Below are 60,948 nucleotides of genomic sequence, written 5' to 3' on the forward strand. Positions count from 1 at the left end.
AGGAAACATGTGAAGAAGTAAATAGGATCTAATATTTGTACACATTTACATACAAGTTCCAGATTCTAATTTGTGAAAACACTGGAAAAATCATAACACGTTTTGATTTCATTTCATTTTACATAAAATCCCAAAGAAGCATTTTAAGATTTAATTTCGTCATAAGACAGAATATATTTTGTTGCATAAAGAGCTGTAATAGTGTCTTTGCTGTCAGTTCCTCACTCCTCTGTATTTCAATAGGTTGTCATGTGCTGCTCTCACTCCCGCCTTGTGATCGGCTCATGATCGCGCTTAAATTATGCTCCTGCAAATATAGCCCCTCTCCCTGCGGTGTTGCCCTGTGACAGCTCATCCACACATTATAAATGTGTTTGACCCTCAGCGGAGCCTGAAACAACACCCTCCAAGCAGTGGCTGAGAAATTATTTGCAACAACAACGTCTTAGTTTGGCTTCCCTCCTAGTGAGGCCCCCTTCTAGGCGAAGAGCCTGGTTATGGTTTTGAGTTTTGATCGATCGAAGTCAAAATGTTGTACGCCACGTCAGGACTTTACTTATCTGTGTGTTGATTTCGTCTGAATACGGTTCTTAGAAATGAAATGTGGAAAATGCCAAGAGAACGTAACAAGTACAAAGAGACACTTGACAGCTAATCTCACTTTGTAGTGCCACACTGGGGTAAAGATGCTTGTAATTAACAGCCTACGACTAAAAATAAATCTGGGGCACGAAAGGAGGCGCAATCGCCTTGTTCTATGACTCTTGTGAAAGGAGCCTGTTTGTCACAATTACCTCTAACACTTTCTCCTTCGTCAAAATGATCCCAGGCATTTTGAATTCAATGAAACAGCAAAGGTTGATTGTCCCTCCCTGCTGCAAACTCAGCTGACCTGACCTGTCTAATGCACTCAAACCACCACAGACACGTCACAGCAACGTGAATGCGTCCACTCCAGCATGCTTTTCTTGTTCCGTTTCAGTGTCACTCACGTTCCAACCGAGCACTTCCCTTTCTCTTCCCCGTATCTGTAAGGAAAGCATTTCCGCAGCAAGATGCTGCCTCAGCCATGTTTCACTGTACTAGTGTTGAGTTTAGGCTATTATGAAGAGGTAGTTTCCACTTTGTATAAGATAGATCGCTATAAAAATGACATTTTCATTATTTCTGCATGCTCTGATACACTTTAAATGTAACTGTTACCTTTCAATAAACAGTCTTACTGCGCTCTGTGAGATGTTACAAGCTTAGTATATGCTATTATATACTATTTGCACATATCCACAATCAAAAAAGAATAGGAAAGGCATCTTGTGGTAGTGCAATAAACGTATTTTGTTTCATAGCACAGCAGCCGACTACTCTGGCTGTTCATTGCGTTCAGCAGAGGTGCAGCCTGGGGAGAAGAAGCTCTCTGCCGTGGCTGGTTTTTGCAAGCAGCACTCTGCAGTGCTGCTTGTTTGGACGGTATTTATGATTGGCTTCAGTTGAATACAAATGCATGCCAAGCTTTTCACCCCACATTTCTATTAATAAAATATTAAATAATCCATGTGTCCTTTTCCCTCTACATACGTCAGAATTATGAATCGCTACATGTTGGTCTTTCACTCAAAATCCCAACAAAATGCAGTGAGTTTGATGGTTGTGGGATAACAATATACTGAAATTTGGGGATTATGGACAAAAAAAACAAAAAAAAAACATGAGAGGAATTGCTTCATCTCCAGATCCCTTCAGCTTAAAAGGTATTAGATATGAGGTAATGGCACCTACAATCATTTACTAACAAAAGAACAAAGACAAGGCCCTTCTACATTGTTTTCAATCCAAATCAGGAATTAAGTGATGCTATTTAGATTCAGCATGAACTCCACAGCAGTCCATCCAATGGTTGCTAAAATAAAAATGTCAGCAGGGACAGCTTACTCCCTATTTGTTTAGCTGCCAAAGCAATGCTATAAATATCTGCTCACTTCAAATACTTGCTACAGTTTTAATATTACATGCCTGCTGCAGTGTTTATAAAACTTAATTACTACCTGCAGTTCTTAATCAGATCTGTAAGCATAATTATAGAAGGAGACACTACTAAACTTTAGGAACACAATAACACCGCTCGGAGGCTAGATTTTGTTTGTTTTTGAGTTCATGTTTGTTGTTTGGGTATGTTTCAGACTGAATTTGCACAAGATGCAAAATATTTCCAACGTATGCTCCTCAACACATAAAATTCTATTGTTAAACTAAAGTTTGTAGAACTTCACAAAGGATTGGAGGATCTCATTGTAGAAAGGTATCAGTCAGGAGACTGAACATTTTTCCAAAACTGACAAAAATATGAACTGTTCTTCCTTTCGTTGATGATCTTGCATTTCTGTCTCCTAAAAACTAAGAATTATACTGTCTAAAAAAAGGAGAAGAAGAACGATTAATGTCCACCTTACTGCCCTGTTTATTCTTGCCCTGCAGCAGGAAGAAAAACGATAGCTGTAACAGGCACTGCACATTTCTGGACATATGAGTGTTCCAGAAAGCAGAAACATTGCAATTTGCATACACTGCATGAATCTCAGAGCAAGGATTTAAATAAGTCGCTTTTACATCATTCTTATGGCGCCAGCGTGATCTAAATCCCCTGTCAGTAAAGAAGTGATTTTCCTTATTCTCACATCTCTGTTTTTGCAGTGGAAGGCAGATGAAAGGATGCTTGAAGGACGATGTTTCAAGTGATACTGTCAGGCCCGCTGATTGGTTTGACACATGGCTCATCTGGGTCCACATCCACCTGCATAAGCTAAGTGCTTCCCATGAAAAAAAAGGATTTAGAAGATATTTCATCTGTCAGCCCATGAAGAAGACGACACTTTTAAAGATGCATTTTTTTTTTTAGGTCACTTAGCTTTAAATGGTGATTATTTTTAGAGGTAAATATGTGGATTTGTTTAGCTCCATTTTTAGTGGGGGCGGTTCATTCAGTGGTCATTGATCACGGCCTTGTCAAAGAAAAAGTTTAAGAAACACTCGGATGTAAACTCTTTTAGAAATAAATGCACTTGCACCTCTCGAGCCTTTTTCCCATTTATTTGTATAGCACATTTCAGCAGCAAGGCATTTCAAGGTGCTTTACATAATTAAAAACAAAATAAAAACAGCATGTGACATTGAATGAACAGTAAGAAAGAGAAAGATATTTTGGAAAAATTACTTTTGTTACGGAATTTAAGCGCCTGTCGTCGCTGGACTCCGCCGTCCGTTTAACACAGGTATTATCCAGGCCCCGTCGCCTAACAGGACAAGGTCTCCAACCTTGCAGCACCAGGCTCCGTCCACCTATCACACGGATTTTTGCGCTAGGACTTCGCCGTCCTACACGGATTGTTGTGCACGTCTTACAAAAAAAAAAAAATCATAATTTACATCATTAAAACGTAGACAGTGAGAAAGAGAACTTAATAAATAGATAAAAAAAGATAAAAACATTAAAAACATCAAAGACATCAAAACCCACACTCTAACCCTAATTTAGCCATAAGAAACTCTATGTGGGTTTTAAGTTGAGATTTAAAGGCACACAGTGTTTCAGCTGTTTTACAGTTTTATGGAAGTTTGTTCCAAATTTGTGGTGCATAGAAACTGAATGCTGCTTCTCCTCGTTTGGTTCTGGTTCTGGGGATGCAGAGCAGACTAGAACCAGAAGATCTGAGGGGTCTAGACGGTTGGTACAGCAATAACAGATCTTTAAGGTATTGTGGTGCTAAACCGTTCAGTGATTTATAAACTAACAACAGTATTTTAAAGTCTATTCTCTGAGCTACAGGGAGCCAGTGTAGGGACTTTAGAACTGGTGTTATGTGCTCCATCTTCCTGGTTTTAGTGAGAACGCGAGCAGCAGCGTTCTGCAGCTGATCCAGAACGCAAGTATAGCTACTCTTTAAAGGTTCTCCAGTTTATATTTTGAAGGTTTTACAAATAATTTATCCATGCAACTGAATAGGAAGAGGATAGTTAATGTCTGCGTGTTTCTGCTCAGAAAAGACAACCCTCATCCGTCCTCCTCTGGGTTTCATTGCGGACGTAATCTAAAAATCAGTTTTGTCTCCAACACAATGAATGGTGGAAGATACAGCATTCATTGAATGGTCTGTGTGAATAAAATGGAAACTCTGAGACTTAAAAGATTTTTTTTATAAAAACAAACCTGATTCAAACTTATGAGATACCCAGAATTTTGAAAAAAAAAAAAAAAAAAAAAAAAGGAGAAAAAACAATTTAACAAGAACACTACACAGGAGAATTACAACTCTCATAATAGAGAAAGATGCACAGCACATTTTTAGGTCGTTACCTTACTTCAGTTTCTTACCTAAAGGAATGACCTCGACTCGACCTCAATTACAAACCTTAACTCAGCTATTATGACAACAAGCTCCATACATCTGCTAAATGCAGCAGAAGAAAAATCAAACTGTGACACCAATTATGTCCTCGTTTATACATCACGTCCCCCGACCAAGTGTAGAAATTACCCCTCCGACCACACAACGTTCAGCTATTGAGTTTGTGTGAAATGAAATCCTCGCCTGAGCAGAGTTCAGTTTGACTTTAATTTTCCAGCTGTTGCATAGACCCACTTTTTGTTCATGATGTTGCAGGGCATGGGAGATGGGGGAGAGATGTAGAGCGTGAAGACATTTAACAGGGAAGTCAAACATGCAATACACAAACCTCACTCGACATTCATTTCTTCTCTTCACAACCGCACATTACGTGCCGATTGCAAAAAGAAATAAATAACAGGCTTTGAATGTGTTGAAAACATCTTTTGACAAAGTAATGATGTCATTACCTTGTAGATTACTTTGAACTCAGGAAATTACTTCTGTGTTTTTATTGTCTTCTTTTATATTTAACGATTTGTCATTTGTATCAACCACCTGATGAGCATCGTTGGTGACGCAGCTAAAGTAATGATCTGCGAGACTCTTAGGTCGTTCCAAGAAGTCATAAATCGTAAAATGTAAAATCGAATTTGCTTAAAAAGATAACATACTGAGATTTACGGTAATATATCAACACAAAATAGTGCATAACTATTGAAATTTCAATTGAATATTTCAACCAGTAATTGTATTCAAGTTGGTATTTGCAGCCTCCATTTGCAAGAACCCAATTCAATATGACCACAACTGAAGTCATGTTTTAATAACATCGAAACGTAAATTGAGTAGACGCTGCATGACTCGTAGATCTTACTTAACATTTAGTGCACATAACTTGACAGTTTTCATTATTCAGTAATTGTTTTTTTAATTATAGTTTACAGCAAAGTGTCCATCTTGTAATAGAGCTTTGTACTCTGCAGCATTCACTCTGAAAGTTTTGACAAAGAAATACCAAAAGTTCAACAAGACGAGCATGTAGGAAATCTCAAAGAAGAAAAAAAGAACAGGAAAAAAAATAAAAAATACAGAGATGCCTAATGTGATTCTAGGGAATTTAAGAGCATTAAACACTGTGGCGCAATTACTTCCATGCTGTGAGTGTTTGTCACAGATGAATAAATGAGGGTTAATTTGAATGCAGCGAGGGGAATCTACATCAGCAATGAAATCAGCATGAATAATGGAGTAAACAAACATGAACGGTTGGACTCGATGTATATTTAATGCATCCACTTGTTAGGTAGCAGGGACATGGCTAGAGTTTTTTATTTTCTTATTGGGGGGGTTCCAGGGGGCAGGGAGGGGCACAAACTGTAGAAGGGTGGCACACTACATTTGCAATTTCATCTGTAAATCCCCCTAAACTTGATCGTCCATCTAGTCTGAATGATCCAAAAGTCTTGGTCATGCAGGGAGGACAGGAACCATGGACAGGAACCATGCTTTTTAGGCTTACATATTTGGAGGAATATTAACACTGCATGTCACCATGAACATCCCACTGGAGCGCAGTCAAGAGCTAGTATATACCATGAACACCCACATATCGAAGTTACTTTTGAATACATAATTAATCTAATATGCATAGAAGGCTAATTATAATACAATTCATTCAAAGCTTTTATGCATTTTTTTTACCTTCATTCTGTTGATGTCCCCTTGTTTTTTATTTCACTTTTCAGCTTAGCTAACTTGACATCTCAGCCCACTTCCACTGCTACTCCACTTCTACTTGTCTTTTCCTCCTTTCTTCCCCACTCTCGCTCTTTTAGTCCCCTCTCCTCCTTCTCGTCTCTCCTGCTTTTGTCTTTGTCTTGAGTGGAACAAGAGTGAGCTCTCTAACCGAGCCCCGATGGGTCGGATTGACTTCACATCCTCTGGGCCTTGTGACTCAGCAGCAGCGAGCAGAAAAATGCAACGTTCTTTCCACTGGAAACTAAATGGGCCCAGATGTACTGGAGGAGAGGCAACCGAACGGGTAAGTGGTGGCGAAGATGGGGAGACGGGGACATGAAAAGGACATGAAAGGACAGCGTGTCTTGCATTAGTTGGCTATAAAAAGAAAGATTATAGTGCAACCAGTAGAAGCAAAGACAGAATTACCCCAATGAGTCACAGGTAACTAAAGTTCATTTCAGCATTGTTAAATTTGTTGGCATTTATTTTTATTTTTTTTTAAAGCAACATTTAAAAAAAATAAATCACTGTGGGGATTTTTGTAGTGTTTCTGTAGTAAATGGGACTACACTTGGAACAGTCTCAGACTTACAGAGAAAATGTTTTTTTTTTCACAAAGTTTGCTTTTTTCCATTATTTTCCGCTTTTGTGTAAATGTTTCTGCTTTTTGCATTAATTTTCATTTACTTTGCAATTAGCTACCTTTTGCTACATCCCTTTTCACAGCACCCTTGCCTCAATGCAAGACGCCAAAACCTAAAGCAATAAAGTTCTCAAGAAACCTTTGGCAATATAAGGATTCCAACTTCAGCTGGATCAGCCAGGTTCCTGCAGCTTTTCACAGTCAAAAGTTTATCATGCATCTCCGGCAAATTAATTATATCCGACATCTCAAAATATGGATGTGGATGATGGGTGGTACCTCAGAACTGTGACTACCTCCTGGTATAGAAATGTTGTTGTTGTTGTTGTTTAGAAACTACAATGACTACAAATTAACTTATTTTGTGATGACATGTGTTCAAGGCACTGCTTTCAAGATTCCTCTGTACAGAAAATACATTTTCGAGGATGCTTAAACCACACAGGTTTAAATCTATAATTGTTCTTTGACTAACTTTGAAAGTTATCGTGAAAAAAAGAAAGAATAATTTGTTTCACGATAAATATTAGTATCGCTAGATTCGTACTCCCAAAAAGTTTTTCCTCAGACCTTAAAGAATGACGTGTTGACCTTTGAGCTGCAGACACTTCAAGAGCTGGTGGCTGCCCCTGAGACGATAACTGCCGGTGTGTTGGTGTCTCACTGTAAACTGAGTTGACAGAAGCTGCGGCGTCTGCTGGGAATCCAACTTTCATGACCACCTTTTTCTGGAGGCTTTCAACCCATTCAGGCGTGCCGCCACTGCCTCCTTACCTGAATCGCTCTCGTCGTGTGCAGCAAGCTGTCAAACACACACACAAAAAAAAACAAGTATGATGTTTTGACCATTAATGTCTCGCAGTCAGGCGTCGCGCGAGTCAATTTCGTTAAAAGAAGTCACCCGTGTCTGTTGGCATTCCAGCACGTTTCCATCTCCAAAAAGTCTCCCTATTGTTTGTTTTCTACTGTTAAGCATTCCAAGTTTCTGCCATAGGGTATTTGGGCAGATAATAACACTAGAGATTGATAATGTTCGCAGGTGTTTATGTTTCAGCGTTCCACCTGTACTTTTAGGTACTTTGCAGTGTTGCAAATTTTGTGAAACGTCGTCTGTGACTTTAGTTTTTGTGATTAAAAAGCTAAGTTTTGGTAATACCATAGAATCGGACGTGGATGCATTTCTTACAAAAGTTCATTGAATTGAGAGGTTTACCAACCTAACCCCATCCAGATCATCTAAATGTCAATGATTATTCCTTACAGCTAACGAAAACACTACACTTCTGTTTCTCAGCTAATTAAAATATCACAGCGGACAGATAAAAAAAGATCTCGAATCAGAATTGTTATGTTGCGAAGGATATTGACTCAACAGTTCTCCAGCACACAGTCAGTAACATCCTCCTCTGGGAAGATAAGTCACAAAATGCCATTACCAAAAAAAACAAAAAAAAGCTGGCTGTTCACAGAGTGCTGTATCCAAGCCTATTGATGGAAAGTTAAGTGGAAGGTGTGTAAGCAGGGATAAGTGCAGGCTTCAGGGGATTGTGAAAACAAAGGAAGAGGTTTACAAGATGTGTTGGCATGTGAACAACTGTCACACTCTCCAGTCTGAATTGTTGATGCAGGGCAAGGTAGATCCCTGCTTTTATGTTGTTTATACCAAATTATGACCGTGTCATATGGATGTTAAATTCAGATTTATGAGATCAGAAAATCTCTTTTCGACCTATTATTGTTTGATTTTGGTGAGCCTTTGTGTATTGCTCACCTATTCTCCCCTGACATAAAACAATGTATATTTTTAACGTATTGTCCACACAGCTTCTCTATAAACCTGAGATATAGTTTAGCATGAAAATCACAGCAGATCAACATATTTTTAAAAAAAATACCTAAACCAGCTTTTCTGGCACCAAAATCCCCCTTTTTTCTCATTCTGTCGACAGGTTCAAGCTTCAACAAGTCTTCCTCAGCACATCTGCATCCCTAGTTGAGTTGCTGCCATTGGATTATCTTTATTAAACCATATTATTTGAGATTGTTTATTTAATATTAGAATACTACGTAAGACCAATAAAACCTATTTTTAATATAGAAATGTGGTACTAAGTAAAAGTGTTCAAGACCTGCTTATGAAATTTAATGAAATGACATCAGACTTGTGTTAAAGGTTATTTTCAAAAGGTACTTTTAATGTGACAAACAAGCTTAATAGGAAACACATATTTAATTTGTTGAATATAGCAGCTTTTTATAGATAAACATGTGGAAAAATGTCCATATCTGTAATTAAGGTGCACAGACCTATAAGTGTAGGGACAGAAAAACCCTGTGGTATTTTCAGAAGCGTTTTTTTTCGCTGCCTCGGATAAGGTGAACTCGTCTTATCACCTTCTTTATCCTTATGTAACCTGTTCAACTGTGATATCATTCACACACACGCACGCACACACACATTTTTCTGTAAGATTTGATCTTCTACAAGCCTTTATCACTTCTGAAAGCACAGCGTAACACTGCCAGGTGACGAAGGTGGCTTCACAAATGTAGAATAGAATAGAATAGAATAGAAACAGGCTTTATTGTCCTGTGAAGGGACAATAAAGAGAAAACAGAGAAAAAAATGTAAAAATCAGATATTACTTGTAAAAAAAAAAAATATCCATTTTACTTTATTATTCTTGCAGAGTACATGAGGTTCAGTGACAATCACTTTTGAGCCGATCTTCTGAGTAAAGAAGAATGTGCAAGTATTTCAATCTGTAGATGTGTAAAGGGAATTACAGACAATTCCCCACCCCCAAAAAATCACTGTTAGCTGTACTTGGAGCGACATGCGTCTCACCAATGTATAAACTCATGGGAGGTGAATAAAAATGCACGCCACCCTTTTCAGATTTTCATTTATTTTTATTTTATTTATTTGTTTTTATTGAAAAGTGGGGACCATGTACTTTCCCCAGCAATAAAAAGGAACATGTTTTGTTGGTCTATCACATAAAATTCACTAAAAACACCTTGATTATAATCTCTAATAAGTTTGATGGAGACACAGTCAGACAAACAAAAAAAATGGGGGGGAGAGGGGGCAGACTGTATGAACTATGTAGAATGGAGTGAACTCCATTCAGACAGTTCATTCATACAGATGATACAGAAAGGAAACTTAGGTTAAAATATCCTTGTTTTTGTTTTTTTAATGTTTGTTCACTTTCCATTGCCCTTCACAGTTATGCTCAAAAATTCAAGGAGTACCAATATAAAAGAATTAGCCGTGGATGCCTTTTTTTTTTTTTTTTTTTTTTGCCTTTTCTCTCATTCAGTGCGCCTCCTAGAGCAGAACGTAGTGCTGAGTTTCTTAGTGCTCAGAGAAGGGAAAAGATGCGCCTGAGAATCAGATCGCTCCTGGCTGAGCGTTCAACAGGGTGGGACTGGTTAATTACGGGGCCATGGTTTTGGCTTCCCCCGCCTGCAGTACATTATGAATGAGAGCTGGAGGTATCACAAACCTTGAGATGTGTGTATTTGGTTCCTTGGTTGTGCTGTTGGGGGCTCATCGTGGTGCTTTGTTAATTTGTGGAGGCAAGCATTGCCAAAATAACCCCAGCTCCATTTCAAAAGAACAAGAGAAGAGTTTGTGGTTTGTTCTGATTTTCCCAGGATGTCAGCTTTGTGAAACCTGCTAATCACAACCTCTACTTTCTTACTTTGCCTTTGAATCACCTTCTTCATGTTCCACGATCTGATTTGTTTTTCAGACGATGAGAAGCTAAGCACTTCCTGCCGCTCTGCTTTCCTTGTTGAGGTCATCCTTGATGATAGATGGGATGTGTACGCATTAACTAGACCGGGATGTACCACACAGAAATTGCTATCCCCCCCCAAAAAAATCTCATTGAGTAACCAGGTGTGCATCGGGACTGGAGCCGGTGGTCTAAACAGAGATTGATGACAGTTTGGAGGGCAGGAGAAAACAGGCTTAAGAAAACAGCCGGATCAGGTGCAGGACAGAGAACGTCATCATTTTTGCAGTTTTTTTTTTTTTTCACCTAAAAATTACTTTACTAATGAAAGCTACAATGACTCTCTTCCAAAACATTGTGTAATGTCATAGTTGGCGGAGAGGTTTAGCGAAAGAAGAGCTACATTCTATGGAGGACGAAAACCTAGAATTAAAATTAAAAGTAGGAATTTGTAAATAAGAAAACACTTGTGGGAAAAGCAGCTTTTTGACTAATTCTGGTGTATTTAGGGAAATGTTAACTGATGTGCATTATGTCTACAAATTAAGTTAAATTAAACTGCCCAACAAATAAATCGATACACTTTATAAAGGAGAGTTTTATCTCACCTTTATGAATTAGTATATTTTTTTTAGCGTAGGTTCGTCAAATAACATACTTAAGCACGTAATGTGGCTTCTACTGTTTTTAAAATATATTTCATGTTTCTTATTGTACTCATATATGCATTTACATATCTTTAGTGATTTACTTATTGTTTTTTTTCCCACAGGTGTTTTAATTTCAGGCTTCTTCACATTTTTCTGTCTCATTATTTTGCTTTCTATTATGTATTTCTGCCTCAGTATGCAAATGAGGAGTCGCAGTGTCTTAAAGCTGCAGTACGTAACTTTTATAAAACTTTTTTTTTTTTTACTTGTTGAAACTGTCATCATGCTGTGACAGTACGCTATAAAACAGGTAAACTGTAAAAAAAAAAATTGCGCTTCTGTCTTCTTCCAGAGCTAGAAACAACCAATCAGAGCCAGGAGGAGTACCAGCTTTAGTAGCTTGTCTGTTGCATAAAACCACCTGAGCCCTGTTCATCCTCACTCCATCAATGAAATAAGGACAGGAACATTGTAGAAGTACAGTTTTGGAAATACTCTAACTATCACAGTACGGCCCTTAAATGTTTACACCCTGCTTCTAATTCTCCCACTTTGAGGACAAAAGGCTGACTTGTTGCCTAACATATCTCACGCAACAACAGGCACCATGCTGAAAAGATGATCTGTGGTCGCATTGTTCTGCTTGATTGGTGTACAGTGAGTGAGTGGGAGACCAACTAAATATTTGGAACACAGCTACGCTCTGAATAGCCTCCTTATTGTTCAACTCATTTGAATTCCTCCTTTTTCAGAACAGATTCCAATCGGAGGCTCAGTCTGGGCCTGGCCTTGCTGAAAGGGCCGAGCTCATTCCATTTCCAGCGATGGGAGTGATTGGGGAGAAGTGAGCCTGAAGATTGCTGAAGTAATTAACATTCGCGGCTGGTTGGCAGATCCAATCGTCTTGTCTCGGATGCAGGAGGAGCCGTCGTACGCGTATACACACACGCACACACACGCATACACAACAGAGCTCCAAATTCAAAGTTTAATTGCATCCTGCAGCACAATAAAATGTGTCCTCGTACGCGCAGACAGCTGTCACACTCAGAATTTTGTGCTGCTTTGATGATTTGGTTAATGTGCAAGTGGAAGTCAAAACAACCAGAGCAGCTGTCGTTTACGTCACGTTTCTGAACGTATGTCGCTGAAATAGTTTGCCGTTTTTGTGCTGGTGAATATCTCTTTAATGACGCCATCGTAAGGCTGCAATTTGTTCAATCGGAAAGGATGATGTGTGAGATCTTTTTCTCTACTGAATTTCTTTGGTTTCTTCATCATCGCCAGACAATTTTAATGATTATCCTTTTTTTTAATTTCAAACTGGAAAGATGTTGTCTCCTTACTTTTCTTTGCTCTCCTGACTTTCTACCCAGCTGTTGTTTCAACTGGTTTTCCCTCCTTTTTCAGTTTGATTTGGTTAGTTTGTGCATCAGATATGAAATAAAACGTGCATTGTAAACACTTTTACATTTTAATTTCCTAAAACTTAAGTGTGGAGGACTTCCCTAAGGAAAGCTATTTAAAACTTTTTTTTTAAAGTGCTTGAATTTTCACAGAAGAAGGGAAAGATAACAGGTAAATAATCACATATTTTTACAACAGGGCACAGATGCACTAATTTCAATCATATTTTCCAAAATGTTATAAAAAAAAAAAATTTTACTTTGTAGAAAATTCTAACACTGTCCGGCATTTTATTCTTAAAATTAAATATCCATACGCCCAAAATATAGTAGAAAAACATACATTTCACATCAGCTTGAATTATATTTCTTCTTTATATCTTCTCCACTCTGAAACCTTACTTTCCACTTTAACAACACCTTTGTCGCTGGCCCAGATATTATTGCACTCATCTTATGTTTTCCCTTTTTCTTTCTCTCCATCACCTTTTTAGAATTGGAGGCCGTTGTCTCAAGGTGACTCGGAGCATCTGGAGCCGTTCGCCACAATATACGAAGCAATTTAGTCGCAGACAGGAGCTGTGAAGAGACCGGACTCCTGCCCTCTGGTGACTCCAAACATTGTGGCTGACGACCCTGTCAAGGTTGCAGCTCACAGTTCATCTGCATACGTGGAAAGTCCTAGCAGGCAACACAATTCAGTTCTTGGAATTAATCTTGTCTGAAAAAAAAAATAAAAACCATAAACAGATTTATGCACCTGATGGAAAAAGCTGAGTGTCCCTGGTGGAAAATTAGGAAGTGATGTGTGTCCGTGTAAGAACGTCTGTGAGTAAATGAATAATGCTTCAGCTTCTTAGGAGGTCCTTACAGGCATCCGAGTCTTCCTGACATGAATATTAAACCTCCACGCAGGTAAGGGCGTCTAATTGTTCTTAATTTCTCAATTTGCATCCCTCCCTGAGGAAAGACTATTGGAATATTTGTGAAACATGATGGCTGGTGTTAGGTTGTATAAGTCCGCAGCCAATCCCATTGATTGCTTTTATATGCATGACTCACGTATTGTCTCTCATCTTTCATCACACGGCGAAACGGGTCCTTCATCAGCTTCGATGCGGCCACAAGACACGCAGTTGTGCTCATGCGCCACAGTCTGTCAAGGCTCTTAGGCAACGGGTGACAACAGCGACTGCAGTGAATCCTAATCGTAGGGTTTAGTTATCACTGTAAAGACCTTAGAAAGGAATCAAATGAAAATAGAAGTTATATCCTCATGAATATTATCATTGAAATTATGCTTATATATTATGCTACCTATTTTCTATTCCATTTGTGTTCCTAACAAATAACTCCTAGAAGAAAAAAAAGAAGTCTTCTTGTTTTTATCCAACTTGACGACTTCACTATAGTCGTCTTTCCCTTTAGTTTTTCCTCTTTTTTATCCATGAATACAACAGCTTCACAGAATAACAGTTGGCATGAATAGTTATAATCATATAATATGTATTTTTTCTTTGGTTAATATCTGCATGCTTCAAAAATATAAAATTACAAAACATCTGATAGTTTACACATGTTTACTGCACAGAAAATTAGACTTTTTTTATCGTTTTGCTGTTTGAGGAGCACAAAATAACAAGTTGACGTTTTCCTGTTCATTATTTAAACGTTCTGCCTATTTGAAGAAGTCTTTAGCTGGCTGCATGGAAGACATAGCTTGTAGCTTGCCAACTATAGTTGCAGCATTTCCCTTATTTGAATGTGAATGACAGTCGTTAAGTTTTTAAACCATGAACGTTTGCAATTTAGAAATATTTTCAGACAGCCACTTCTCTGTCTCGAAACCAAAAGAAAATTTTAACCCTGGGAAAGATAAACAATGATTAAATTATTGAAAAGGGGATTTGAATCGCTACCTATCGTGGAGGGAACAAAATGTTCCCAAGGAGGGGTATGAATTGATGCCTGGCACCATTTCAAAGTATATTGTGGCAATTGAAGTCCAGTAATAAAATACTGGAACTATGTTGTTGCAACGCTACAAAAAAAGGCTTTTCTCAGACATATCCCGTATATCTGTAAACACAGATTACACAATAAACTGGAAAAATAAAAAAATATATATGTTTTTTATTTTTTGCTAGATATTCAGCATTCATGTACCCTACATTGTGATAAAGGTGGATTTGTTTGACCAATTTTCAAAGTGATTAAGTAAGAGACTTCATCTACGTTTTTAGACAGATTTTTGTCTTCAAATGCTTTAACAATAAGCCAAACCTACACATTGAGGGAAATTGAACACTTTTTTGCACTCACAAGCTTATCAAATAATGACTGAAGGTTGATGAACTCTTTTCTATTCTTAAAGGATGAGAAGATTTCAAATTACCTTGAACTCTAAAAATACGGGATCAGTAGCAGAGCAGGGGATGTAATCAATATTACAGTCTAGTCCAAGGCAATGCTCTACTAACAAAGCAGAGAGTAATGGAAAAATCAAAGCGCTCAATGTTTGGTCTCTGTAACATTACTCATCTGCTCTCCTGAATGGAGTCTTATCTCATCATCGCTACACACAGAGAAAGAGAGAGAGCAAGCGTGGTAGAGAGTAATTGCTGTAGCAACCGGTCACCTTCAGGTAAAAAAAAAAAAAACCTAGTCTGAAGTAAATTCACTTCAGGTGGGTCTTGCTTAAAAATCTGTAAGACTCATCATACCCAACCCAAAATTTCTCAGGTTTACCACAATTATCAAATTGAAAGTTGGTGTGTTTGTGCTGTGTGCTTGTGTTAGTCAGAGGATGACCCCAGAAGGCTACAGCAGGCGAGTGACCTCCATATGACAAGATCAGAGAAGGGGGATTGGATCAGTGACCAAATACTGTTCTTCATTTATTATTCACACTTATTTTTGTCTATAGCACTACTTATTTTAACTTTAGCATCAGACAAAACTAGAGTACCATGTCCTTATTCCTATTGACACTTGAGTAGTTCCTGTAATAAAAGAGTAGCATACTCAAACTGAACAACGTAAATCAACGTCAGTTACTCTGTGTGATCAACTGACTTCAGGAAAGATGAGCAGATCATCTTATTTTATCGAAGGCTTCATTCTAATGGCAATGGGTGGATAGACAATGGTACTCTTTCCAGTGAGTGTCTGGGGGATCTCAAGGTGTCACCATGCAAAAAGGGATATACCGTACATTCGATCTGACGACTTGTAGACAACTCCTCCTGGAATTCGTTATACCCAACCTCAGTTTTCTGTTGTGCAAGTGGTGTATCCATAAAGAGTTGTCTTTTGGTCTTAGCACAGTCAGGCTTCGTAAGTTTAAATGTGTCCACAAGCATTTGTTTTCGTCTACCATTGCTGCGTTTGCCAAAATCTCTCTGTGTTTTTGCCATTTACCACGAGTGACCCTACCAGCAGATAAAGCGCAGGACAGCACAGTCCCACACAAGAGGACTCGACCATCTCCATTCTCAATGACAATATTTATGCATTTTTGCAGGCTACAGCAAAGGAGCGCCTCGGTTTGTTTTATTTCAATTGATATGTGAAACGTTTCTAATGACCTGCATCATCATGTGTTAAAATGATGTAAAAGACAAACAGATATTAAAACACGCAACCTTATTTTCTTTTCTTAGAAAGCCGATTCATTTCTTTGTCGATCGGGGGAAATGAAAATTACCTATGAAAAAGGAATTGGCAATATCTTATTTTTAGGCTGGTGTGGCTACATATTTAAGACTTTGCACCCTATTATAATTCCCATTATTGTTGTGTTTTCTATTTTGATATCTATTTTACTTCAGTTCAGTTCTTTGTCAGTGATTTTAGTTTATTATGTTTACTTATTGTGTGCAGTTATTTCTGTGTTTAATTATGTTTCTTGGGTATAGTTATTCTCTTGTGTTATTCATTTCGAGTACCCTGTGTACTCTCCCTTGCTCACTGTACCATTTCCTCTCTCTCTCTCTTCAGTCTGCAGGCTGCTCTCTCCCATCACACCTGCAACCCATTAACCAATCATCCCAGGTCTTTTGTTCCGCCGTTCACCCTCATAGTATTTAAACCCTCTTCTTGCACACACTCCTTGCTGGTTCCTCCTGTTAAATCCTGTTATTTCCCTGTCGTGTCCATATGTTCTCATTCTGGCTTTTTGTTCCTGAATTCTTGTGTTTGTGGTCTGCTCTGTCTCCCTGTGGTTTTCGTAAGTTTTTGATTATCACCATTTTCATTAAACGTTCACATCAACTCTTCCTCTCTACCGTATTTGGGTCCACCTACAAACAATTTATCATGACAGATGTACCATTTAAGAAAACCATCCTAAGAGGAAAACTCCCACCAAGATTTTTAAAAGCCTCCCAAAAGGAAAAGACAAAAAAAAAAACAATTTCTTTCTTTTTTTTTTTTTTTTACATATACTTTACACAGAAAATAAGTTAAGGCTATAGAAAAAGACACACATATGTTCATCAAAAAAGACTCTTTAATTGGTCTTTGTGGATAATTACAGGGTGTAGAAGCCTGGTAATATAGATACTATAATCGTTTTCACTAAGCTCATTTTGTTTAATAAACAGTTTGAGTGGATGGTAAAAAGAGGGATGAAGAGGAAATATAAAAGAGTCGAAAAGGGGGAATGGATCACTGGTTAACTGATGTTATTAATAAAGTAGTACCAAAAGCTTCAAAAACTTACAGCAGTTTTTAAACAGATTTTTTTTAATGTGCCAGAGGTGTGCTTAGAAAAAAAGGGTGACTATAAAGTCCTATATGTGGAATACATGAATATTACATTAACCAGCCTCAAATAACACATTCGACTATGCGATTATAGTACTTAGAATACATAATTTATTCAACGTGAGGCTTGTGCGCTGTTGAAGCCTCACACTTAGATACAGTGAGGATGAAATCTGTGGGTTAAGACACCTAGTGCTGGTCAATGCTGTTCTAATGCGGCAATCGTTTTGCAGATCATGTTGTTGCGGACTGCTTTCACAAAGTAGCTGCTTCCTGTGACTCATCATTATGACTTGGACTGATTATATTTGCTTCAGAAAACTGGTGTACTTTTATGCCTTTTAAAAATCAGTACTGATGACCTCATCTCATAAATAAACACTTCACATCTACATCACAGCATTTTTTTTAGATGTCTAGTGACTAGTGATGGCTGCCTATCCAAAGCTTCTTCCCAGACGTAAACAGTTTGTCTACCAGACAATAATCAATGTTGAATTCCAGCAATCCACACAATAAAAAATTAAACACACACACAGCAATAAATCTCAGGTTACAGTTTAACCATTTGTCAATAACATGGTCTCCTGTGAAAGATGAACACTTTTGTGGGAAAGCAGCCACTGAGTTAAACCAGTCAAATCCAGCTTTCCACAACTTTATCAAGGATAGATTGGTGAAAGTCTTTTTCCAAGAGTCTGACCTGAATTACTATTCTTTACCACACAATGACAATTAAAATCAACATAGCTTTAAATCTAACAACAAAAAAAAACTTTTCAAAGTTGTAACATTTATTATTCTCATCTTCTGTAACTCCACAGCTTTCATCCAGCAAGGTTATCAATCAGACTTCAGATTCTAGACTGGAAACTCGTCGCCAAGGCCGAAGTACACAAGGACTCCCAACAGGCTGTCCTGTTCCTCCTTGCCCTATCTGGGCGTCGGAGCCAGTCTGGGGTCCCTGGTAGGCCCCATAAGCTCCATACACATTGTCTTGATACAGCAGTGTCCGCTGTCCCCCACATCGTCCACCACCACAGGCCAACAGCTGGCACACTGGGCTGGAACTCTGGCTGTGATGCTGGAGGTCCAGTGGACTGTGATAGATTGGGAGACCGGGGTATGAGTTCAGGTAGTGTGTGTACTGTCGGCTGAGCAGGCTTGTGGCTCTGCGGACCATACCCCGCCCTAAACCATTTCCATTTCGAACCGCTTCTCCGTATGTTGGGAGGTGGGTTGAGTGGGAGTAGCGCAGTCTCTGGCCCTTTCGTCCATTTGGCCTCCTCTGGTCCTCCCTTATGTGGAGGTAGGCCTGGTTCCTTGGGAGGCACAGGTTGTTTCGAACATGGGCAGGATTGTAAGGCTTGGCAGATGTTGTAGGAGTAACCATGCATGGAAACAGGTCCGGCAAGGTTGAAGGTGATTGGCTGGATAAAGAAGACTGTGATTCATCAAGATGATGAATTTGGTCATTGCCCCACGTTGCTTTAAGAAAAGAGGGGCGGCGGTGCCTACGCCTGCCCCTCAGCACAAGGTCCTCTGGAGGCCAAGAGCTATAATTCTCCACCCGGGGACACATCCCCTCTCCTGAGTAAACATTGTCAACACTTGGGGCGGAGATATGGTTCTCTTGAAGGTGATTGGCTTTAAGTTCAGTCAGACTGATAGTACTTTTGTCACACTTACCCTGATCCCCATGTTTTCTCCTTTCCACATCCCCATTCTCACACTGAAAACTCTTGGACCTCCTTTTTGGTTGTGAAAGGCCCAATTGGATATGTTGGTTTTGGGGTAAAGAGACTGGATGAGATGTGTAAATGTCAGGTAGCTGGAGTTCTGAGTAGGCAATGTAAGGGGAGTGAGAATGGGAGTCTACATACACCCTCCCTGTAGTCTGGTAGTGGTGTGGGAGGTGATGAGGGAGCGTCTCCCCTACAGCAAGGTGAGGAGTGCTCAAACTGGACACAGGAAGTGGTCTGTCATACAGACACGATGTTGAACGAGTTGGAAGTGTGTAGCGCAGTGGTGTTGGTCTACTTACACCCCTGTGCTGTTTCAAAGAGGTAATGCCAGTTAGAGGTGGGGTGAGGGACCCCTGAGGAATGGAGCAGTGGTTTTCAGCAACATAAGCAAATCCTCCCGGAACGGCCTCAGTGGTGACTTGAGGGACACGAACAGGCATACTACTACCATGACGAGTCAATTGTTCTATGGTCTTGGTAGCATTGTCCAGGGAGCTCTCAACATTTGCAGTGGAGACCAGATCCTTGGCAGTGCGAAGCATTTTCAGCATGTTTGCTTGAGCATAGTTGGAGGTCAGGTCAGGTTTGGCCAAACCAGATGAGCGTCCTGGATCTTCTACTCCTTTGAAGCAACTGTAAATACCCTGGTATGGTATGTAAGACAAGCAAAGAACATTTTAGTTATGAAATAGAAGTAGAACAAAGTAAATAAGATATGTAAATTACTTCAAACCAACCAGCTAAGTAGTCCGAAATTCATAATTTCACAGGTAGAATTCTAAGCAGTTGGTGCATCTCAAACAGTCACCCCCTAACAAAAGAAACCCTTGATTTTTCCAATGAATCACTTTGTTGCTGAGGCATGTTTAAGACAATAATTTACTGTGCATTCTCCCAGAACAGAAAAATGCTGATCAAACCATTTGGATTGCCCCCAGAAAATGCACAAAAGAAACAAGCCTTAAGTCAGCTTCAGAAAACAAGTCATTTTGAATGAACAAAAAAAACAAAATCCCTTGACTTTTCTCTGGTTACAGCTGGCAGAGATATCCAAAAAGGGCCACATTTAATTTGGAGTTAGAGCTGCTCATTAGGAACTAATGACAGCAATTTCTTTAGAAATCTGATCAATTCCAGGCACAGTGGTATAATTATATACTCAAGAAGACCATCCATTAGCGATTTCTCGTTATGCCTTCAATCAGTCTTTTTTTGCCCTCACGGCCACATCCTTAAATAAGCGTACAAAGAACTAAATTAGGCTAACTACAGCAATAGCTTTCAAATCTAAAAGCTAAATTAACAAGATTACAGAAGCTTTTCAATGTGTGGTGTTGGGCTGAGTACTTCGGCTACTATTGAAGTTCTCCAGTTAACACCCTACTATTAGATGCACCCACTGATTATAATTAATCTGACTTGGAATAAAAAAAAAACTGTAAATGTAATATAACTATAAATAAGAATTATTAAAACAGTCTTTAAATATCTCTACAAAATGTTACGCAACTGATTCAATTAAAGTAAGACAGCTGGCCATCTAATTACTTAGAGGGTCTCTTGGCCCACTTCTACACAAACAGAGAATGAATAAGCTACTCTTGATTTTTGGGGGGTTTTCTTCCTTTTACAAAAGCCTTACCCTGCTTATGGCCAACAGGAAGTCAAGTTTATGAGACTTGTGGAGAGAGTGCCGCAACTTCCAATACAGCAGGTGTTCCCAGGCGAAGACCAGCAGACTGAGGCCCATAGCTACCAGAAGCATGTAGAAGACACCAGCCATGTTGTCAATGTCCAGCTTGCTGCTCATCACCTCGTTTTTCTCGTTCTGGCAGATACCAGAAAGCCAAACCGTCTCCAGGCGTTCTGTGTCTCCTAAAGGATTAGAAATGAGAACAAAGGGACAGTCAGAACTTTCAGAAAGTGATGATGATGATGATGATGATGATGATATCCTCATCCCAAAGTCTGATGATTGAAAGTTACTAATGTCTGTTATTAAATATGCATTGAATGTGCGGAACCAAAGGTGTGAAGACATCATTCCAACATAGTTTTTATTCAAAAATAATCTATCTAGCCCAGACACAACAGTATTAATCCAGAATTTGCATTCCTGTTTGTCTATAATGGAGATATTTCTTCTTGAGCATAGAAAATAAACCAGTTTTGCTGGTGTGATACATTTATACAGAAGATGGGAAAGGCCTAGTACTATTGATGTTAATATTGGTGGGAGGGAAGAGGGGTGAACCGGCCCTCCAATGGGTGTGTGCGTGTGTTGTGAGAGTGTGTGTGTACTCCTGGCATGCTTGGACGCCTCTGGGTTTGTGATGTGGATTTGGTAGGGTGCCCTGTCTTTGGTGCGCTGGACCGCCCTTCCTCTACTGCTTCTTCCTGTTGCTCTTCCCCACGCCCTGGGGGCCAGAGCATGTGTTCGATATTTGTGTGCTGTTTTGGGGGTGGCCCTGCGGTGACATGCATGTTGTGGCTTGGGCAAATAAATGATTGTCAAACAAAATGTTGAACATCTACTGTCCATTTCTTTTCTACTTCTAAATTATGGAGTACTCTGTGTTGTTCTATCACACCAAGTCCCAATTAAACACATTCTGGTTCTTTGAGGGAAATTAGCAATTTTACTATCTTGAGAAAACAAAATTTTCTACAAAAGATAATGCATAATGATAATAACAGAGATAACAAATATCATACAGAGATTTCTGTAAGTAACTTTTTTTTTTATACATTTGTCAGGTTCGGATTTGACATGAAGGTAGTAAGACTAAAACAGGGCATAAACAACAGTCACAAATTATATTTAGGATATTTAGATATTATTTGTTTGAAAGGTAAATATAATGCTTTTTAGATAGTGTTGCACTAGAATTGCAAAATCTCAATTCAAACTCCTCTAAAACTGAAACTGAGATAAATTAAAACCTTTCAGAGATCTTGAAGATCCTTTGAATTGGATGAAAAAGTAAAGTTAGCTTTGGTGTTATCCCTCTCTTTGTAGGAGGTTTGTTGGCAGAAGAAAGAGGTTAATTTAGCAGAGGATTATCTAGAACATTTCTTGATCCCACTGAACGGAGGATACTCAACTGCCCTTATCTTTCACACGTCACAGAGCACAGGAGCAAAGGGGCAAAGGAAATAACCTACAAAGAAGTCAAGGGATTGCCCTTTCTTTACTGCACAGCTATATTTTTACATAACAATTTCGTCCCCTATATTTCACAGTATTTCATTACTGTGGATGTTTGTTTAAAATCAATGGTTGAAGATTGCCAAAAGCAATTTTTTATGCACATTTTCTTGCAAAACTATGTTTTTCTCTCATAGTTTCTTTGAGAGAAAAGCACCTAAAGCCCCTTCTTCATTGTCAAGTCTCGCTCTAGTCAGTTTTAATGTGCTGTTCAGATCTAGTCAGGTTATGAGCATCTCCATTGCTATCATTAAAATTACACAGGAAACTAACTTAGGAATTGTTTTGATGATGTTTCTCCAAAAGGCTTTTCTACCTTGCTAGCTGTTATTTTTTCTAACCCAACTAAGACTTAGTCGTAAGACATCATCAGTTTTCTATAGCAAGTGTTGGTGGTGGAAATAGATCAGATGCTAAGCAAGCAGTAGCACCAGTTTAGCACTGGGACAGGTTTAGTGAAAAGACCCCCAATGTGGCAGTGATTGTGTAGGCTTACGTTTGGTTCTGAGTGGAGAAAGGAAATGCAGATTTTGTGAATGTTTAAGAAGGTGACAATCCTACTGTGGGCACTTCCTGCTGTTTTCAAATATTAACTCTTCTAGTTGAGGTAAAATTAGTGACATGATATGTATGCTTTGTTTGGAGTTGTCCATTTAAGTTTAGATTAAGGTTTTTTGTTTTTTTAATAAACTGGTAACTACCACATTATTTATACATCAATCAACAATAACTTTTCAACCAGTAAAGCGATTAATCAAGGCATCCGTTAGTAAATGGGACATATAGGACAGTAAGTGAATATTTTGTTCTGAAGCTTGTTGTGTCAGAAGAAGGAAAATGTACAAGAGTGAGGATTTGAGTGAGCTTGACAAGAACCAAATGACGATGGCGAATAATTGAGTCAGCATATTTCCCAATCTCCAGATTAGAATGGGTATTCCCATCAAAAGTCAACCATTTAACAAATAGTAGTAAACAACACAAACTGCTGTATGCCAAATTGTTAAAGAACTTCATACTGGTTCTAATACAAAAGTGTCATAATGCATAGTGCATCACAGTTTGCATAAGGCTACATAACTGCAACCCAGTCAGGAACCCTTTGCTGACCTCTCCCAACCGCTGAAAACACCAACAATAGGAAAATGAGCATCAGAACTGAACCTTGGGTCCCAACCTCCATGTGGATGTTACTTTGAAATGTACCACTTAGCTACGTAGTTTTGCTGACCATGTTCACCCTTTCATGAAGACAGTATTTGCCGTTGGATGTGGTTTCTTTCAGCAGGATAATGCAACCTGCCAGTATGCAAACATGGTTTGAGTGTGTTTGAGGTGTCAGTCTGGTAGGCATATTTCCTAGAGTTCAGAACAATGAAGCATAGAAAAGTGCTGGACAAGTTTTATTTATTGAGGCTCCACCTTACAGCTTACGTTATTTAAAGTTTGTGATTTAGAATTGAATTGGTTACTTTACCTGACTTGAAATACTTTGTTTTAAGGAAGACATTTTTGGGAAATAAAAGCAGCACCACAGATGGTACCTCATATTAACTTGTCCTTTTGCCCCTGTACTACTTTATTATATATAAGATGTGCAAAGTAGAGCTTCTTCAAGGCTTGAGACTTTGAAATAGAAATGTATCTGTCATGACATAGGGATACTCCCCCCAGGGAATGATTGTACAATGAATAATACATAGATTAAATTGTCAAGAATTGTCTTGAAGTGGCAAGACTTTGTGCACCTTGCACCAAAGTCTATTTGGTTGATGGATAATTCTTTAGATCCAACTCATCAAGAGGTGGTGATCTTTGAGAAGAAGGGCTAGATAGTTGGATATGACTTTGAATTCAAGCACTGCACAATTTCTAATTATACGCTGAGATTATATGAGATCGTATGGTTATGGTCAAAACGGGAGAGCTGAGATTCTGTCTAGAGTTGTAGGGGTAGTTTTACTTCTTGATAGATATAAAATATATCTAGTTTGCTTAGAAAGGAGCTTACCATCTCCAAGAAACTGTAGCAATGCCAAGTCAATTGGTCGTTTCCAGCGGGAATCTTTCTCCAAAGCAATGCCATATCCTGTGGTGGCAAATACTTTCCCACTGCCAATGGTCACCAGTTTACAACCCTCATCTTTACCAGCCATGTAGTTCAGGACAGCAGCATCATAGATGAAGGCATCTAGTTTCCTGCAGAGAAACAGATCAAAAGTAGCTCTTATATCTCAAAAGTGTGCAACACACTCTTAACATATTGAGGTTGTATAGTGTAAAAAAAAAAAAAAAACATAAAAAAAAAAACATAGATGGTTTCAAAACCGCAGCAACATTTGTTGACAAACATGTTTGTAGGAGAAAAAGTACAAAGAAAATGGCTTGATTGCATAATTGTAATCACTAGGAAATAAATACTTTTAAAGTAGGGCTTCATTAAAATGCGCAACATCTTGAATTGGTGATCTTCAAATACTCTTCCTTGTTTTCCCAATCTACATATATATATATATATATATATATATATATATATATATATATATATATATATATATATATATATATATATATATATATATATTATATACTGTGTGTGTATAGAAAAGCTCAAGTATCCTAAATCTAAGAGCTTTTTTCAAAATGAGATATCAAGTGTTTGACAATGCTTTTTATAGTCAACAAATTAAATAACAATAGATATGACTGCATCTAAAAATACAGCCATCACACTGGCCTAAAACAAAAATAGGTTGTAAAATACAAAGCACATCTGCCGTGTCACCAAAATTATGATCATTGCCGCCTTGTCATCTGATGCCTTTTCTGTCACAAGAATCAGTTAAATATAGCTTCCAGTCAGGAATTATGCTTATAGTGTGAGCAAATCTTTACCCGGTTTTGAGGCTCTGCAGAGCTTCTTCCACCCCTTTCTGGTTATATTTCATCATGTGTGTGTGCATATCAGGATAGTTGCTGCGAATGTTCCTCTCTGTGCTCCCATTTGGAACCGTCCCGAAGCGAAAAGGAGGATAATGCTCCTGTGGTTTCTGAAACTGCAGAGACACAGCAGATGAGAGGAGAGGTGGAAGAAGATTATTGAAAAGGAAAAGAATAGAAAAAAAACAGGATTCATACGTCTCTAACTGTTCCACATGTAATCAGATTACAACCAGAAACTGCAAGGTATGTCAATGGTTTTTAAGTTGTTCGACCATTGCAACGTAGTACATAACAGTGAAGTGGAAAATTGATGTATTGTTGTCATTAGGGATGCGTGATATGTTGGCGTCAGCATTGACTAATATTAGTCATTTTTTAACATAATGGTATCTTCATTTAGCCAATTTTCATTTCGGTGCATCCTGAATTTTTTTCTGTCTTTAGTTTTACACATTTTTGGAAAGTATCCAGAGCAGAGCAAATGAAGACAGATGAAGATGAAGAAGACAGCAAAACATATTGTAAGCTAAAATGGTTTAATAAAGAAATGTTTAAGATGTATCAGGAAAAAAGAGTTTGGGGAATAAAAGAAAAAAGACAAAAGTAGACGGTGAAAGAAATGAAAATTAACAACGTAGATAAGATTGTAGGTGAGGAAAGAGGATGAAATACAAAGAAAGAAAAAACATTCACAGTAAAAAGAGAAGACTTAACCAAAAATATGAGATGGAGGGAAACAAAAAACGTTTTTTTTTTCCTTTTTTGAACAAAATAAATTTTGCATCAAAAACCAGTTGGATAAGCACCACATCATTACAAATGGACTGTTAAGCTCTCACTCGTCTCAATTTGATTAAACCTGACAGCAGCCACTGTGTATTTGTTAGAATAACTGTGATCCAGCTGAAGTTCATATTTCATGACATTCAGCATAGTGAAGCAGGAATATGTTCGTTGGAACTTAATGAGACAGTAAACAGAAAGAAGCTATTCATCTTAGTAACTGCACTGACCTTTTGAGCTGAGTAAAATGAATAGATCCAATCAACCAGGGAGTTTGTGAGTCGGTATGTGTGTTAAATATATATAATCACTCTTCAGATGGAACGCCACTAGAGTCAACTAAAATACTACACAGAAGACCAATCGGAGGCTCACAGTTTGTGCTGACAAGAAGAAAAAAACTGCCTGTACAGCTAGTAAAAATATTGTCGGGTAATTTTTTATAAAAAATAAACAAATTGTTTTGGGGAATTTAGATTACACCATCTCATGGCTACCCTGTGTTAAGATATTACAGCAGAAGTAATCTTTCATAAATATTTTTATCATATGATGGTTGGTAATTGTAAAATATCCAAGTGAAAAATTACCTTTGGGGTGTCTGGTTTCTCTAATTGTTTTGTTTTTAATATATTTCTTTTTCTGGAGGATTTTGTTTGTTTTATTTGTGTGTCATTTAGTATGATTACTACGCTATTGTCTTAACGTGTTATGTATAAATTGTAGTAGTTTTAGCAGACTTGGACATCTGAAAATGTTGTGATTCTACATTACCAAATGTAGACAAAAAAATCTGTAATAGCTAAACACTACATACAGCACATTATGTGTATTCTGTGTACTGGAACAATATCAGCTTGTATTGGCTAGTAATTAATTTTGTTTGTGTTGTCATATTGTGCCTGTGTTATTTAAATGAGTCTAAATCTAAAGGAGAGGACACACATTTATTGATGATAAATGTGTGTTTAGATTGCATCTCTCTGCTTTAAATTACTTTATAAAGGATAGTTCTCTTTCCTATATACATATTTTTTTTTATCAACACACATTTATTGATGATAAAAAATGTATGTATGTATATAAGAAAGAGATTATATAGTACTTTAAAGCAGAGAGATATAATCTAAACCTCACTCTTTGCTGTGTTGTATCTCGGCTTTAAATAGCACCTATTCACCTAGGATTTTATTTATTAGAGCTTTTAGAACCTTTTTCCAGGTTGAATGTTTGTGTGAAAACATTCAAGCCATGAAGAATGCGTCTGAGACTTGCTCTTCTATTTGGCTTACTATTTTTCAAAAATCATTTGACATTTTACAATCTTGTTCCAACAGTGTGAGATACACTGCAGACGGAGACCACATAGTGGGGAATATTGATGGACAGACCCAAAATACTGACAGAACAAGTTAAGACTCAGACAGCATCCATATTGACAGACGGCAGTAATTGATTAGTCATTCACACCACTGGGCTTCCCACTGAAAGGCAAAGGACAGAGGCTTTCATGACAAAATCCTTTTGCTGGATTCCATCTCGGAGGATTTCTGTGAGTCAGCTGGCTCAGTTGTGGACATGGCCTATTAGGCGATGGATTTTAAACGCAATGGAGAGGACGCAACGCATCAGCATGAGCTGTAGATAAAGGCCAAGATGTTTTCACTATGTCTCAAAAGCCTTACAAACACGCCCCACTTGCATTACTGCCATTGTTCTAATTGCTACTATTGAACTGTTGCATGTTCTGTTCCTTACCTTCTTGTCAGAAAGGCCAGACACGGTGTCAATATATTGCTCCTGGATCATAAAAGCAGCCAGGTTGGCGGTGTAAGAAGCCAGGAAGATGACGGCAAAGAAGGCCCAGACTAGGACCATAATTTTACTGGTGGTTCCTTTGGGGTTTTCAATGGGGACGGAGTTGTTGAAGACGATTCCCCACAGCAGCCACACTGATTTCCCTATCGTGAACGTCGGCCCACCTGGAGCTGAGGAAGGAAATTGTGGAGAGTCAGTGTTTGACTAATAAATCTGGAATGTCCATACAGATGTTTCTCTTAGGCTCCTCATATGAAAACCATGAATACTTCTTAAAATAAAAATATAATAAACATTGTGAAAACAGACTCAAAAATGCTTTACATAAATTCAAATATTTTAGGAAAAAAAGGAGTCTGTAAAAGGGTTTTTAATTCTGAGACTTATTAATTTCTAAAGTGACCTGAAAGTGGATTTGTTTTTGTAAATTCAAATAACAATAAGGTCCTGATGGTGCAAAAAAATTTAACTAAATATGTCAAGATAAGCAGCAGCTAATTAATGGAGAAACAATTAAATACAAGCCACAAGTGTTATGGTTGAGGTGTAAAGCTGCAGCAGTTTGTGCCATTTGAAGATGATCAATGTTTGCTTTTGGCTAAGATGAAAGAAAATTAACCCCATAAGTAAGATAAAATGAGATTATCATCAGGAGGCACCCATTTATACATTCTCAACAATATTTTTAATTCTTTTTCAACAATTAAAAATAAGTTTTTGTGACACAAAACACTGCATGTCTCTCAAAATATACATTAAAGAAAAGAACTTGAGCAAATCATATCTAAAAAAAAAACAAAACAAAAAATTTTTTTTAATCGCATTGTGTATATTCCCTGAATCCTTAAGTGGAATTTTGTCCATTTTCACAATGATTCATTGTAGAAGTGATACCATTGTATTTTAGTTACTTTCCCTCGTCGTTGTTGTCCGCTGCGCTGTGTAAATAATCCTGAACCTTTTCATGCCCTTGTTTAAAACCCCACAAAAGAGAGGAATTTCACTGCCTCAGCCCATTTTCAGTGTTGCCACTGTTGTTCAAGCACAGCAACAGAGGTTGCCACCTTCATCAATCACACTTCAATTAGTGCAGCCAAGATTGCTAATTGAAACAAGGAAATGACCTTTCGGACCTGCATACGGGCACGATCTGCCAGTGCTCCATTCTGGGATTGATTGGGTCTCTCACAAAAATCTTGTTTGGGAACTCTACCCATTGCAGGACATGCAGACTGCACTGGATTTAGGCAGGCTTACTGTGTCATACGTGGTGTGATGGAAACTGAGAAGCTTTGAGGTATTTGGTGGGTATTTCTAGAAAAATGTATAGAAATGGCAAAATGTAAACCCATGAGTGGGGGATAATAGAAGACAGTATTGGGATTTTATTATGAAAACTTGCTTTTCTATTATTCATCCATCTTGTAAAACTACTTACACCCTCTGAAACTTGCTTACATTTTTAATATTGAAGCCCTAACTTTTATATGATGGACCAACACAGAGTGGTCTATAAATACAAACTGAGAGGAAAAATTATACTTGACTTCTCATTTGCACAAATGGAAATACAACTTCCTATGTTTTTTGTAGGAAAAAACACAAGACATACACAAAAAAGTGTTTCAACAAAGTATTGAATATTCGACTGATCATACAAGAGTCGCAGGCTTTTGTCAAGGCCTTTATTTGTGGGGAAAAAAAATAAAATTATTGTGATTCTAAAAAAACAAAAATACAAAAAAGTGGCATTTTATTCTCTTCGAAGGCACTGTACATGTGAAACTAAAATAATAAATAAATACAACTCACCTTTGGCGCTTACCAGACTGCGGTTGTAGCCCACTGGGCTGAAATATTCAAACACAAACACAGTCACAGCCACAACGGTCAGGCACATCACAAACATCATGACCCAAACTGCTGGACTGTAGGGCTCTAAGAGAAAAGAAAAAAATAAAAATAAAATCACACACTTTGATTTTCAAACAAGAATTAAATAAGAGATTGCTAAAATGCAAGCTACTCATGTTGCTTTTTGAAATCAGTTGAGTGCAAAACAATGAATATTATTTAAAGGATCTGGGATACTTTATGTTGGACACATTTAGAAAGGCTGTTGAGGTGATTGGCTGGTATGCAAGGAGATTTAGTTCAAGATTGCAGCTACAGGTGGGATTAAATCTTAATGGGAAGTTTCCTGAGAGGCTTGTAGAGACAGAACAAGTGTAACTAGGACATTCTTGGAAAAAAAAAGACTCAGAAAGATGGTGTTAACAGGGGAGCATGCAATACAAACGTTGAAGACCTATTTCTCACCAAGAAAGGCAGACGGCGATACTGTGCCGTTGCTACGCGCTACCATGACACTTATTCCCGTCTCCACAAACGGCACAGAGAAGTCAATGATTTCAGAGCGCTCCTCGTTGATAGTAAGCGAGCCGATGGCCATGTCAGCACGCCTGTAGAAAACCTGATGAGGAAAAGCAGCCAAAGAAAACATAATAAAACCACTGGAGGAAGAACACGAGAGAAACTGACCAGCTGCATTTCTTGTACCTAAAACAAGCACTATTTTAAATTTTATGACCAGTCTTTACTTAGGGAGACAAAGTGTCATTTTGCTATCTCGTTCCAGGAAGGTTCCCAAATTTCACTCATGCAGCCGGCCGAGTTTTAGATTCTTCATGTGACTAAGGATTAGAGTGCAATTGTGCGTTAGCACCTGAAAAGCAGCTGTCTGAAGGGAAACATCTCTGTCTCATTATTTGAGCATGAAGGAGGAGCTGATCGCTCAAATCCAAGGTGGCTTTATAAATGTTGCACACAAACAGAATTATACTGTAACACTTGCTGAATACCCTCGGGCACAGAAACACAAGCGTGAAGGCTCCGCTGCAGAACATCTGTTCAGAATGTTTTACATTTGGCTGGTGCTCAGTTTGATGTAGTTTGGCAGGTACACAGTCTCTAAACTGAAGAGAGATTCATTCGGTCTCGGTGAGTCATGTAGCATTATAGTCAGAACCTTTTACTTAAACTATGTGAAACAGCAATTGGGATGAACTCAGACTAACAATGAAAGCTTCATATAATTTAAGCAAAAGTGATGACGATGTGTTTTTAAAGTTAAATTAAGGTTAGAAATTTTGTAAATGTCCCTGTAATTATTATCATCGTTATTGAAAATTTGCTTAGATTTCTAGATTAAAGTTTTTTTTTTTTTATATAGGTTTATTATGCTTCCTTAATGGGACTTTCAATTATTTATTTTTATTTTACTTTTTTACAAAAATGACATCAGAAATGGAGAAACTTGGTCACTTACTGTTTGAAGAAATACTTAATGAAAATTATACTCCTGTGATATTTAGTGTCATTCTTTGTGAAAATGTTAAAATATATAACTGAATGAAGACGCTCTGGGGAATAGTGCAAAAGCTTGTATTATTTAAATTACCTTTCTTCTGCTAATTTTTCTTTTTTTTAGCATTTTTAGTTAAATTTATTTGAAGTCACAGCTGAAGATATGAAAATCCATATGCGGTTCTAAAGCTGCAGGTTGCAGATACTGGATAACTGATGAGCATTTTTTATCAATACACATGAAGGATTAACGTGTATTGATCAATTTTAAGTCAATTTTAAGTCTTTGTTGGAGGGACACTGTTTACTAACCTGTAAGTGTAAAACTGCGTCAGCATTCAGCCTTACCTCCCCAATCATCCCGTTCCAAATCCCATGCACCAGTTTGCCGTGCTTTCCGTTGGTGACCAGGTAGAGATCGAAGGAGAACTTAATTGTTTTGGATAGCTTCTTGAGGATATCTATGCAGAAACCTTTGCAGCACAGTTTGGTGTAGGACTCGGATTGGGCACTGCTTGTAGAAAAATGAGATAAAATAAAGAGAAAATGCTGTCAGACATATTACAACATATTTTATTTTTACATTTTCTAATCTGATAATCAAAGACTCTCTCCGTTGCTATATTTGGCTTAAGGCATCAAAGCGGTTGTACTCGTTTCGCAGAGTGAGTGCTAAATACTTCCAGACTCTCATGCTGACAGCAACCATTGTCAGCTGCGGCAAAGTGAAGGACAGGAGCGCTAAGGTTCATTAGCTAAAATCAATGGCGGTTAAAAGGTGTATTTCAAAGACTTGGAAGGGATGCCAAAAAAGCTACACAAATCCACTTTCACACAGTCCCACAGAGGCCTTAGTGAAGGGTTGCGTGACTCCAATGGCCTCCAATCAACATCTATTACGGTCTGTTGTTTTTCCAGCTTCCTCTGTGTAACCTTGCTACTTACTGAGGTGAAAAATAAGACGAGAAAGTCCTCGTAAATATAGGCAAAATGTAATCGAACGCAAAGAAAAAATGTTTATTTCTAAGTTAGATTCAAAATTAGGTCAACAGATGAAACAGCAGCTACAATTCCTGCCAAAAATCTATTAAGGACTGTGCGTGTTTGTGACCTTATTAACTGAAGGATCCTTTCAGCATGTCAGCAAGTGAACATAAACGTTGAAAAATGATAAAGACAACCTGTCGGCGGGGGTCGGAGGAATAAATGAGCCACGCATAAACAAAGAAAAAAGTCAAGTGAGCAATTAAGATTATTGCTGATTGTTTTCCAGAATGTTTATTGTGGATAACATAGCTTCACGAGGTTTTGCTGCCTTCATGAGACTAACTCAGAAATTAGAGTGTTAATTAACTGCTGTAGGAGCCGGCCACCTGTCATCATTAACCACACTCTGACTGCCATTCTCCTCACAAACAGTCTGAAACTGGGCCGTGAACACACAAACACATGTTCACATGCAGCTCACTTTCACCTGGGAATTTGTGACAGTTATGTGTTTATGTTGCAGTGTGTGGTCACCGGATGAAGACGACAAAACAAAATGCACAGAAAGTGGCCACAGTGCGGAGGAGAGCATGAGGCAGCTGGACCAAGAAAGAGGAAGGGAAAGGGTAAACGGCTGACAAGTCGCACAGGGCAGCGGCTCCGTTTGGTGGGAAAGGAGGGCAAGAGGAAAAGAGGACAAGAGGAGAAGATGAAGCAAGAGATGAGTTTGTGACTTCTCGGTTCGTACAGAAACTGAAAAGTAAAACAGGGTTAAGTTATTCCAGTCCCTGAGCTACAGATGATCACAGCAGTTATTTTCCTCACATAATCAAGAACCTAATTTTACTAAAGCTTCTAATTTAACCGATAACTGCTTTCATAAAAAATAAATAAATAAATAAAGTCAAATTGCTTTTTATTGTGAATTTAATGTGTGGGCTAGACTGCAAAAAAGACAAAATCTTACCAAGTATTTTTGTCTAGTTCCTGGTGCAAATATCTTGGTGCACTTGAAATAAGACAAAACTGATTTACAAACAACTTTTCTGCAAAATACAGGAACTTGTCTTAAGTCAATAATCTTTGAATGTTGATAGGAAGTGCTGTTTTTTTGCACTTTTAACTAGACGTTTTTCCTACATTTTGAGTGGAAAGCACATTGTGTACACAAATATCCTGATATGTCACGTTCCTTTCGCATATCATATAAATAATCACATTGAGCCACTTTAGCTACAATTGCCAGGGCCATTTTCTGGTCCCAGTTTCTTTAGAAAGAAAACTTCTTAAATCAGTTTGAGTAAAGACCTGAAATTAATGCACCATTTGATAAGTAGGATCAATTGGAAAGCATGTATTATTAAACAGAAATGCACTTCATAAATAGGCTAAATTAGATCGTATCTGATTAAATTTTCTTTCTGACTACTACTTATTCAGAGCTCAAAATCAAATGATAATAAAACAGAGAAGTTTATGTTCTGTAATCAACGAAACAAGGACAGAAAATGCTGCAAACTTTATGCTTGAAGGATATGAGGTATATTTTTTTTTACCTCATAACAATAAAACTGTTCTTTTAAATCAAAAGGGTTTAATAGTGATCTACATGACAACTAAAACTATATTTTTATACGTATGACAGGAGCACATGTTTGTCATGGATGCTGGCTGACTCGCGATGAAAATGTCACATGAAGGATCATCCATCTTCGACAAGCAGAATCATAGCTGTGATACTGAATGATGAAACTGGATGTAAACACGAGAGCCACCTATTTTCACACCATTATCAGCTTATGTTGAGAAAACAAGTTTGTTTCTCTCAAGCAAATAAGATTTGTAGGTTCAGAGAAAATCACATCTAAATTAATCATAGCAGGAACAGCTGTACACAGCTTTTGTCTTTTTTTTTTTAAGAATCTTTAGGTGTTATATTTGCATGCAGCAAAAAAAAAAATCTAGTATCTATTATGTATATTTCAGAAAGCAGAGACTTAATTTTCTAATGTTCTATTTAAAGCCTGAAATATACAAACAAAAATGGAGTACCACACAGAAGTGGGGAGGATTACCAGTACTTTTTAAAAATACATTATAGTATATAAGTTATGCAGCACTAGAAGTTGTGATATATAAATAAGTAGGATATGATTCAAATATGATCTGTTTTTTCAACTTGTCTGAAAGAATCAATGATACCAGCATTTTTTATATAACTGTTCTAGTTATAGCTGTTGACAAATATTAACTGGAATAATAGCAAAAAAAAAAACTTTTTTTAATATTAATTTAGAATGTTTACCCCACGTCTTGCCAGATGGCTGCTGGAGTCGTTTCCATTCAAATGACTGCTGGAGGTAAGCAACACCCCTCTCACCAATGCGGCATCTTTTACTATCAGCTAACCTGAAATAAATGCCTTCAGAAGTCACCAAATAAGTGAAGAAAGTCCATCCCTGTGTCTAACTGTTCTGTTAAGGTGTGTTAGAGAACATTAGAGAACAAACAAGATCATGAAGACCAAAAAATGCAGGTGAGGTTTACAGTAATGGAGATGCAATAGGTTTTAAAATCAGCCTTAGGTCATAAAAACTACAGTGGTCACCAGCTTCATAACCTCAGCTGTCTATAAGAGACTCCACTTTTCACAAGGTCAAACACTGATGCTTAGTAATAAATCTTTACACAAATGCATCAAATCTTTCCCTAATAATTTTGTACTTATATTTTATAGGACACAACTACCAGTGACAGATCAGCGATATGCCATTTCAACTACTGTAAAATCAGCCTTCCAGCGAAAGCATCTGGCCTGGATCTCAAATAGGCTTCTTATCTGATGAATCTGCTGCATGCACCAACTAACTGAAAATCTTTGGATAAAATGTCTTGAAATGGAGAATAAGGCATTAAAGATGATGAATGAACTGACAGTCGCTATAGGAAGCGAGTACTTCATATTTTTTCTTATCATTAGATTTTGTCATCCTCAAAATTAGTCATTCCTAAACGTAAAAAAAAAAATCCTCATAAGTCACAATTCTGCATAGGATTTTTACACCGGCTGCAAGTGGACACTTATTTACTCACCGATTATGTGCTTGAAACAGGCTAAAGGAAAAAGTGTCAGGATCTGAGTAAGTTTGGCAAGGTCTAAATTGTGAAAATTCAACAAGTGGGTCTCAGCACATCAATCAAAATGAAGGAATGGACATCAACCAGTGACCAACACAATGTTAAAGAGGTGGTCATAATTATATGCCCACTTGGTGTGACTCAATTTTACTTTAGTCAGAAGTTGGGGACAGCTGGATAAAACTCTGACAAGAAGAAAATTCTTAAATTAGCCAAAACTGGACAAAAATACCAAACCTGGTAGTGAAAGCCAAGCAACTTTCTGTCAAACACCTAATCGAATTGTGGGCAACTACTTCATAATTGGCATCTGGTCAGTGCATAATTCGCCACACTATAATACATCAGATAGACAGAAGCTGGAATTTAGGGATGAATTTATGCTCTTAATCAGCACAGAGAGGTGGGCTCAGCCCCCTGGCAAAGGAAGCTATCATCTGTCCAAGGAAGGGGGCTTAATGAGCAAGACAAAAAGTTTTAATCATGCTAAACATCTGCTGTACGGTGAAGCTTCTCAGAGTGCCACAGAAAGATTATGAGATTTATATAGCAGCAGTCCGCTCTCCTGCTTCCTGTTTGTTGGTATCAGTCCAAATGGGACAGAGCGAAATAGTGAAAGAGAACCAGAAAGAGGCTACGTTGTCCCATGCTTTGACAGATGTCCCAGTGTTGGACAGATAAATCTTCTTTACTGGCAGTCACTGTTTGGTTGCACCCAAGAACAGCCGGTACGTATCTCTTTCTATAATGAATGTCCATGAAACGGTTAAAAATATATATATATATATATCTTCAATGCATGTGTTCCACTTTAGCATACCACATTCCTACCAAACAAAATACACATACAATCTGACAAAATATGCAAAAGTTCAAAAGGTATGAACGCTTGTGCAGGACGCTGATTCTGTTGTCGAGTCGGAAACTGTGAAGATAAAAAATGAAGGCGTGTGCTAGAACATCCTCTCCGATGTTTGTACTGGTTTGAACATAATGAAGAAGCTGCATCCCGCTGATGGTGTGGAAGCAGCTGGCGGTAATAGCTGTTTAATGTCTGTTTTCTGCCATGCACCAATCTGTGTTTGACACCAAAGGTGTGTTTTTAAACAGTTTCAAGCAGACACAATTACTCTGCGTTAAATGAACTGTGGAGGTTTGCAATGAACTTAACTAGAGCAGACAAAAAAGGGAGGGGGCAGATGTCTGGCTCTTATTGGAACGTCTAGCTCTGTGGGCCTAGAATTATATTTGAACTTACATTATTGTTTTTTATAGGAAAAGCTAAGGACAGGGAGGCATACTCAAAATGTTTCTGTTCATAGATTTCACACATTACATTTTTTTTATTTCTCAGAGATCAACGACTAACTGTATCCGGGTCAAAATCTATATGTTTGTGTATATGATTATGAAGGTCATTTGTATGAACATGCAGGAAGTTTGTATCCTTGCGTGTACCTGTCTGTGTGATTGGACTGACGCCTGCAGGGCACAGTGTTGCGGACGCATGTGCCGGTTCCCGGGTCCACGTTCTCGACCATGACAAAGGGATGCTCCTCGAGGGTGGCCACCGTCAGGTGGCGGTCATCAGATAAGTGCTCCAGGAAGCTGCCGTACCGCGGCCAGATGGGGTAGCGAACCTGAAGGATGCCGCGAGCAAACGTGCCCACCTGAAATGGTAAACGCGGGAGGGGGGGGGGACAGAGCTCATTGGTAACGCGAACATTCCCGTTCGAATCTGAAACGACCTTCATGTCAACCTTTTTCTATTTCACATGCCATTCCCCACAGGCATGGGTGAATTTATTAAATTATTTAACAGCATTTGCATGTGCTGACCTGGGCACTGGAACATAAAAGGAGAGTAGAGTCGAGTTTATTAACAGATTCTGCACAAAGGAAGTGACAAACACCTACAGCACCACATTTATAATATAGTTTATTATGAGTTGTCTTCATTATGTGTTGATTTTTTTTTTTAATTTTTTTTTTACTAATACTTCAGTTAATAATCTTTCTGATTAATTAAAAGTTATACTTCATTTATGTGGACAGTTCCAGTGACAATGTCTGAGAACACTGGTGAGAGGTAGGACAGAGTATCAGAATGTGATGAGATGAGACCAGTTTCCAACTTAACATGAGGCCTGTTTTGTTGCCTGCCAACTTTGACTCTCATGGGAACATGAAGACACAACGTGACCCGAGATCATTTGAGAGTTTTGCACATTTACAGCACAATTACACATCCAGGTTTGTACACACATTAAAACATACAGTTCTGCCAGGAAGTGACATTGACAAAGTGGGTTAGTCTTCCCAGGACAGAAATAAATGAGTTCAACCGCAGCAGTGAGATTACATTCAGACCTTTCTGGTTAGTCGCAGTTTTTCCAATACACCCTCAGGCTCCAACCGTGTGTGTGTGTGTGTGCTGCAGTGTGTGAAAGGGAGTAAAAACACTGTAGAGTGCATGGTAAGGTTGTGAATAACAAGAAAGAGATGTCTCCTCCGCAAATCAAAAAGGCATTTGAATATTGAATTTTGTGTCCTCTTAAACACACAAGTGCACCACAATGAATTAGAAATTTAGTTTAAAATGTCAGGAATTCAATTAAAAACACGTCAGTGTTCTGTAGTTTAAGCACTCATACTTGGTTGTGGTTATTTTTTCACTATTCTGTGAATCTATAATCTCTTAAATGGACTTTTTAACCTATTGAAGGGTCTCCAGGGTTTGTTGCCTGTCCAGCATGTTAACAGGGGTTTTACACTCTACTGAGTGACACTCAACCCATTGTATGAGTTCTACTGTTATAATTCAATTACTGAAAATTAAATTAAAGGGAAATACATTTCTTCAATCTATCTCTCCAAATTCTCTAGATGAATTAGAAAATAAATTTGGAGACTCTATCTTTGCTTTAATTGATGTTCCAAATGACTGACATTAAGAGGTTTTAGAGCTCAAAGCATCGTGATGAGGGAAGCGTGCTATACTTTAAGCAAGGGTGTGTGTTTGTATTGCAAAGTCTGTATTTTATTTGCTAAAGCTGAGGCTGGTTTTTAACATTTTTAAACCTGCAGGTAAAATAATTTAGAAAATGTTTTCAGTAGTAGCTGGATTACAGACAGGCACAGGCATCAGCAAGCAGAAACGTGGACAAAGAGATGCTCTCAGGGCCAAATGGCTCAGGGTGATGGCACATCTATATTTAGCCTTTTATATTCTGTAATAACAATAAAATGAATCTAATTTGAAATTGCTCCCTAAAAGGAGTTTTTTTTTTCACTTGCATCTAATTTGAACATTAAAGTAAAAAAAAAAAAAGAAATCTGTAATGTTGGGGAATGCAAATATCAATTTCTTGCACAACAGTTACATATCTGATGCAGATTTTTATTATGCACCAACACCATGGAGAACAAGGTTCTTAAATCTGAATTTTGGTGCCACTGAACAGACAAATTTTCATTAAACTTTCTTGTAGACTGCTTACCTTGTCCCACAGTCTCTCCCGGTCCAAAGCAATGATGACCATAGAAGGGTTGGATAGAAAGCCTTGATTGTTGAATGACAGGTCTTTTTGTTCCCACGTCACATTCAGCATGTGCCTACATGTCCAACAGAGATAAAAGCACAAAAAGTAAGCAATCAAAGGGCGTAGCTTTAGCATTCCACGCACTGGATGTTCCATATTCATTTAAACCTACACACACTCACAACAACCTGATTCTAATCAAGCCTAAAGCTTTCCTCAGAGGGTTTAATTTAATGTCTTGGATGGGAAGCAGCTCATCTTAGTTGATTGGTTGAATGTCAGGATGATACTACTAAATGGTCTTGATACTTTTTAAGGTCTAATTTCAGGACAGACTGAGTTTTGAACAATTAATCCGCAGGCTGATTTAAAATTTACAACAAATGTAAAAGAGGTACAAACAATGTCTTTTCAACAACATTTACTCCACGCCATGCTCTGAGGATTTCATAAACTGTCCTCATCTGCAAACATGGAGGCAACAATCACTGCTTAGCGGAGCGGAAGGAGATCTCTAATGAGATCTGATGTTCAGAACGCCACAATGTTTTGTTTGAATGAAAACTGTCCCAGGATGTGTGATCCAGTTGCTCTCAGCATGTGTATTCATGTGATGAAGTGACTGCATGTTGTTATTATGGCTACTATTACACACAGTGTGTGCATGACGTTGACTATTTACCTATTAATTTGCCCCTGCGGTTTGCTATTTCCTCTTTTCTTCCCTTCATTTTGTTCTCATAAACCAACCAGTTTCACATATTCACTTAAAATTGTATTTTTTTAAGTAAAACAGTTATTTTTCTTAGTAGTTAAGCATTTTTTAATATAACTTAAGAGATGGGTATGGAAAAACCTGCCCAATCTCACATGTAATTTAATTTATTCGTATATTATTTTCCATGACACCTAATTTTCATTCATTTTGGTTCTGATTGGCGAGAACCAGTCTAGTAATAAGGCCGTGTTTAGAGTGGCTGTAATACAAGCAGTTGTCTGGAAATCAGGAGATTTGGAGTGGATTCCAACTTTCCACAACATGTTGATGGCACTCAACCCATCAGATCTGTTGCTCCTTGATCTGTGTATAAATGAGTGAGGAACGTAAGCATGGCTGAGTGACTGTGACTCAATGTGTGAAAGTGCTCTTATGGGTCTGTCAAAAAATGTACTGGTAAAATACATTTACCTGTAATAGACACTTTTAAAATCTCCAGTTGTTAACGCAAGTACAAAAATTTACTGGTAAAATACATTTACCTGTAATAGACACTTTTAAAATCTCCAGTTGTTAACGCAAGTACAAAATTCCCCCCAGACTGGTACGAATAAACGTACCCCAATACACGGATACGTGATACTTTTTGCCTCAATTAAAAAAAAAAAATTAAAAAAAAAAACTGGAGATTCAATCTACTGATTGAAGTGCCTTTAAAAAAGCGTTAAAAAGCTTGTCTGTGAAATTACCATTACAAAACACACAACCGTGGATTCTTAGATTTCTAATACTATTGCTGAAATCGCATATTATCTTGTTTCAAGAGCTCAAAACTGCAAAGACGTGAGTGAAATGCAGCACCAATGCTTCAATTTTGAAACTCTGTACTATCAATGTTTAAAATTTATTTTGAAGTATAAAAGGAAGTACTGTTTGCTTTGACAAAATGTACTTAAAGAGTCGCAGATGGGTAAAAACCCCTGTTGTTCTGACAGATTTAAAACGTCTCTACAAAATCCTATTAAGTCCAAGTCCAAGTCAAGCGGTGAATCACAGTCAAATTTGTGACTGACAGTCGTTTAATCTAAACTTGGTCTGTCAGACAGCCATGGAGAGAAAAAGTACATTTATCTGCATCTGACTATTTTGTGCTATATTTTCTGCTTCTGTTTTACTCACTGTTTATCACGTATAACGCATCAGAAAATGTACTCAGACTTTCACTTTTCAAGAAAAGGCTGCTAGTGACTGTTTATCGGTAAAACATAATTGTAATCTCTTTAAATGTATGTAGAGGTATCACAAGACAAAGGCCAGTGAGAATCCACCATTTATGCAAAGTAATCACAGACTGGACACAAGCAATTTGTGAGCGCTGTGAGAATACAGCAGCTCAGCAGGTAACAATGCTGCAGCCTGAATCTACTTTGGAGCTTCCCATTGGCACCCAATTAAAGGGCAATTTCAAGGTTTTATTCAAATGGATCTGGGCTGCATCTGATCATCTTTTGTTAAAAAAATAACATAATTAGACAAGTCAAACTCGAAGAGCCATATAAGTGGTTCTGTATATAATAACTATGACCGGTATTCTTTTTGTATCTTGGCTCAATAGTTTTGGTCTGTACTGTGACTTTTTTTGGGCAAATTTGAGCATCATTTTATATCATGGCGCAAACTTAACAATATTTATATCATCCGATGTAAGACATAGGGAGAGGTGATTAAAAAGTCATGCTGTTAAAAAAAAAAAAAAATGAAGAAGTGATGAATTAAACATGCCCCACCTGAACAGGGTGTTGTTCTCTGACTGTTTTGCTGGTTTACTGCAATCTCCATGTCCTTCGGGAATGAAACCATAAACCTTCTTGAAACTCTCTGCCCCTTTGGCTACGATGGCGACGCCCTCTCTTACTCTCTGCCGCAAGCTTTTCCTCCACTGGTCCGTGATCACACCGATCACACCTACAGGGAAAGTGGCAGGTGGAGGGCTGTTGGGGTTGCCTACGGCAAGGCTGGGGAGGATCCAGATGTAGCCGGGCCCCAGCAGACCCAACTCGCCTGCTAGACGAAACAGGTACTGAGCTTCCTCGTGGGAGCAGTACGCCAACAGGACCTGCGAGTCCAACTGCAAAAAGACGAGAAATCTGCTGTTTATGAAATATGCAGGACGCGGTATCAGATTTATGAACTTCTTCTGGTTCTGTCAAGTCAGTAATATCGCAGTGTTCTGGATGTTTTAACAAATGGACAATTCCGGTTTTGAAATATAAAACCTATAAATGTTTCCCTTTACAACATGATACAATATCCAAAGGGTTTTTGGATTTTACAGAGATCTGACACTTAAAGAGAAGGAAAGAGAAAATCCTCTAATTTTCACTACAAACTTAGTTCTAACAATTATATCATGTGAGCTGCTTTTGTATTGATCAAGTCCTGATATTTTTTCCAAAAGAGCTTTGGACTTTGTTTTTTGGGAAGAATAATTGATTTCGTATCTGCTGAGAATTTATGTAAATTATTATTATTATTATTATTATTATTATTATTATTATTAAATGGTGGTGGACAAGCTCTTCAAAACAAATAGTTCAAAGTTTTATAAGCAGGGTTTGTAGGGATATTATAAGCTGGTCAATCCTAAAAGATTTCAGCTCAGAACCTTTACAACACTTTTTGGAAAATTGTTTTCTTTGTAAATGTTTGAATTTTGACACTATAATTTATTTATTTAATTTTATTTCTATAAAATAAATAAATAAATAAATAAATAAATAAATAAATAAATGGCAATTAGCTTTTAAGAAAAGAGATTTATTTATATAGCACCATTTATGCACTGTATTTCATAGTAATCAGTTGAAAAAAAACACTTTCCTTCTCACAGATTGCTCTGTTGTTGTTACATCCAAAATGTTTCAACTCAAAAACATTTGTTGACACAAAAATCAAGATGTATTGTTGGCAAAAGATATATCAAAGGTCCACCACCTTGGTGTTACAATGGCTCTCGTGGTTCAACAAAGTCTTAAAATCTTAGAAATTGGTTCTGTATCTTTGATAGTTGTCAATCTTTTATTTTCCCATCTAATCTTGAATTTCTTTGGATTTTGCATAGCAATTATAGACTGGAAAAGGATGAGTTTGCTCCATGCTTAAGAACAAGAAGAAAAGAAACTATGATAGTCATCTGCTTTCCTATTTCCATGCAGTGTAGTTAATGTTGAGGAAAATATGCAAACTGCTGCTTCACTTTACCTGCTGCAGGATGCGCTTGGTCTTCAAATCATTGGCACCAACTGACATTTCCAGAGACATGATATCCTGCAGATTCCAAAGAAAGTAGGATGTGTCTGTGTAGGACTGAACTAGATCCACAAAGGTGTCGTAGCCCGGCATCAAGCTGGTGATTACAGCAAACTCTGCCCAGTCATATTCCTCCAAGACCTGACAAAGACATGTAAAGGCAGAAAATTACAAATATGATTTGCAGTCTAGTGTCTGAATTACCCCACTCCCCACCCTCTACCCCCAATTATTCTTTATGAAATAGATCAACCTCAGTTAGATTAGCAGGACATCTGTACATATGACTACGTTTGCAAGGCACTGTAATTGTTTCTTTTGGACCAAATTGTGGGATCTCGTTTTTTTTACATGCTCCAGAATTACTAAATTGTTCCATAATTTCCTAACTGATCTGCTTTCAAGTTTGTCAAAATGAGCTACAACTCGACAAATTATTATGCCCTGCATGACTTTCCGTAAGTGTCAATATAACAAAAGTTGTTGAAAATATTCTGCAAATGTCAACGAGGTGAAATTAGGGTCTGACAGATTTTACCAGGATTGTCCGATTGACTAGGAAACATGTTTTACAACGATGTTATCCAGTCCCATGAGAACATTTACAATCTGCCATGAATCCAGATTGGACTGGTTTGTGGAAATTGGGCCAGGACTTCAAATCAGGGATTCCCCACAGGCTCTTGGGATGTCCCTTCATGGTGTTAATCGGCCTACGAAGGCCTCAGGAGTCATGATTGACCCTTTAATTAATTGTTATGATAACCCTTTTCTTTCTCAAGGGCAGAAAAGAGATTTGGCTGATTGATTTCCGTACCTTGAACATGCAGATGACCTGCTGCTCCAAAGAAGCTCCCATCTGTAGAAAGGAGGATCCTTCAGCCTGTAAAAAACAAACAAAATGTACTGACACAATTCTATGAGTTATCACGAATGCTATCATTTCTCATGTTCTTTTGACTGGACTCCATCGTAAGGCTACAGTGAGTAATTTTGACTGCCTTGTATTATGTCCAGAATAAAGAGGTTGACAAAAGTTCAATAAAATACCATGAATGAATCTGAACCATATTTTAAATGTTGATTTTTGATGAATTGGGTCAGTAATCGAACAATGTTCTAAACATTACAAACAATAAACTTCTAACTATCGACTTATAGGCAATAAACATCTGCTGCAGCACGTGCCCTCCAGCAATAGTGATACAAGTACAAGAGATGCTTTACATGATGAACTTTTGCTCTGAATATAAATTTTACATTTTGCATATTTATTGATGCATTCTTTTTACAGAAGCCTGGGATTTTTCATTTTCTGCCTCAGTCTTGTGCAAGTGTGTTCAAAGTGCAAACACTCAGTCCCGCTGCTCTCTTTCTGTCAAAAAGGGGAGGTCCAACGTTGTTCGTGTCCGCGTGTTTGCATACATTTGCATACCGACTCAGAGTGCATTGACAGGGGAGGGCTTGTTAAACACATTTAACAAGCTTCAGCGTAAAAATGGCAACAAGAATGAGGGGAGGAGAAATAAATGACAAAGTGGAAACATGACAAGGACGAATCATGAAGCATGAATCATGTGTATTCTTGTCATCCAGCCGTCAGAACCGAAGACACTTTGACAAACTTGGGTGCTTCTAGAAAGTTTTCTAAAGAGGGTGCTAGATGGAGCCGCTGGTGGCTCACCAAAAGATTCAATTAACATTTTTTAAATATATTTATGATGTGTTTTGAAGTGCTTAATATTATAGTATGAATAACTGTTTATCACATACAGGCTCTGACAAAAAATATTAGTAGTTCATATTGGGTTAATAGTATTATTGAAGCCCCAGGAACACAGCAGACAGATCACAAACAACACTGAGGGGTGAGGCTTTAAAATAAATCCAAAAATGTACTTTTATGTACATTTTATATTTGTTTTGTGGACATCGCTGGCTCAACGGTCCTTTATAGGTCAAGACATAAACCTCCAGAGGAGCCAATAAAATAATCTTCCTGCAGTCTATCAATCTAAGAAATGTTGCATTCCTATTTATTCAGAAAATATTATGCAGGTATGGTGTTAAGAGGACAAGCAAATAAGAAGAATCATTTTGTCACGTAAAGGAAGAACATAAAACCGAGTCGTAATTAATCAGAATTTCACCTTTCACAAAACATTAGGTCACTTGTAATTATTGTTTGAACAGACGTGTTGTCATAGTGCAAACAAGAATTAACCAAATCATGTCAAGATTTCAAAGCAGGCGGTGCTGATGAAATGTTTTGAATCTCTCAAAGGATTTTACATCTTGAATTTTTTCAGAATCATTTAGAAGGAAATCCCATCAGATAGTACATATATAAAAAAACTACAACTGTGTACACTGTACATAAATATAAAGTAGACATACTATTTTTATTGCTCCTGAAAATTCAGAATTATATGCAATAAGATTATCAAATATTCAAACAATTTGCAAAAGCTGAAATGGGTATAGTGAATTTGAATTAAGGCAACAAAACAAACTTCATTTGGTTGAAACCTATTTAAATAAAAAGCTACATCCTCAAGTCTTTCTCATGCTGAAATTATTTGACCTCTTTTCTCTGGGAGTTTGTTCTGTTTTGTCCAGATATGGCATTCAGATTTGGAGTATCAGTGAACATCTATTTTAAAGCCCCATTCAGAGAGACTTGCGTCACTGCCTGACTTTGTTAGAGGTGTCTCACAGCCAGCTGTATATTTTCTGGCGGCATAATTTTTAGTCCATTTCCTCCGTACTCTGACCAGGCTGATTATCACATCACAGCTGCAGAAAAACACATCTGCTTGATTCAGTGCATTCTGTAGTGTGGAAAGTCATTCATGTTGGAACAAGCCCTTCAAAAATGCACTTAGACATGCAGTGAATAAGGCCACAGCTATCTGAGCGTATTGGCAAAACCGATGTAAAGATATAGAAGTATCCAAAGTCTGTGCTTCATATGAGGATTCAGGATAGAGGTTATTTCTCAGCAATGACCTTTTCACCTTCAGACACACTGACCTAATGAAGAACCGGGGTGGTGGGGTGTAACTGGATGAAGCGACAGTGAAGAAGTTTGCCAATTAACTATGAGGTATCAATGAGGAATCTATTTTTTGTGTTGTGGAGATGGGAAAGAAAGGGAAGGAGGGGAAAAATAAAAGTAACGATGTAGGCAGCACAGCAAGGAGGGGCTGAATACAAATGCACACCACACTTTTCAACTCTTTAATTGTAAAAACATTTGAAAATGATGTGCTATTTCCTTTCAACTTTCACATAAAATCTCTATAAAACACAATTTATTCTATAGTTGTAACATGACAAAACATAATAAAGTTCAAGGATTCAAGATTAGGGGAAATAAATACGTTCAGCTGTGTTCAGGGTTATTGCAAAGAGTCCGGACACTTATGAGAAAATGATTTTGTGTTAATTTCAATAAATTTATAAAAATATTCTCAATGAGTTTTTTTTTGTTTGTTTGTTTTTTCTTGCTCTGTTCTCTTTTGCGTGTTTTAATATTACAGTAACACAGAATTAAAAGTGACATTTAGAAAACTTTGAATTATCTAAAAATAAATATGCCTCACTGTCTAGACCAGTGCTTCTCAATTCCAGTCCTCAGGCCCCCCTGCTCTGCATGTTTTAGATGTGGCTCTATTCCAGAACAGCCGATTCAGATGATTGCATGCCCATCAAGTACTGCAGAAGCCTGTTAATCACCCACAGATTCAATCCAGGTGTGTAGCAGAAGGGAAACACCTAAAACATGCAGGACAGGGGGGCCTGAGGACCGGAATTGAGAAACACTGGTCTAGACGGTCTATCCCAGCCTCAAAGTTAACATAGTTTGGGGATCTAAGCAGGCTAATGTTGCTGCAGAACGAGCAGGTCTGTGATGTAACAAGGTGTAAGAGAGCATGCAGGGCTTTGACAAGTTTTCATTTTCTGAATTTGATTTGTTAACAGGCAGCTGGTGTAAGAAGATGAACATCAGGCGTAACATCGGTCTTCTTAATCGTTCTGAACATGTTTGTTCTGTGAGTCAAATATAGGAATATGTGAAGAAGTCGTAAACGTACATTTAAGAAAGAATGCGTTGGAGAAGGAGTTAAGCCATGGAGCACCCCTAGGGGCGAGGTCTCAGATCTTTTCTGTCTCTTCGTGTCTCATAGGTAGTCACCTATGAGACTACCTGTCATCGCTCCCTTCTGTTGATTTTTCTCTTTCCCACAGTTGAGAGCTTCTGCAAAGCCCAAGAGAGCGCCGCAGCCTGAGGACTACCGCAGGAATATCAGAGCGAGACTCTTCCTCGCTGAATTTCCACGAGCTTTATCTCTGTCTGAGCTTGTTTTGAGGCTCACCTTCGCAGACAAAGTGGCAACCAGACCACTGGCTGGACTTTGCGTCAGAATAGCTCATAAAAAAAAAGTAGCAGAACACAGGCATGTCAGGCTGTTACTAAATAAATAAAAAATGGACTGGCAGCTGGAGTTCACCGTAGTGCCCTACTTCAGCTGACATATGAGAAAACTGCTGAGGTGCATCATTTTAATGGCTATTAGACATGTTTGAGCTTTTACACAAACTATTAATCTGATAAAACCTTTGGTCTGCTCGCTTTTATGTCTGTCTAATTAAAGCGAAAATCAGACTTATTCCAGGATTTTCGCTTTCACTCAGCCGGTTGTGGATTCTAATAGGAATTACAACAAAGTGACCTTCTTTTCCACATCTGCCTCTCACAGGAGCACATCCACATGAAGAAACAAGAGTTCGCCCTCACCTCCTCTCATCTATCCCTCCCAGCCGTCACGTTGCCGCCACCTTGGCAGCGCGGCTGTCACACGCAGGCGTAATTAGCAGTCTTACTGCAGGAGCGTATGGTAATGTGACAGGAAGACCGTGGACATGGTGGCTGCTTGCATACTCCTTCCCTCCCGGGGGGAGGTAGCTTTGTGCTGTCGAACTTCAGGCGGATCTTTTTTCGCAATTGACTGCATTGATCCGTTTGTGATTTTCAAGGAATAAAACTGTGATTGTTTTCGGTAAACTGGGTCACAGAGATTTCAAGAAGCTTCGCTTTGTTGATAGAGAAGCAGGGTTTTACAATAACCATTATGAAAAGTCTTTGCCAGACTCAGCATGATACTTTGTGCTTTTTTTGTTTTTATCCAGATTTATCTGTTTCATCTGTAGAAGTTGTAATTTACCACAGAGTATGTTTCTCTAGCTAAGTTTACACATTTTCTCTCCACATCACTTTACTCAGACTTCTGACTGTAGTTCTTTTGCCAATATACAGTCTGGAGCACACAATAAATACAATGGTTTGAATGGATTGTTTCAATTCGAATATTGCCGGTGAAACTATCAATTGATTATGCAATTAAATTAGAAACTGGAAATAGTTTTATGAATTATCATCATGTAGTTAATCTTAAATAAAAACATTCCTTATGTAAATGTGGAAAACTTAATGGGTGCTGCAATTTGCAAACTCCTGGTGGAACTGCGAGTCTGCAAAAGCCTATAATACGAACTACTTCTCAGTGCAACGCTCCAAAGAAGAGTTGTAAACGGCATTGTAAAGGAACGCTGTTGTGATGACATTCTGAAGATGGAGCAGGAGCTCCTTAAAGAGACAGACACCCAATTTCAAGGTGTCAAATTGTGAAGTCGAATTTTGTTTAAGCTCAGTTCGATATGTCCAGCTTTTCCTTAACAACTGAAGGTGACATGGTTAATTGATTGTGCTAAAAATTACACTATGTACCTGGAAAACACCGTATATTATACTCCAGGTCACCCCTTTAAGAATACACACATAATCATATTACTTGGACTTTTTGTTACATTTCAACCACAAACATAAATGTATTTTTCTGGTATTTTTGGTATGTCTTTGTATTTTTCTTTTTTTTTTTTTTACAATAGACAAAGTAGTGGAGGGAAAGTTTTAAAGACATTTTGCGACATTTTTCTGAAAGGTGCTGCGCTTCAGTGTTTTTGAAGCTCAGCACCCTTCCAAGATATTATTGCGCCTTTTCATGCAATAATAACAGTAAGTCATTTCTAATTCTTGCCAGATTAGTTTCAAAAGCATCAGGTTATAGTTTCTTGAAATGCTTAAGCATCAAACTGATACAAATTTGGCTGTGACTGATTAAAAATGGTGGGATATGTATTTAAGTGACTTTTGACACCTGACCTTTTAAATATACAAAACCACAATGCCTGACTCCATGCATACGCTGTTACATTACCGGTATGACTGACAACTTCATTAAACTTACGAGAGGCCAGCTGTCACGCTTAGGGGTGACTTGGCCATTACCGTAGTTTCCAGCTTCCAGTGGGAACGCTGACCTCTTTATGAAGCCTCTGCTTTCTGAATTATGAGGGCAAGAAGGAGCCAAAATGAATGGTGGTGGGGGGGTTGAATTGAAGACACTCAACAACAGAAGGTTAAACAGAGAAAGCAGGTCAGTTTGACCACATAAGCAAACCAACAACCCCCTCAAAAAAGAAACAAACACCACGATCCAGTTAGAGACATCTAGCTCCTTGAACCAGTGCAATCCAACATCTCAAGTTCAGTGTGACCTTCAAATGTAGCTAGCTCCCAGGGCTTACATTTGTCCCTGAAGCAACTACATCATCCACTTTGTTAGTAGATACAGTAGTAATAGTCGCTTTGTTTATTCTCAGTTTTATAATCACAACAAGAAGTACATTTTAGTAACTTTTGCTAAAGCACATATGCTTCTTTATTTTAAAATGTGGTGAACAGCAAAGGTTGATCTTTCTTTTTGTAAAAATAATAAGACAGATGAGGGCTAAAGCCGTGTTGCATTTTATCCATTCATCTAAAATGACTGGCCAGATCATAGAGAAATTATCACAGATACAGTCAAGATGCCCATGATAATTATAGAGGAGCTGCAGAGATCCAAAGCTCAGAATTTGGAATTTATTGACAGGACAACTAGTCGTGCGCTCAACAAATCTGGCCTTCATGGAGAGAAAGCAACAGAAAAGCCGTTCTTGAAACGAATAAACTATGAGGCCCATTTTCAACTTGCCTCAAGCGAATCAGGGGACAAAGCAAGCATGTAAAAATGAAATGATCCAGTGAAATAAAACCAATACAAACGTTTTCAACTGCCCTGTAAAATACTGTGTGGTAGAAAATCATCACTGCACACTTATGACATAGTCCCTATAGTGTAACGTGGTGGTGGCAGCGTCACACTTTGTGGTTGTTTTTTTGATAGTAGAAAGCAGATGGAGCAACCATCAGGGCAATTCTTGAAAACCTTTTACAGGCTGCAAAATTCAGGATTGGGGTGGTGGTTCGTTGCCCTTCCAGCAGAATATAAATCATAAACATACAACCAGATATTCAAAGTAAAGCATGCTCATTTATAACAATGTCCCAGTCAAAGTAGAGACCTATAGTCAATAGAGTAAATGTGGAAAAGCTCATCTTTGATACCTTTATAGATTGTGCTTGTTTTCCATTATCCCCTACTTTGTTTAGGACCGAAAGGGTCTACCTGGGACTGTTTGAAGAGTGTTGCCATAATTTATCCAACTGTGGAATATTTTAGCAGTTAAATGAAAGTTTTGTTTTACGTGCTGAGGTTTCTTGTTGTTTTCTCCATAACTGACCACACATCTGGAGGCAGCACCCTCTAAGGATCACCCAACACGCTACCAGGACTGCCAGCAGCTAAGAGCAGAGAAACTGAACGAGGAAACTTATCCAGGCTATGATTTCCAACTCCTTCGAGAGGTGCGTGTTTTTTCCTCTTCCCTCGCAGGGTCCATTGAACAGTCTTTATGCCTTTTTCTCAGCCATTCCTCACGCTTTCTCATTTCCTCCTCCTCGCTCCTGCTTGATGTATGTACCGGATGACAAAGGACACACTTCCTCTCCTCCCTTCAATCTTTTCATCTTTGTCTCTTTCCCTCCTTCCTTGTTGTTCGCAATAGAAAGAGATCATTGAGACAGCAACCATAAACAGGCGGCCCGGGCGGCTGCCGCTTCTTTTTAAACCATCATCAAAGGCTTTCATCATCATCATCATCATCATCATCATCATCATCATCATCATCATCAGGCTATTGATAATTAAGTAGCATTGAGCTCTTTTATCCCTTAAGAGAATCGTGCGCTCATGCATGCATCTTTCTTCATCCAATCCACCTGCCCCATTGAGAAAGACACTGCTGATAAGCTTTTGTCTTCCTATTGACAACAAACCAACGTTCAAGGAAGGAAAATACAGTAAAGGTAAGAGTGTACAGGGAGGAGTGAGGTGCTACACAGAGAGCTGTCACTAAACACTGTGACATCTTAAGAAAAATAGTATCACCAGGGCCTTGGATAAACCGTGTGTCTGTTTGCTGCTGCTCTCACTTACAGAGAATAAATAAATGGTCAAGACTTGAACGAGTCCCAAAATAATACTTATAAAAACATGGCAGACATTATATAAGAGTGACAAACTACGGTACATAAAAATATTGAGAACCCGGGAAGAAAGTAATGCTACATGTTGACCCAGGTATCCAGGATCACAGTTTTCAAAGGCCAAGTGAAAAAAAAAAAACCATCAGCCAGTGATCAAATGGATTTGATTACCAGTAAGAAAACTTCAAAGTAGGAGTTTTGGTTTTGCTAGTAAGGAGCATTCAAAGGTGTGTCAGTAGTACAATGCAAAGCAGGATATACATTGGCAATAATGCAAAGAATCAGCTGCTGATGCCCATTAACCTGGGAGGGCTCTAAAGCCATTTTTATAGCTTGCTAGATATCGAAGGTTTTGACAGAACTTAAACAAATTTGACAAGTATGCCTTGTTTGGAAGGACTGTCCTTTAGAAAGATGAGATATTCATACTTAATCTGTTGTTGTATGGTTCCACATCATGCCAGAGAGTTATTTTCTGCTGGCACTGTGTCTGGCTCCCACAACGGCAGATTGCAATGGTGTGACATCAGTATATCAATTAATGCTCCGTCCCACATACTTCATTCGAAGTCAAACAGTCAACACACAGTCACATGCTTCTTGGTCACTTGTACTCTGACACGGTGCAGATCACCTGAGGGACACACCTCCTACTTCTGTATATGTCACACCGCTACCTGCCAGTGTTCTCCCTCCCTTCCTGCATCTTCTATTTTGTTTTTACAATGCAGTCACGGGGAGGGGGCTGCGCTTTTCTGCAAACAGCCTCCTCAGTGGGCAACTGTGCTGATATTTCCAACCAGGAGATTTTAGCCATTTGACTAAAATGGCAAAAATTTACCAGAGCTCTTGGTAGTTATGTAGTGAAGAATCACATGTATAAACGCTCCACAAAAGTATTTCTGTTTCCTGCACAGACAAAACCTGGATAGTGGAAGAGAACTACTTGAAGACAAATGTTAACACTGATGTACTAGTCCATGTTTGGATTAAACACGGCAGCAAACTTCTGATCAATAACATAACACTTTGCACTGAGCTCTGTCAGAGTCGTCGGCCCGGGCGTGATGTCATGAAAATGCACAGGGAGAACCTGCAGGAAGAGGCCAGGTCTGGATTCAAACTCAGGACCTTCTTGCTGTAAAGCAACACTGATACTAACTGGACCACTGTGACGTCATATATTAAAGTATTCTGAAGCCAAATGTAAAATTATGGGCAATCATTGCAAAAAAAAGAGCTACAAATACAGGTGCTGGTCATAAAATTAGAATATTGTGATAAAGTTCATTATTTTCCATAATGTCATGATAAAAATTAAATTGTCATATATTTTAGATTCATTGCACACCAACTGAAATATTTCAGGTCTTTTATTGTTTTAATTTTGATGATTTTGGCAAACAGCTCATGAAAACCCAAAATCCCTGTCTCAAAAAATTAGAATATTATGAAAAGGTTCTCTGAACGAGCAATAAAAATAATCATCTGAATCAACAAAGTAACTCTAAACACCTGAAAAAGATTCCTGAGGCTTTTAAAAACTCCCAGCCTGGTTCATTACTCAAAACCGCAATCATGGGTCAGATTGCTGACCTGACTGCTGTCCAGAAGGCCATCACTGACATCCTCAAGCAAGAGGGTGAGAAACAGAAAGAAATTTCTGAACGAATCGGCTGTTTGCAGAGTGTTATATCAAGGCACCTCAGTGGGAAGTCAGTAGGAAGGAAAAAGTGTGGCAGAAAACGCTACACAACGAGAAGAGGTGACCGGACCCTGAGGAAGATTGTGGAGAACGGCCGATTCCAGACCTTGGGGGAAGCAGTGGACTGAGTCTGGAGTAGAAACATCCAGAGCCACTGTGCACAGGCGTGTGCAGGAAATGGGCTACAGGTGCCGCATTCCCCAGGTCAAAGGTCAAGCCACTTTTGAACCAGAAACAGCGGCAGAAGCGCCTGACCTGGGCTACAGAGAAGCAGCACTTTGGACCACTGTTGTTCAGTGGTCCAAAGTACTTTTTTCGGATGAAAGCAAACTTTGCATGTCATTCGGAAATCAAAGTGCCAGACTCTGGAGGAAGACTGGGGAGAAGGAAATGCCAAAATGCCAGAAGTCCAGTGTCAAGTACCCACAGTCAGTGATGGTCTGGGTGCCATGTCAGCTGCTGGTGTTGGTCCACTGGGTTTTATCAAGGGCAGGATCAATGCAGCAGTTATCAGAAGATTTTGGAGCACTTCATGCTTCCATCTGCTGAAAAGTTTTATGGAGATGAAAATTTAATTTGGTCTGGAATCGGCCGTTCTCCACAATCTTCCTCAGGGTCCGGTCACCTCTTCTCGTTGTGTAGCGTTTTCTGCCACACTTTTTCCTTCCTACTGACTTCCCACTGAGGTGCCTTGATATAACACTCTGCAAACAGCCGATTCGTTCAGAAATTTCTTTCCGTTTCTCACCCTCTTGCTTGAGGATGTCAGTGATGGCCTTCTGGACAGCAGTCAGGTCAGCAGTCTGACCCATGATTGCGGTTTTGAGTAAGGAACCAGGCTGGGAGTTTTTAAAGGCCTCAGGAATCTTTTTCAGGTGTTTAGAGTTACTTTGTTGATTCAGATGATTATTTTTATTGCTCGTTCAGAGAACCTTTTCATAATATTCTAATTTTTTGAGACAGGGATTTTGGGTTTTCAAGAGCTGTTTGCCAAAATCATCAAAATTAAAACAATAAAAGACCTGAAATATTTCAGTTGGTGTGCAATGAATCTAAAATATATGACAATTTAATTTTTATCATGACATTATGGAAAATAATGAACTTTATCACAATATTCTAATTTTATGACCAGCACCTGTATATGACAGTTTAAATATAAAAGAAATGAGTCAAGGAGTTGCAATTGCAACCAACTTTTCAAAGTCCAGATCTCAGCTTCATAGTAATAGTAATTTCTGTTAAAGTTGCTTTAGTCCAAGTGTGTCTTGAGATTTTTTTTTTTTTTTTACAGAACTGTAATGACAGTTACTGAAACTTTATTTTTCATTGGACACAGAGAAGATGCAACCAAAGATGGCAGACTGAATGAACAGAGAGACTGCAGACTCCTCATCAGCAAATGTTTTACAATTCCCGATTTTCAAGGGATCACAGAGGAGTGTCGGCCTCCGGCATATTTCCAGGGCACGCCTTAAAGAGTTTAGCAGCTGCATAAGGATGAACTTACTTAACCCTTGTATGTAGAAATGGGGTCCAACCGAACCCACACACGTAAAACTTGTATCATTTGCCATAGTCCTCTACGTTTGCCTCATTCCTCGCACGCACAAGGCTTAAATCTACATTTGTCAAAGACTTTTTACAAGAATAAAAAATATGCAAATTCAAATGACACAAATTAAGAGGGGAGGTGAACAAAACTGAAATAGAAAGCATAAAAGAAGTGTGAGAATGAGGATGATTGTTTCCCCTCACAAAAGAGAGGAGGGAGACTTATCAGTGAGACAGTAAAAGGCTGCCTGCAGGCAGCTGTCAGCCAAGCTTCATCGGAGCATCTTTCTCCTCTCTCAGCCTCTAACTCACTCTCTCACTCACTCTGCCTTTCTCACTTTGCCATCAGAATACAGTAAATCAATCAGCCCCCTGCAGCTCTGATGCCTCCTGTTTAATACCCATATATAACTTGACATCTGTGGATAACTTTTGATTAACAGGAAGCTGGTGAATGCAACACAGTTTAAAAAATGTGGAATCCATTATTTACAGTCGCACAGCTACACTTCGGCTCAGTGTGGAACCCTCGCTGGTGGATAGGTGTGAGAAAAAAATACTTCGCCTTGCCTCTCTGCCTGCGTGTGTGTGTGTCTTCTCATGTGTGACAGGGTTTATTTGCATGTGCTTCACTATGTGAGAGTCGGTTCTATAAATACGAGGTGCTCAAATGTGGCAGTTCAAGCAACTAAGGAAAAAGGTCAGATGAGCGGAAAGTGGGAGAAGAAGGGATGAATCCATTTTCCTGATTCAAAGTAGAGACGAAACGGAGATTAAAAATCCATCTGGTGTCATCAATCTTTTCTTTACAATAACTACACAGCTCAGTGCTTTGCATCTCTATTCATCAAGGAGATACAAGCTACATATAGGCAGAAAAAAAACCTGCCGCTCTCCTTGTACATCGGGATGATTGATTGAAGGCAAGATCGCCTCTTAAAGTCGTCTGTCTATGCAAAGTTTCGTTGCCAACAACTCAGACTTTTTCCCAGGCAGGGATTAAACGAGCTAACGAGGGTCGAAGGCTGTTCCTTCACACGTCTGTATTGCTCATATCCAAATATTTGCATGCAGCAAGTTTCTTGCCAAAGTAGTTTTCACCGCTCTGACCTACATACGTTGTTCTAAAGTGAACAATGTCAATGCAAAGAGATTCTACGTAAGACAGGAGTCTGTGAAGAGCAAGCACAGCTTCTGACGTGTTTACATATTACACCAAAACACAAACACACCATATATATTTACCATTTCTGCATGCTCTTTTAAAACAACATCAGCAGTGGAGCCAGCTTGAATAGCTGGCTTCACTGCTGAAAGATCATTCACGGACATCATGTCGGTGCACTGACAGTACCTTGTATGGAATAACAACTGCGGAGCCGCCACTGATGCCCACAATTGGCAGAGCTGTCTGTGTGGAGAGGAAGTCCAAGATTTGTGCCACTTCTGCCACCTGAGGAAACAGATGGAAATCAGCTTTAAGACTGCTGAAAGAGAAACTGAAACATTTTTAAAAGTAAAAAAAAAAAGTCCAGAGATATTTGAAACTAGTGTAAGCAGTTTTAAAATAATTTTAGGTAGGATGAAGAAACACATATGGAACCCAGGAATCGTAAAAAAGAAAAGGTGGCATCAACATTTAGAAAATGAGCCGTTACACATCTTCATGGGAGACTTTTAATCTCTTGCGAAATGGTTAAAACTAGAGCTGCACAGTTGTTCCATTGTTGCCTTGAAGCTAGAGGGATTTGGGGTCAACACCTGACTGGGGATTTTCTGTGTGGAGTTTCCATGTTCTCGAGATAATTTGATTTCCTCCCACAGTGCAAAAAGATTACTGTGAACTGACTGTAGGCATGAGAACGTTTGTGTCTCTGTGGTATCCTGAAATGAACTGGTAAACTGCTCGGGCTGCACCCCAGCTCTTGCTCATTGACTCCCAGCGAGCAGATTAAGAAAATGTGTGATTAGCTAAATCGATTAACAGTCAGGAATCCAATCATACACTTGCAACCAAAAGAAACAAACTGGAATTTGGTGCTTATGCCTTGTAGGTGGGTGCTGGTCATTTTTTCCATTCTTCCATTTTTATATCTTTGTGGTTTAGGTTGTTTCCTTTCTAAACAAGTTGGGTACAAAACAACCAAAGGTGACATCTGCCATGGGACATTTTGTTCAGACAAAGCATAGAATTGAGCAAAATGGGATGATAAATCAGAGAATGGACAAATATGCCTAACAGTTTCATAAAGTTTGATGGAGGTCACATTTGAGCTTGCATCAAACCGGGTGATTCTGATGTTAATTACCAAGGCGAAGGAGCTCTGTACGGCCTGCGATAGAAAATTGGTGGATGTCTCAAAATCATAAGAACAAGTTGTGAAATTTTACACTCATTAAAAAATGACATAGACTTGATGATGCTTTATAGATAGTTTCACCATTTTACACATTTGTAGTATTGATTGTTTTGTGCCCAGCTTTTCCATGATGGTAGGCATGCTACAAGAAGGAGTCGTCTGCCAGGCATCGTTTTATACTGATTGTCAAGTCCCACCCATCATAACCTAAACCCTAACCCTAATCCATCAATCATTTAATGTGTATTTCAGTAACCTACTTATATACTTATGGTCTACTCATGGCCCATTCTAAGTAAATTTTAAGTGACTTCAATGAAGAACTTCTACCAGCAGAAGGTTGCCTTCAAAGAATTTAATCAAATGCCTGAATGGAGGTTTAGGTGCTTGCATTTTGCCACTGCCAAGCATGTGAGGAGGTACACACTTTGGGAAGCTGTGTGGGTGCCCTCAAGTTCTTTACTGGTTCCAAAACTGGGCCATGGCGATTTTTCTTCTCTTAATGCTCCATTAAGTGCTTATGTCCTCTACTACTCATTTTTAAAAATGACAATAAGATGAATTGCTGAGATAGCTCGTGTTAGTCTGAATTATCTCTTGCAGTATGTCAAATTAAAGAGCACTATTAATCTATGCATTTGAGGTTATTTCTGAATGTGCTATCATATGATAAAATGTGTTGGTAACAGTTGTCACACCAGCCCTTTATAATATTAAGAGCAGAAAAATGGGATGGACTTAGATGTGTATGTTAATGTGAAAATTTGCTAAGTTGAAGAGTCTCCAGTTTACTTCTCAGTTTGTTATAGGTACAACAATTGAACAAGATTAAGTAGAAATCAGTTCATTCTTTTAAGGGTTAATTCTTTACCCTTAAAAAAATACTTTTACAAGGTATTATATTGAGTCAGTCCTGAGAATAAAGGCATGGCATCAATTTATTGCAATATCCTCATTAAGACATGTTATATCTTTTATACTTTTATGGCATATAATTGTCAGTTAGCTTGTTTTTAGAGAGATTTTGGTCTATATTTCTATTTTGTGCATCTAGTTTTGTGGATAATGAGATGAATAAAGGATCAATAATTATTTTTGTACCATATTCTTCTTCCTTTATGCACAGAGCTACACAAATATATATCCCTAACAGGGAGATCAACGTAATTCCCAGGCTCTACATGTATGGATTCGACTTCTATATTCTTTTTAAAGTTTGCAAACCGAGGCTGAATTTGTGGCGATCACACCTGAAAGTCTTTCCTACGTCTGACCCAACGAAACACTTTTATTTATTTTTTTTCCAGCAGTACGTCACCATTTAAAGGAAGTAAATCTTCTTGAATGGAGTTAAATGGAGGCTTTGGTTGGCATTTCTAGGAATCCTATAAGCATTTTCGTCTGAAAAGCTTCAGACCTCAACTTGACCTCCATAGATCCTTAATTACATCATGACCAGAGAAAATAGCTTCCTATAAGTGCTTTGCTGTAGTTGGGTTGTGGTTGGTCTGATTGTTTGCATTGAACAAGTGTTTCTACCACAAAAATAACATTTACATGCATAGGGAATTTGTTTGACATCAACCCAGAGAATATGTCAGTTATTTTTATAAGTTAAACTCTTTTTTAAACTACAAACCTCACCACAATTGCTTTTTATTTTTAGTGGCATTCATTTTCTTGAGCAAGAGTAGCCATGACACATTAGCCTTTCATTAATTGTTAAAAGTAGATTTTATCTTTTTTTTTTTTTTTACAAAAGTACATAGAGAATTTACATGAGTTTGTCTGCAGGAAGTGGTCAGATTTATTTGACTGAAAAAATGGGGTTGCAAAACAACACATTTGTACTTTTAAAGAAAGAAGTTGTTCCACTTGTTCCAACTTTGAGACACATCATAAATAAGCTGGTGGTCGCAAGAAAAAGAAAGCTGTTGGTCTCATGGCAGTGGCAGGAATTTATTATGATCTTCATATAAAAAAAAATCAGTGCCTAACTTTTGAGTTAGAAAACTGCTTATTGTTAAAAAGAAAGATAATCTGTGGGTTTTGTCTTTTGAGTATAATAGCTGAGTTTATCCATGTTTTAGACTAGATAATCCCCCCCTTTTTTTCTTTTTTTTTCTTTTGTTTTGCTGTACAAAGCTTCCTCTAGCTTGTGTTAGAGGGAATCTTCACCACTTAGTGATTGGAGTTCAGGAGTTATCCCAAGGGTTTTCTTAATTGAATCTGGGTTCACTGTTTACTCAGGGCCTTTGACAAAGTGTAGGTTTTAGGTCCAATGTGATTGCAGTCTCTTAGTTGTTGATGTGTAAGCAGTCCGGGCTCCAGACGAGTTTAACAGGGGGGGCATCAGATTATTTTGGGGGGGCAAAATGAATAGCAATAATAATATTACTCAAGTAAAAGAAAAAGGTACAGTCAGTGCAGTAAAACTACTCAAATAAGTACCTTTTTCCAAAAAAGGTTACTCAATATAAAAAGTGCACACTTTTGAAGATAAACAACATCAGTAGCCTACAGGCTACTAGTTAAAATGCTTAAGGTGCTGTATTAGCTAGTCATCATTTAGCTAACATTACCTGCATCCAACAGCTTTACTCAGCTCAGTCGGTTAGTTTGGGAGGAAAACTGTGCAAAGTTCTTTGTGTTTTGCTGGTTTGCTGCCATGATTCTAACACACACCTGTGCAGCTCCACACAGCAACAGCGGGTCTCCTTAGCTGCCGCCCAGGTGTAAACCCAGCGCGAGCGTTCATGTTGCGTTTAAAGGCGGCTCGGAAAAACAGGTCACGACGTGTTAGCAACAATTAAACAGTTTTAATGGCTGAAAAAAGTGACAGAAGGCGCTAATATTGGAAGTGCAGAAGCCCCTATTGTATCAAATCGATATAGGAATAACAGAGAGTTGGCCACTGTCTGTCATTCCTATATACCATGCCGCCGGGCCTGTGCGTAAGGGTGGGTCATGGGTGTGTGTTGGCATTCTGGCAGTCAGTGGCAGGTTCCCTCTGTAGATTTATGTTGCTTGGCAATTGTGTGTGCTATACCTTATTTATCAATCGATTGATTGATTGATTGATTTAGCACTCTATGGTAAAGTTAGATATAATAGGAAAAAAAAAAGGCTTTCACCTGAGCATCTGCACCTGAGCCCACATCGTCCTCAAACACCACCCCATGCAGCTTCTCCGTTGCCATCGTGTCGCAGAGATGTGTCAGCAGGTCCCGGGGGTTGGTGTCGTTGACGAGCACGGTCACAGGGCTAACTACCACTGGCAGATCGACAAAGTTCTCCCCACTGAGGCGACCCCTGACCTCGCTCTGATAGCTGGAGCCGCTGAACACTACCGCCACGTTAATGGACGAGTGGACAAGCAGTGGCCGAGCCTGCAGTGGGGGCAAGAGCAGGACAAGCAGGAACACTGGAGGCCAAGGAGAGTGAGGAGGAGGAGGTCTCCTGGGTATGGCCATGTTGCCAGCCTACTGCCTGGAAAGGAGAGGAAGAGGGAGGGAAGCAAAAAGAGCAACGGTCACACATTCAAGCTGCGTTACATTTCTCATGTATCTGACATGAATCCTAATCCGTCCCTATACATCCAACCCTTATTTCTCTCCCCTGTTTGACCCTTTTGTATGACAGTATTAGCCTTGAATTTAGACTCTTGTGTCATCATGAAATCTGCGCATGTATGTGTGTCAGAGTCAGTGTGCATGTAATCCTCCATAATCCAACCCCCAGTGTCATGACTGTAATCACCTCTTCATCTCTACACATCTCTGATTCAGCGCGCGCACACATAAAGACAGGATGCCAGAATTATTGCACAGGTTCTCAATCCTCATCACTGAGATTACATTACATTACGATACTTCAGACAGAATCTCTCCACATGGTGTGATTTCATCAGTCTGCCATCAGAAGCACTCAAAGTGACAACATGA

General features: G+C 38.5%; 1 protein-coding gene across 1 annotated transcript; it reads right to left on the reverse strand.

Annotated features, from left to right (window-relative positions):
* Positions 1-17,061: 17,061 nt before the first annotated feature.
* On the reverse strand, positions 17,062-60,589 carry LOC106928963 (glutamate receptor ionotropic, NMDA 2C-like). The gene is made up of 15 exons (XM_088016474.1): positions 60,139-60,589; positions 55,999-56,097; positions 43,709-43,774; positions 42,844-43,032; positions 41,370-41,710; positions 38,823-38,937; positions 36,781-36,992; positions 31,546-31,711; positions 30,151-30,304; positions 29,644-29,769; positions 27,772-28,001; positions 25,183-25,343; positions 24,299-24,486; positions 20,722-20,954; positions 17,062-19,723 (listed from the first exon to the last, which is right to left on the reverse strand). The coding sequence occupies exons 1-15, from the start codon at positions 60,475-60,477 to the stop codon at positions 18,182-18,184; spliced, it is 4,161 nt and encodes a 1,386-aa protein (XP_087872600.1). The 5' UTR covers positions 60,478-60,589; the 3' UTR covers positions 17,062-18,181.
* Positions 60,590-60,948: the final 359 nt, after the last annotated feature.

The sequence above is a fragment of the Poecilia mexicana genome, unplaced genomic scaffold (genome assembly GCF_051168715.1).
Source record: "Poecilia mexicana isolate PSO_F unplaced genomic scaffold, ASM5116871v1 scaffold_19, whole genome shotgun sequence".
Classification (NCBI taxonomy): Eukaryota; Metazoa; Chordata; class Actinopteri; order Cyprinodontiformes; family Poeciliidae; genus Poecilia; species Poecilia mexicana.

Coding starts and splice junctions, on each gene's coding strand:
- LOC106928963 (XM_088016474.1), bottom strand. CDS start 60,477: ATGGCCATACCCAGGAGACCTCCTCCTCCTCACTCTCCTTGGCCTCCA. Junction 43,775..55,998: donor CAGTTGTTATTCCATACAAG/GTACTGTCAGTG, acceptor TGTTTTTTACAG/GCTGAAGGATCCTCCTTTCT. Junction 19,724..20,721: donor TCCTGTTGGCCATAAGCAGG/GTAAGGCTTTTG, acceptor ATACCATACCAG/GGTATTTACAGTTGCTTCAA.